We start from the raw sequence: 72,089 nt of genomic DNA, 5'->3' as shown, positions 1-72,089 counted from the left end.
CAGAAACAAGGTTTGAAGTTTATCTTCCACAAACAGGAGGTGCGATAAGTTTAACATCTCCTGCTCTATTATCCTTCCTGGTTCAGAGGAGATATTCCTTGGTTTTAGACTGCACCTTCATTTATGACGATCAATTAAGTTACACTTCCCAGATTCCTATTGATCTAATGTGGATAAGTGGTTAGGAACAAAGTTATGATGAAAAGTCATTGGTCACGTCCATTATCTAGATGGTTTCTTCCTATGTAATTGAGGTCTCAGATCATTCCTAAGGTAGAAAATGTTCCCTTTTACATTCAATGACTCTGTCTTTTGAACCTTCCAGCCTTCAGCAAGCTGTAGTACAAAATGGGACCTGCTGAAGTACAAAATGGGGTATAGCACTCCCTTACATATATCTATATATATATAGATGTATGTAGATATATAACATTTTCATGAAAAGGATCTGCAAGTGTATTGAGGCTTTCCTCAATGAGGTTATTTAAATTCTACAAGCAGACATTTGCATACAATATGCTATAGTAGACCACATCATTAACATCACACAATTGATAGAAAGATGTAAAGAATATAAGATCAATCAACAAGCATTTATTGAGCATCCACTATTTGCCAGTCTTATTTTTTGCTGCTTATTTTGTACTTATTTTTTGTTGACTATAAAAAATGTATTTGATTCTGTAGTGCAAAATGATGCCTTAAAGCATAGGTTCCCAAAGTGGGTGATACCACCTTCTACGGGGTGCTACAACAATCTAGGGGGGCATTAATAGCTTTTATTGCAATTTGGGGCATTGAATAAAAATAAGGGGACAGTAGAAGTATACGGAAAGAAGAGAAGATAAGAAATTTTTTTAAAATCATTCACATGTGTTTCATCTGTTGTGTAACAGAGTTAAAGCTGTAGTAATTACATTATTTTCTAAATAAACACACAAAATGAAAGTTATAACCAATCAGTAGTCAAGTCTAACTACAGGTCTTAACAAGCAAGTGTTGGCAGGCAGGAATGTCTATGCAATAATTTGTTTACAATACGATACTATATAGTTACATGAGGCAATATTGCATTATCAGAATTTCAATGCAGGAAAAATACAAATTTACAAAAAAATATTAAATTTAAGATGCATCATTTTTTTAAAAAAATTTTGAGAAATGATCTAAATTTTAAAAAATATTAAAGGGTTAAAGAAAGTAGATTTCCAGGGGGGTGCTGAGTAATTTTCTTAAAGGGGATAGTAGGCCAAATAAGTTTGGGAACCTCTACCTTAAAGAATCTCCTCAAACAAGATATCTCCCATGTCAAAATAACATAGGATTCCTTTAAAATGTAGAATAGGAGAGGACAGGAAAGGAAAAGATAGGAGAAGAGAGGAGAGGAAAAGGAAGGAGAGGAGAGGAGAAAATAGAAAGAGGAGAGATCTTGAAGCCAGGAAGACCTAGGTTGAAATATTATCTCTGACACATAATAATTCTGTGATTCCAGGCAACAGTAATATGGGAAACTTTCAAAGGAATAGAGTTTTGATCTGCATTTTGAGAAAGATGCATTTTTGGACATGGCCAATATGGGAATTTGTTTTGCTTAACTATGCATATTTGTTTCAAAGGTTTTGTTTTCCCACCTCCTCCCAGGGGTAGTAAAAGAGAGATGAAATAAATGCTTGTTAAATGAAAAAAAAATTTAAGCAACAAAAAGGTTTTGGATGTTAACTGGTAAAGAGGTGGGAGGACAACATATTGTACAAGGAAGAGGACAGTATATACAGGATGTTACAGCTTAAAAAAAACGAACTAAGATTTTTTTTGGCAAATATGTATACATATTTGTGTGCATACATATAGTGACTACTATGTGCAAGACATTGAGAGAAAAATGTCTTTAATATATTCTCATTATAACAACAATTCTATACTGTTTTACAGTATGCAAAATGTTTTTCTCCCAATAAGCCTATGAAGTATATAATACAAGTAGTCTTATCCCTGTTATCACAGATAAGGCTCAGAAGTATGAGATGACTTGTCCCTGGTCACACATCTAGAAAACATGGGAGCCAGGACTCAAATCCAGCTCTTATGACTCTAAAAACTGGAGTTCTTTCCACTATACTGTGTTTTGTTCTATCTCCAGAGCTGCTTAACTTTCATCCATATCTCAAAGAAGCTGAACTAGAAGATACAGTCCTAAATGCATGATCTAAGATCCATGACTCTAGGAGATTCTAATTTACCCAATATACTTCAATTCAGTTCAACAAGCATTTATTAAACACTTACTATGTGTCTTACTCTATGTTAGGCACTGGGGATACTAAAATAAAAAGAAAATAAATAATCTATTCCACCACAGTGTTTACATTCTACTGAGGGAAAATAACATGTTCACGGATAAGTAATTACAAAATATATACAAGCTATATACAAAGTAATAGTGGAGGAAGGACCACTAATAATTTAGAAAATCAAGGATAGTCTCTTATAGGAATGAGAGAGAACCCATACAAAGGTATGCAGATGGTAAATGGAATACCATCTATGGAGAATAGCAAGTACTCAGCACAGCACCAATTGTTAGTTACTGATGACACTTGTTGACAAGACTATAGTGAACGTCAACAAGGCCATGATAGGGAATTTATGTGGGGCTTTAACTAGAGAAAGAACTGGAAACATACAGGATTATGCTACCATATACCCCAAATTAAACGCAAACATATCTGGAGTAAAGAAAAATTGCTTTTCTTGTATACATAGAAATCAGAGGGAATTTGAATTGGCACATGGAAATTTTGTAATGTTGTTTGAATTTATCAGTGAGGAAGTAATCTGTAGGATTTAAGCACAGAAAATACAAGTTGAACATTGCCTAACAACATCAATGGATTCACAGCCAGTTTCACAATGTGTATGTGGAGTTCAGACTATAGTATCACAGAAGTTATAAAACAGGTACCTGTGCCACATCAGATCTTTATGATATTATTAGAAAAGGGGGGAAGGAAGCAAAGAAGGAGTGTTACAGGTAGTAATAATATGCCGATGTCATTGAAAGAGTAGTGCCTTTTGTAAGCTAAAAGTAAAGCATAGTTGGAGGAAAAAACACTAAATGTCCTTACTCAACAACCTTCAAAACAAAGCAATTTGACTAAGGTAATGGGAAAACATTCATAAAAAATTTTTAAAAAGAGTATGTATAGTACTATTATTTCAGCTACCCAAGATATATTGTCTTCCCAAGAAGTCAAGAACATGGTCAAAACCTAGCAAACGAAACTGAAAACTAAATAGAAGAGAAGCAATTGAAGTAGACTGATGATGAATAAAATAGGTAACTGAGTTATTTGTAGGTGGGGCAATAACAATTCTTCTAAGGTCCTCTCCATACATATTATCAAGTCAAGATCGGTTCTCAGAAAAATCCAGTTTTCAAAAATAGAGATAAGAAAGTGTCAAAAAGAAATTTATTTCTCATTGAAAAAGATCTAGAAGTTTTAGCAAAGTTCAGGTTCAATATATGGTAATAATGCAATACAGCAACCAAAAAAGCTTACTGTCATCATAGGCTGAATTGAGAGAGGCATAGTATACAATACAGGTTTGGTGATAGTACTGCGGCACACTATATTGCTCAGAGGATGGGGAACTTGCGGCCTCGAGGCCACATGTGGTCCTCTAGTTCCTCAAGTGTGGCCCTTTGCCTGAATCCAAACTTCACAGAACAAATCCCCTTAGTAAAAGGATTTGTTCTGTAAAACTTGGACTCAGAAAAAAAATAAAATAAAATAAAAATAAAAATAAAAATAACTTGGACTCAGCCAAAAGGCCACACCCAAGGACCTAGGAGGCCACATGTGGCCTTGAGGCTACAGGTTTCCCACCCCTGGCTCAGACCATTAGAATATTGTGTTTAGTTTTGGGCTCCATGTTTTAGTAAATATATTGATAAGTTGTAGAACAAAGGTCTCAAACTTGCCATCACCAGAAGCATGTGGTCCACAAAATACCCTATTGCATCAGAAACAGATTAAAATATTATTGGAAAATGTTTAACAAAATAAATGAAAATATAATCCAACAAAGATAATGTTAATTTCTGGTTTCTTAGTCAATATGAGGCCCACAGAGATCCTTCTGTTTTTGAGTTTAGCACCATTGCTGTATGGTGTCCATGGCATGGCACCAGAGTGGTAAGTGACTCAAGAAAATGCAATACCAGGGCTGAACAGAAGAAAATGAGAATATTTAGTCAACAGAAGAAAAGACGTCAGAGCTGCTTTTAAGTATGTGAAATGTGTAAGTGGGGTTAGTTTGGCCCCAGAGGACAGGAAAAGGATCAATAGGTACATGTCTAAAAGATGAATTTAGGCTTGATATAAGGTAGAACTTCTAAATAATTAAAGCTATTGACCCACATGTACAGAAATATTTATAGAGGCTCTTTTCGTGGTGGCAAAGAATTGGAAATTGAGGGGATGCCCAACAATTGGGGAATGACTGAACAAGTTGTGATATGAATGTATCAGAATACTACTATGCTATAAGAAACAATGAGCAGGCAGACTTCAGAAAAACCTGGAAAGACTTATATGAACTAATGCTGAGTGAAATGAGCAGAACCAGGAGAACATTATACACAGTAACATTGTGTGATGACTGACTTTGATAGACTTGGCTCTTCTCAGCAATGCAAGCATCTAAGATAACTCCAAAATTCACACGATGGAAAATGCTATCCACACCCAGAGAAAGTACTATGGAGTCTGAATGCAGATGGAAGCATACTATTTGCTCTCTTTTTCTTTTGTTGTTTTGCTTTATTGCTTCATTCTCATATTTCTAATTCTTCTTTACATTATGACTAATGGGAAAATATGCTCAATATGAATATATAAGTAGAGCCTATATCAGATTGCATGCCCTCTTGGGGAGGGTGGAGGAAAGGGGAGGATAGAAAATTTAAAACTCAAAATCTTATGGAAGTGAATGCTGAAAACTAAAAATAAATTAAATATTTAAAAAAAATAATTAAAGTTATCCAGGAGAATGGGCTCCCTCAGGAGGTAGTAGGTTCCCTCTCATTACAGGCCTTCAAAGGAAAGGCTGAATAACTACTTATTGAGGTGAAGTAACTGGAATTATAAGACAAATTTAGGGTAGATTAGATGGCCTTTGAAGTCCCTTTGAACTCTGGCATCCTGAGAAACTATGATGACAGATACACAGACCATTGCCAGGCCTATCCTCAAGACTTCTCCGGTCTGGTAAGACCTACCAGAGCTCACGTTCCACAGCCATACCATGTCAAAGCCAAAGAGTAGGACTTCAGTGGAGATTTTTAAAATGCTAAATAATTCTCAAAATGCATCAGTATTTAGAGCTAGTCCTCATGAAGACAAAAAAGGAAAGATAAAGGGAGGGGGCGGAGGGGAAACAACATAGAAGCACATTAGAAGCATCGAGAACATTGTCTTGTGGGATGATTACTTCCCTGACCTGTGTAACCTTGAACAAATGCTATATTCATAGAGCTTTGCAACAAAAAATAATTTGAATAGTTTATATTCTACCTAGAAATTATACATTTATCTACATATTATATTTTATCTATAAATTATAATCTTTCTATAATCTATAACGAACGAGGGTACCAGATATATCCAAATTACTGTCATTTTCAATCATGTTGCCAAAAACTACAAGAAGCCAACAATCACTTATTAAACACCTACTATTTGCCAAGCAGTGTGCTAAGTAAGCATTACTAAGTAAGTTTTTGTTCTAAAACAAAGTTCTGTTCTAATCAATTGTAATAAAGAATTTTTTTTATCTTAGTGAATTGTTAAGGATACACATCACAAGGTCACAGCTGGAAGGGACCTTAATGACCAGCTAATCTAACCCCTTCACTTTTCAGATGAGGAATTGAGACCCAGAGAGATTAAATGCCTTGCCCAGTCACATAGGGAGTTAGTGGCAAAGGTAGAAAGGTGGAGACTATGTAAAAATAAAATACAATAAATGCATTTTTAGATTTTCCTATGTCAGTCAGTTTTGTTTAAATGTTTCCCTTTGGAACAAGAAAGGGTTCAGTGAGAGGGGATAGCCAGTATTAAGGAGAAATTACTGATATTAAAACAAAAGGCAATAATACAATTTTTTTAAAAAGAGATCTACAATATTATGAGATTTCTCATTAAAATTGTAAGCAAAATTTAATCTTTTCACAGTTATTAGTAAAAAGCCAAGAAATGCAATGCTTTGCAAATGGTTATTTCCTAACCAATCTACCTGCAGAAGGTTTGCCCATAAACTGAAAGATTACCATAAACCCCAAGTATTTGTCTCAGACTTGATTACAACAAAACACAGGCCCAACTGTGTAGTACAGTGGAAAGAGCACAAAATTTGGAATCAAAGACCCAGGGTCAAATTCTAGCTTTTCCTTTGCCTACCCATATGACTTTGGGCAAGTAATTTAAGGTTTCTGAGCTTCAATTTTCTTGTCTGTATGTAATAGTGATCAAGAACTGGGTCTACATGTAAAATAATTGGTTTGCACTAGATAACTTCAAATGTCTCTAAATCTATGATTATATGACCTCCACCTCATGGATGAGGAAAGGAATATGGGTTAGAGAAAAATCAGTACATAGTGATGGAGCATCTATCATGTGCTTAGCATCTTCCTTAGTCTTAGAAAAGCTTCCATTGCCTGGCTTCAACCTACCTTTCTAGTCTTATTTCACAAAATTTCCCTCATGCTCTCTATATTGCAAACATATTGTCTGTTAACGATTGCACAGATTCAGACCGCCATATTTGTATCTATAAAGGTCATCGCTTCCCAGGCCTGGAATACTTTTCTTTTTTCATTTTTTCTCATCCACTGCATTAAAAATCTTCCTCCATCTTCAAGGTTCAACCCAGTGACTCCTTCTCTGAGAAGCTTTTCCTAATCCCATAGTTGAAAGCATTCTTTAAAATTTTCATAGAGCACTTTATCTAGACCTCTCCATTGGCTCCATAACTCCCCATCTTTTATTATGCTTATCTATTACATTTCATATTCTGCCTTCTTCTCCTGCCAACAACTAATTATCCCCTGGGATTCTTGCACTGTAGTTTTATTATTTCAGCATAATTCATTTTCCTCAAGTGTATCTGACTAATATTTCCCCCACCTTGACTTAAACCGTAAACTCCTTGAGGGCAAGGACTGTGGTTGCTTTTTTCCTCTTGCTATTTCCTGCCCACAACACAGTGCCTTGCATATAATAAACACTTAAATGTGAAAAAGACAGCTAGGTGGCCCAGTGGGTAGGGTGCTGAGCCTGGAGTCAGGAAGATTCACCTTCCTGAGTTCACATCTGGCCTCAGACACTTACTGGTTGTGTGGCCCTAGGCAAGTCACTTATTCCTTTTTGCCTCAATTTCCTGATCTGTAAAATGAGCTGGAGAAGGAAATAGCAAACCACTCTAGTATCTTCACCAAGAAAACCTCAAATGGGGTCATGAAGAGTCAGACACAACTGAAACAGCTGAACATAAATGTGGGAAGAAAAGACTGGATGAGTTCATTAACTAAAACAAGATTTTCAAAGGCCTTTAATACTTAGATTGAAGTGTTTAGTTTTGATCTGATAGAAAATTGTACTCAAATTTTTTAAAGTTTTTTTTCTCTGAAGGGCAACAACACAAGGAAAGAGAAATCTGTGGTCTTACAGCACATTATATTAGAAAGGGGAGAGACCTCAGGCAAGGGCAACTACAAGGCTCCTATAGTAATCTGGGATTTGGAGACCTACACAAGGTGGCTCATGGTGGAAATGGAAAGAAAGGACTGAATCAAACACATTTTACAAAAAAAAAAGGAATCTGAAGCATTTGTTGACTGAATGTGAGGGGTGAAAGAGAGGGAGAAGTCAAAGATAGCTCCAAGGATTCTAACATAACAACGAAAAACAGCTTACGCAAGGATGAAATGTCTGCTTCTCCTAGCTCTTCATAAAGGGCAATGGAAACTACAAATATTTTTCCTTTCTTCTTTTTCTTTCTTTTTTTCATTTGCATTATAAGGTAGGAACAGTCTTGACTTGTTTGAAAATGAATGTATCAACACTATGTGAATAAATTTCCTGTCTCTAAGCTGTTTTTTTCTCTAATTTTTTTTTCTAGCAGTCAGAGCCTTCACAGCCCTGGTGGTTTGGGACAAGTGTGACACCCATATGATACAGGTTATCCAAGTTATATAAAGCTTTTGCTCTATGTAGCTGATTATTTCTGGGAAGTTTGATTTAACTTGTAGTATATTTGAATTTATAGAAGAATAAACCAAGTACAGTCCAAGAGCACAGGGAAAAAAAAAACCTATGAAACACAAAACAACTCAATTTTACCCAATAGCTAAAACATAGTGAGTGGGGGAAGAAGATTCTTTTCCTTTCTGATGCTTAGTTTAACAAAAAATAAAGCTAGACTTGGAATCAATGGATCAACAAGAATTCATTACACACGTATTATGTGCCAGGGACTGTGCTAGATACAGAGGGTACAAGTGCAAAGAATGGGGGAAAACATCTTTATTTGCAAGGAATCAGAAAACCTGTGTTTGAATCCAGCTGTAACAGTGTTGCCATGGTCAAATCACTTAGTGTCTCTGAATCTTAGCCTCCCTGTGAACCAGTGAAAATATATTTGCACTGCCTACCTTACAAGGTTGTTGTGAAGAATGCATTTCATAAGCCTCATATATAAACAAAAGTTATTGTCATTATTATTAATGCATCTGTATACTACCCCCATACCACCCCAACCCCAGTCATGGCCCTACACCAACAGATTATTCCTTGGGATTCTCACAATGTTGCTTTATTATTACAACATAATTCATTTCCCCTAAGTATATCTGATTCTACATCAGTACACTATTTCAAAACAGGTTATAAGATGTGTCATATCTGTCTCTATTATTTCCTCAGATTGCAACTCCTTGTGGTCATATAGTACTTTTCAATTACTACTGGCAGTGCTCGCGTGTGCACACACACACATGCATGCACACATGCACTTGTGTTTTGTAGCTGGTAAACAAAAATATATTTGGATGGCATTAAAATCATAGAATAGAGACCTAATAATATCCTACAGCAATACTGAAAATATAGCATTTTTATGTCTGTGCATACAGCCCTGGAAAGAAAAGAGAGCTCTCGGGAAATCATTCCTCACTTGCTTTATACTATATCTTTATATTAAAAGTCTTTATAGGTCAAATTCCTGTTACCTATCACTTCCACTGGGGGGGTGGAGAGGGAAGGGAAATCATTCCAAATATTTGTAAATGAGCCCCTCCCTACCAAGTACATATCCTACATAAACTGAAATCATGACTGTTATTTGGAATATATTCACAATGAGTTTCCAGAATGGAAAAGGTGACACATGGTATGGGATTGTACAAATGACAGTAATGAGTAAGAATTAATGTTGAGAAAGTAAAGGCATTTTTCACAGCTCTCAATATCTCTCTTGGTTCTGGTGCTCATCCTGGTTACTACCATCACCACACCTATCTTAAAGGGTTGTATAGAAAGTTCCTTCTTTTTAAATCAGCACCACCACCACGATCCAAAAGTTGATGTTATTCAAAAGGAAGCTTGACTAAGAAACTGAGAGTCTACAACTAAAACAGAGACACAAAAGCAGAACTCTTTGTCAAGATACGAATGTGTCATTATAAACGGCCCCTGTGCCAAAGATCTATCCAATCACAAGTATGATGGCCCTTGAGAAAAACAGAAATCCAGAGTGGGAAGGAGGCTCAGAGATCACCTTATCCAATTTACATCCATGAAGAATCTCTGACAAGTGGTCAGTCATCAAATATCTTCTTGAGATAAAGAGAAATACAGAAATCCATCCATCAATTATCTCATCATTAAATGCCTACTGTATACCAAACCTGTGCTAAATACTAAGAATACAGAGACAATAAGGAAACAATCTCTGCCCTCAAAGATGTTCCATTCTATTGTGAGAGGCAGCATACACATACATATAAATGTATGTGGATAGGAACTAGACTTGTGATTTCTTTGGAACAGGGAACTCCCAAGTAAGAAAATTTGTTTTATTAATACAGGTCAGCACCTTTTCTCTGAGACTTGGACAGTTGCCTGGAAAACAAAGAGATTAAGTGACTTAACCAAAGAAACAGACAGTATGTATCAGAACCCAAATATTTTTGGTTTTAAGGCAGCTACCATACCACATACAAAATAAATACAACATAATTTGGGAGCGAAGGTTCTCACACTTGGGAGGATCAGGAAAGTCTGTTTGTAGAAGGTAGTACTTGAGTTGAATTTTTAAAGAAACCAGGGATTCTCAGAAGTAAAGGTAAAGAGGGAATGTGTTCAGGGCATGGTAGTTAGCCAACAGAAAAACATAGATATGGAAGATGCAGTGTTGTGTGGGAGGAATAGTAAGAAAGACAGCCTGGCTAGACCATAAAATATGAGAAAAAGGAGTAATACATAATGAGGTGATAGGTTGGCAGTGCCCTCAACAGAAATAAGGAAGTTTGAAAGAGGTTTGGGTTTAGGAGAGATGATAATGAGTTCTATTTTGAACATGTAAAGTAAGAGTTATCTATGAGATATACAGTCCAAAATGTCCAGTAAGGTATTGGTGATATAGGGTTTTACCTCAGGAGAAAGAATAGAATTAGATATAGATCTATGAGACATATGCAAAGAAATTATAATTAAATTCATGACAGCTGATGAGTTATCAAGAGAATGTAGAGAGAGGAGAGTCCAAGATAGATCCCCGGGGTATATCAGTGGTTAAGGGGGTTGGTATAGATGATGAGCTAGCAAAGGAGACTGAGAAGGAGCAGTCAGTTACAAAGAGAATCAATAATAATAATAATAATAATAGCTAACTGTATAGTGCTTAAGATTTGCCAGACAGTGTGCTAAGTGCTTAATAAGTATTATCTCATTTGATCTTCATAAGAACCCTTGGAGGTAGGCAATATTATTATCTCCATTTTACAAATTAAAAAACTGAGGCAAACAGAAATTAAGTGACTTGCCCAGGGTCAAACAACTAGTAAATATCTCAGGTCCGTTTTTAATTCAGGTCTTCCTGACTCTAGTACTCTACCCACTGCATCACCTAGCTGAGAAAACAAGAGAAAAGATTATCATAAAAAACCATTGAGGAAAGAATGTAGAAGAATAAATTGTAATCAAGGGTGTCAAATGCTGTAGAGAGATCAAGAACGACCAAAATTAAGGGGAAAATCAGATTTAGCATTTAAGAGATCTTTGATAGCTTTGGAAAAATCAATTTCAGTTGAGTAATTAGGTCAGAAGTCATATTGCTAAAGATTAAGAAGTGAATGAGAGGAGAGGAGAGAGAGTACAGGTGGGGTTTTTCTAGAAATTTGGCTAAGAAATGAAAAAGAAATATAACATGAGAGTTTGAGGGGATGGTAGTGGAGGAAATAAGCATGTTTGTAGGCAGGAGCCAGGAGACAGGGAAATACTGAAGATTACAAATTCTTCCATAATATATGACAGAAGGCATAAAAACTTTTCAAGACATACACATAATAGCATATAAAGTCATTGTTACTGGGAGATCCATAGGAATAAAGGTAGCTATTAAAAAAACATTCTTAATTACAGGCATCAAACACCATCATGGCAGAATTTCTTGAGAAACCTATTGAAGATCTGCAGAAAGATGTACTTTGAATGTCATTTTGTCCAATTAAATACAACATAAAAGAAAAATGTAAACAGAAATCCAGAAAACAAAATACATTAGAATTTTCTCAATGTTCCCTCAAACAGGAACTGAAAGCAAAAGTCAAAAGGCTAAGAAGATACAAAGAGTTCAAAGATCTCAAAGAACAAAACAAACAATTCAACATCAATCAAAAACATGACTACAGAAGTTTGAGAAACTAAGAAATTGAAAGATAAAAATCCCCAGAATTACAATGTAGTAGATTTCCGGTCAACTCAGATAGAGACAGATCCTTGCGATGCTACATACTGACTTAGAAAACCACAAATTCATTGTGATTGTGTCTGGCTATGGAGGCATGGAAGACCTGGACAAGGAAGCATAGAAGGACTAGGTCTATTTAGCCCTATTAACATTCCTGCCTCTACTGCCAACACTCCTATTTGTGACTGTTGATTTCCACGGCTAGAACAAGGCAAAAGTCCAAGCTGCCCAACACCAATCCCAGAACCAACCAGAAATCATGCCCCTAGAATCTAGATCCAGCAAAACAAACTGGCAATGAGAAACAGCAACAGCCATAGACTTGATGACTTGGTCTTTACACCATCCTTATGGAGAAGATTAAGTCTCCTTCTCTGTCTCCATCATTCCATCATCAGTGGGGAAAGTGGCTGTGCATAAAGATTACACACAAGTATATACAAATGAGGAATGTATGTGACCAGGACACAAATGTTGCTCCACTCATCTCAAGGTCCTTGTTGGTTTCATGGTTATATCTGGCCTCATTTATGTTGGTTGTCTCCATTGGACATGTGTCAACAGTCTTTTGTTTATTACCAGTTTCTTTGCTTCATCTCTTTAGGACCACTTGAGAGCCATTTTAGCTCACTTTTACTATGAGTAGCTAATGGCTTTTTAGTTGTATCCAGAGTTCATAAGCCACCATACCCAATTGTAAGGAAAGAGTGGGATTAGTACTTCTAGACTAAGATTGTCTTCTCTATTAATTCTCTGTATCTGGTGCTAACTCTTAGTCATTTGTACAAGACTTAGAATTTCCCTAGCTCCTTCTAGTTTGGCATGCAGATTAATTTGAGCCAGACCAAAAGCTAAGGGGAGAAGGCAGTATCATTTTTCTCTACTCAACTGACCCTCTATTCCTGCTTTGAATACGTATATCTGTGAGTAGAAAAGTCCCCTGGCTTTGATACTGTATTTTGACGTGTGAAAAACCTTACTAGCTCCTTATAATTTGAATTGGAATGTAAACTTCTCTAGGATAAGGAATGTTTGGTTTTTTGTCTTTACCTCTCCGATGTGCTTTTCATATAAAAAGTACTTAATAAATACTTCTTCATTTTTGAAATTAGCATTATCTATGCTTTATTGTATTTTTATTTATATCATTAAACATTTCCCAATTACATTTTAATCTGGTTTCGGCTCCACTCAAGAGTTATAGTTTCACACCTCTTATCTATATGATTTCAAGAAGCCTAAAACAACAAAAAAATAACAAGTTGGCTCAAATGTGAAATAAAAAACTTGAGCATTATCAATAAAGTGAAGGGCAGGACAATTACAACAAAGGAGACAACTGAAACTCTAGCTCCTCTGAAAAAGAGCCTCTTCTAATCCAATCTTTCCTTAGACCACTTATCATGTCTTCTAGACAGAATGAACTATGACTCCCAAGTTAAAGAAACAGTCCACAAAACATCTTATTCATCACCAGAGGTATGCAGATAACATCAAGTTATATGTCTCACTGAAAAAATTCTTTAAACAACTTCTCAGTCTCATGGAATAAAAATATCATTTGGACTCCACAAGTATAAAATTCTTAAGGTATATCCAAGAAAGATAGAAACTGAAGGCTTTAAGCTTGAATCCAGGAATTAAATTAAACCAACAAAGACAATATTTAGAAATATCTTATTCTCCTCTAGGCAAATATATCAAATATAAAGCTACCAAGAATAAAGCTATGACTGTGTATGTCAAAAAATTTACTGACATCCTGAAATAAAAGCTCGATAGGAAAAACGCATTTAAAGCAACTAATACCTATGTAATACCAATCTTAGCATACTCTTTTGAAACTATAAAATGAACCACAACAGATGTGGAAAGTATCCTGACAAAACCAGTACAATATTAATGAAACACTGGGCCTATCACCCTGAGGTAGACATGAAAAATTTAACACTTCCTTATGAAAGAAAAAAAGGGGAAGAGGGTTAACAGACATTCTCAGAGTATATGATGAATATTTGTTTAAATTTCAGAAATATTTTTGCAACAAACAGGCATTACTTCACCAAGCAATAATAAAGGTTAACAGTAGGTACACGGTAGACAACCTATAAAAACTGCTAAGGTCCAAGAATGGTATCCAAAGACCCTACACAGGTAACAGCCGCATGAAGTCAATCAACAATATGTAAACTAAAAAGAAAAAAAAATTACTGTCATGGATTTGTTTGTAGAAACAAAGGGATTTAGATGGCAATACAAGAGCAAGTCATTACTCTCAAAAATTACAAACAGGGTATCCTTAAGAATCCCACACATATTGATCAATTCAAATTGTGCCAAGTGATAGAAGAAACTATGCACTACATCCCTGCAAGGACTAAAAATTTAGAGCCTACTGAATATCTAGCAAGACACAACTTGGTGGCTAAAATTATACAATAGAAATTTGTTATCTTTCATATGTTAACAGGTCAAAACTTCCATATAACAAGTACAGAGCTCAAAACATTCTAGAGGATTCAACAAATAAACTGCCCTAGAATTAGATCATTATCACCAGAAGAAATGTCGCCCATGTTGCCAGACACAGTGTTGAGCATAAAAATTTAAGAACATTGTCAACAGATATCACCATACCAAATATTCATTACCTTCTTGCTACATGAAAGAAAAATCTTTAAAAATATGGTGACTTGGTAAAAAAAAAAAACATTGAATTCATATGGGAACAAGAAGTACATATCATCCCTGTTATCCCATCATCAATTGGTGTTGTCCCAAAGATGCTTTTAGTGAGCCTACAGAAAATGGGTTTATATCCTAATATAGTTATAAAAAGCAGTTATTGTAGGCACCTGTACAACAGTCTTTAGAAAATTAAATATAAGGGGCAGCTAGATGGTGCAGTGGATAGAGCACCGGCCCTGAAGTCAGGAGGACCTGAGTTCAAATCCGGCCTCAGACCAAACACTTGATACTTACTAGCTGTGTGACCCTGGGCAAGTCACTTAACCCTAATTGCCTAAAAACAAAATAAATAAATAAATAAATAAATAAAAACAAATAAATAAATAACTCACAACTGGGGAAGGTGGATTACAAACAATCAAAAAAAAAAGAAGAAAATTAAATATAAAAGAATAATAAAAGAATAGTGAGTTGTCTCAGTATGATTTCCATCTTCCCTACATAAAAAGGATAACAACATAATGACAGTTATAATGACTGAAACAATAGCAAGCGTAATTCATTTATATATCACTATAAAGGGCTTTTCTGATGATAGCCATGTAGAGTAAGCAGTACACGTATTTTCATCCCTAACTTATGGATGAAGAAACTGAGGCTCAGGTAGTTTGTGAATTATCGACATGCATCCCCTGCTTCCTCCTCCAGGCTGCGACTAATTTAGGCAAAAATCAGTCACAGAAACAAAGTAGCTGGGCTACTGCTAAAGGTCCTGGATACCTTAATGAATTATGAATGCCAAGACTGTTTTTATATGCTCCTATACCAACCCTTAATCCCTGAGGAATTGATTTCAGTGTTATAAATAATGCATGGAGCTAATGTTCAATAAATTCAAGAATAAAACTACTGGCAGGAAGGATTCCTTTTTAAAACAAAAACTTCTGGGGGGAAAAAAAACTAGAAAAGAGTGTGGCAGAAAACACATTTTGATCAACATTTTATACCATATACTACAATCCTCTCCAACAGTATATATGACCTAAATCTAAAAGTTAATTTTTTTAAATGAACAGAATAGAGGGAAACATATTTTGCAACTATGGCTAGTGGAAGATTTCATCAAACAAGGGATATAGATAATTATAAAAGACTAAAGAGATTATTTCAATTACAAAAAAAAGATTTTGCAAAATAAAAACCAATTCAGAAATAAGAAAAGAAATTGTCAAGAGGGAGAAAGTCTTTACATTAAAGATTACTACTAAATATCCAATATCAAAAATATATAAGAAATTGACATATATATATATATATGACCAAGAACTTTTCTTTCATAAATAAATGGTCAAAAGATTTGAAATGAAAACAAAGCAAACTTCAATCACAGAAAAATGGACTAAATAAATAATAATTTAAGATATGCAAATCTAAACAACTCATATCCATCAAATTAGAAATGATGATAAAACTTAGAAATAATCAATGTGAAAGGCTGTGGGAAGATAGGTACACTACTATACTGTTAGTAGAGCTGTAAATTGACGCAAATATTCCAGAAAACAATTTGGAATTATGCAAGAAAAGTGACTAAAATTTTCTCTGACCTAGTGATCCTACTTTGTTGTTGTTATTTAGTCATTCAGTTGTGTCTGATTCTTCATGACCCCACAGGCCATACTGTCTGTGGTGTTTTCTTGGCAAAGATACTGGGGTGGTTTGCCATTTCCTTCTCTAATGGATTAAGGCAAACAGAGGTTAAGTGATTTGCCCAGGGTAACACAGTTAGGGTCTGAGGCCTGATTAGAACTCGGGTCTTTCCGACTCCTGGTCCAGCACTCTATCCACTGAGCCATCTAGCTGCCCCAGTGATCTCACTACTGGGTATATAACCAAAAAAAAGTCAGAGAGAAAGCACCATTATATAACAAAATGTTTATGCCATGAAGAGTAAAAACTCAGGGAAAATAAAAGTTGATATCCATCTTTTGGGGAAAGACTGATCAAGTGGTAGTACAACTGATGTAAGAGGGTAACATGAGGGAAGTGTCAAAAGGTAAAGAGTCGGCCAAGATGTGAAGAACTTTGTTAGGCAAGACTTTGAAGAGCCAAGGTCCAAATCTCATCTAGAGGTTTGGAATCTAGAGGACTCTTGAAACAAAGTTTGAAAAGTATTCACATTCATTTTTCTCCCTGCCAAATCCTGCATCGCTGTGAAAAGACAGAAATAAAAGACTGAAGTCTTCAGTTGGCTGGGTCCCTTAGACTCTTCATGTATTACTGGGACTCTTACCAACTAGTTTGCAATTCACCACCAAAAGTCTGGAACCTCCATCCAGGCTGCTGGGTATGGCTGTTAATATTTGGCTGCCTTGGCTGCCCATATTCCCTGTAATGCAATTATGGCATTCAGCCAACTATTTTTGCGTCTGTGAGAAGATTTATATCTCTTCCTCAGGAAGGCAATTATGACTCACAGCTCACTTTCTGCATAGCTACATAAGAAGATAAGTAGACACTTAACTGCCCTGCAAATCATACATACTAATTAACTGACCTCTGGAACAAAGTACAGCAGTTCCTATCCTATTTGATATGTATCTAATTGATATGTTGCACTCAGCTACAGAAGCAGTAGCTGCAATATATAAATAATTGCTTAAAAAAGGAGGGGAAGAACTCCATTTTAACCAACATGAAACGGGCAAATTTTCTGATTTTTTTAATAGAAATCAAAGTGGATGAGGCAAAAATTCTGTGCCTGAAAATGAAAAGGTGATGCAGAGTGAAGTGAGTAAAGAATTAGAAAATGGAAAAGGAAGGAAATTGATCACAAAGTATGATTCATAGGATCATAGATTTCATACTGGAAGAAACCAACCTTCTCATTTTTTTCAGAAGAGGATACCAAGGCTCTGAAAGGTTAAGTGAATTATCCAAAGTAACATAAGTAGAAAGTGGCATGATGAAAGTTCAGGTCATCTAACTCCAAATCCTGTATCCTTTACTCTATACCATGATAAAAGTATTTCATATATAATATGTTATTGATTGATAGATGCACAGAAAATTAAAACTGAGGAACAGATTCCCTATTTGGCAAATGTGCCTTGGAAAATTTATAGATCGTTTCTAGATAACTGTGTGCTTCTGCACAGGTCACAGATATGACATCAACCCCTATTGTGATAATTTTACATGGAGGTTCAACTGATGTCAAACAATAAGAAGAAAACCAAAAGAGGCCAGAAAGCACCCTATTTGTCAGTAAACATCTGACTTCCTTGCCAGAGAGAGATGACGGCCAAAGGCAACAATCAGTTAAAATAGAAACTAATTTGTAAGACTTTACAAAGCAAGATAATGGACAATTAGGAACCATATCTTCTGTGAATCATATGATAAAATGTCAATAATAGCTAATATTTATATAGCACTTACTATGAACCAAGCACATAAGCCAGGCACTAAGTACTTTATAATTACTATTTCATTTGATCCTCACAACAACCCTGTGAGGTAGGTATTATTATCACCATTTTATAGTTGAGGAAACTGAGGCACATGATGGCTAAATGACTTGTTACTGTTGGGTCATTTCAATCATGTCCTACTCTTCCTGGCCCCATTTTGCGGTTTTCTTGGCAAAGATACTGGAGTAGTTTGCCATTTCCTTTTTCAACTTATTTTACAGATGAGGAACTAAAACAAAGTGACTTGCCCAGGGTCACACAGCTATTAAGTGCCTGAGGCCAGATGTGAACTCAGGAAGATGAGTCTTCCTAATTTCAAGCCCAGTGTTCACCTAGATCTGCCCAGGGTTGTACAACTAGTAAATATTTGAGACTGTACTTGAACTCGGGCCTTTCTGACTCCAAGGCCAACACATCCATATTCTATCTACTAGAACACTTCACTGCCCTAGCAAATAAGAGCAGAGGAAGGTAAAAACCTGCTTGAAGAAAGTGTGGCAAAACATTCTACTAAGCAAACTCATCACAAGACAAAAATGGAAGGGTGTCAACAAATAGAAGAAAAATGGGAATAAATTGTAAAAATAATTAAAACAAACATTTCTCCATCAAGAACAATGGAGTCACCACACTTGAATAGTTAACATCATAGTCCCAGAAGAACTTATAGGGCAGATAGAAAAATAATAAAGTTGGGAGGGAAGAGCAGCTAGCTTGGACCAAATATGTGTAGAAGAGAGCTGGAATAAACATAATTGTGAGGGAAATAAGAAATGGATATATAAGGAAGACAAAAGGTATATAATGGATATATAAGGTAACCAAAGGGGGGAAAAAATCCCAGACCTTACTAATAACAAAAAAGGCAAAAAAAAGAAAACAAAAAACAAAAACCCAACAACAACAGCAACAGTAACAAAAAGCTTCTTAACAGAGCTTTCCAACAGGGTAAACCTCAGGAGGTAGAAACATGTAGAAATCTTTCAGTGGAAGCCAGATAAGCGCTTGTCAGGGGCATTGTAGAGGGGAGTCCTATTCAAGTATAGATTAGACTGCACTATGTAACCTCTGAGTTTCCTTCCAACTCTGAAATTCTGATTCTGGGTCAACTTCTTAGCTCAGGGGACCAACAACACAGAAAAGTCAAAGGACCAGATCTAAGCCGCTGCCTCCACATAGTAACAAGTCTGGCAGAACATGTATTAATTGCTTAATTGCCATTCTTATAAAAATTATAATTATGCTTTACAGAGTCATTTATGCAGATTTGGTCACATATTTCTTCAGTCAATCACAATGCTCATTAACCACATCTTCTTTTCCTTTCTTTCTTTTCTTTTTTTGAGGGAGTGGGGAAGGGGACAAGGAAGAGATACTTGATCTTCCTATCTCCCCTAGGCTAAATCTCCTGTATTCCAGGGACCTGTTCCATTTCTAACCTGGCCCAGTTCATCTCTCCTTAAGCAACTTGATGATATCCAGGGGCTCACCATACCAATGCCAAGCTTAGTATAGACACTCAATCAGCCTCGTCCACTGCAGCTTAGAACTCCCAAGATCAAGAAATCAACTAGTCTCAGCCTCCTGGAGAGTAACGATTACAGAGGTGTACCACACAGTTGGCTCCTCATCTTATCTGACCTATGTTTTTCCCACTCATAATATAATAATAAGTAAGTGAAAGTGGTCCCAAGAGTATGCCAGTAGGGGACAAGGGACGGGTATAATTAGGAACACCATAGAAATGAAAATCACATTGTAGTAGCAAAAATAATTTATTTAAGTGATAAAAAGCTAGGAAAGCTTTTAACACTTTTTCTATGGAAGAGTCTCCAATAACATCCCTACAGAGAAGGCCAGCTGAGTGGGGAGTACCAAGCATTGTGGGTTTGGTCTGGGCAGAATCCTCAATGAAACTGTACGGAGTAGTGCTTTTTTACATGAAATTTAGTTCTTTGTCTTGGAAACAGCTTAACATTCACATCTTCCACAAAAGGTTTCACCCAGTGTTTTAGCATTTGGGTGTTATATAACACTGAAAGACAAGGAGATTCTAGAGGTTAGACTCTGACAGATACGGAGAAGGACCTTTTGTTCAATCAGTCTTTATGCAAATAAACTCTTTCACTCCTGTAAACTACAGAAGGGAAAGCAAGTGCGGGTCATGAATAATCGACGCTGTAGTCCAACTATAGAAAAATTCAGAATGTATTAAGAAATGCTATGTACAAAATCATTAGATTAATATTAGCTGATTTGTGTACAGGGGCATTAAAGTCACAAACATTCTTTCTATTAAGTCTCACAATCCCCTTATGATTTAGGTACTACACATTGGAGATTAATTCATATCCAACTTGGAAATAACTGTAGACCCCTAGAACAAAAATGTATCCTAAGAAAATTTTGATGGAAAGGTCTTCTGTGAGGTCATTATGATCCTCACCGTACAAATGAGGGAGCTGAAACTCAAACGTTTAAGCCCATGCTGACCCAGCTAGCAAATGTCAGAGTGGAATTTGAATGAGCTGTTCTTCACTCCATCTCCACCATTCTATACACCATGCCTCACTGCTTCCAAAGGATTAGAAAAGGATTGTTGTTTGTTCTTTATTTTTGAAGAGCTGGATTTAAATGAGGAGGAGTTGCACAAAGTCATCAGAGTCCAATGGCAAGACAAAAGTCAATGGCCCAGGATGCAATGGATGACCTTGGTGACTTCAATGTCTGACCAAGCTCTCAGTGCTCCACAGTGCCACCTTCATGGCCTCATGGCCATTCTCATCCACACATTCTGCCAGGGGAAGTCTTCATATGCTTGAGGGAGACATACTCCTAACTCCCCAAAGGGTTGGAGACCTGTCAGTTACCCTCAACCTGGGTTAGCCCATCTGCTGAATCAGTTTTACTATAATGTGGCTGCTGTACATGCTACATCTTCTTGGAAGCACAGGTTTGAAAGCTAGGGGACAGGTAGACACCCAAGATGGATAAACAGCCCTGAAAAGGATTCAGCAGTCCTTTACACTATACATATCAGAAAAGAAGATACTTATTCAAAGATAGGAACAACAGTGGGATGAAGAGTTTTATTTGGGGGTAAGGATGAAGGCACACACCATCATTTGAGAGAATCTGACCTCCTCCTATGCTGCTTGCATTAGGCCTATTTACTCTAAGTGACTCTTGATTGTTCATGTTAATTCAGTTAAGAACGCAAGGATAAATATGATACACTGAAACCATAAATGTCATTCGGTGAGTTTAACCCCCACCAAATCTTCTATCCAAGTAGCAAAATGGATGTTCTCCCTTTCCTTTCATCAATCCACTGTTGGGTGAGGATACAATCTATGAAATGCTAAAAAGCATGTTGACAGGAAGTTCACAATCATAAGTTCACAAGCACAGAAGTTCAAAATCATAGAATCCCAATGAATACACCTTACTACAGCTCATCTAAAATTTTGGGGTGTCTGTGGGCACTTCACAAATGTGCACTGATAGTATCCTATAATAAATGTTTGGAAACGGGGAAGAAAGGAGAGAGGGAGGAAAGAAGGGAGGAAAAGAGGGAAGGAGGAAGGAAGGAATAAGAGAGGGAAGGATGAAAGACATGAAGGAAGGACAGGAGATAGGGAGAGAGGAAGAAAGAGATAAAGGAAGATAAGAAGGAAGATAGGAAGGAAGGAAGGAAGAAAAAGAGGAAGGGAGGAAATGAAAGATGAAGGGAAGGAAGAAAGGGAGGGAGGCAACAAAGGAGGGAGAGAGGGAGGAGAAAATGAGAAATTTGGGAAGAGAGGGAGGGAGGAAAGGAAGGACAAAGGAAAGAAGGGAGGAACGAAAAAAGGAGGGAATTATAATGATTCATTTTACTGTTTTTTTTCTCAGCAATTCCAGACAGTTTAAAAAAAAAACAAATTCATATCTCACTCCATTCAAGCAGAAAACCAGTAAATAATCCATGAAGAAGTTATATCTCTCCTATCACCCATTTTGATCCATTCATCAATTCAAATTGGTCACTAGAAACAGAGATATTCAAACTGAGGCCTAAAATAAACTAGCAAAATAAAGGAAAGGGTATTCCTTTTATTACTCTATTCTTGGAGTACAAGAAAAACCTAGACAGATAAAAAAGGAAAGAAAACCAAATCAAAATTTAAAAATGGGGGCAGCTAAGTGGCACAGTGGATAGAGCACCGGCCCTGGATTCAGGAGGACCTGAGTTCAAATCTGACCTCACACACATAACACTTACTAGCTGTGTGACTCTGGGCAAGTCGCTTAACCCCATTAAAAATGAACAAGGTGAAATAATAATGAACAGAGTAGTAGAATACATACACACCAATTATATATAACATACATATTATATGTGTATTATATATATGATCAAAGTAATAAAACAGTAAAATGTATGTGTTTTACTAACCTATTCATCATTATTTCATTATATATTTATATATGTAAATGTGTATGTGTATATATACGTGTGTGTGTGTGTTTGTACCAGATACCAGAGAGATACTGATTCCTGCTAAGAGGTACATACCAAGAAGGAAGCCCATTGGTATGGTGGAACTCTTTCAGGTTTTTTCCAGGGAAAAAAGAGGGGATATGTAAAAAAAAAAAAAAAAAGAAGAAGAAGAAGAAAGAAAGAAAGAAAGAGAAAAAGATGCTTTTCTTAAGAGAAGCTGAAAAGTTAGAAAAATTGACTGTGACCTCTGGGAATTGTGGTCTCTAACAGATAGCCTTCTGCTAAAGCCTTTCTTGTTTGGGGAAAGATGTGTGTGTGTATGTGACAGGGGGAGGGGAGAGCTGGGGGATTATCAGAATTCTTCTGCACTAGGAACTTTTGGATGAACTTGAGCAGAAAAAGAATACTTTTCCTTTCGGCTTAGAAGAGGAGAGAACAGACTATGGCTAAGAGTTCAGTAATTGGCAGTGATTTGCACAATGGCATTCAAAGAGAGAAAAAGAAAAACCTTTTGCAGACATTTTGTGATATGAATTCTGAGACATGACAGTGCATTGAAGGTTTGGTTCTGGTGTCTGAGCCTCTATTCATGAGGAAACAACTCTTGAGGGTTGGTTACAACAGGCTGCTGGTGCCGGTATGGGTTGCCCCTTGGAGAATCAACATAAGGACATTAAAGGTTTAACTCCCTCCATGGGGTCTACTGCTGAGAGATTATCTATGTGAATTTCCCTATTTCTTTAAGCTGTTTGTAAACTACAATAGATTATAACTTCTTTGGGAGGCATGCCTGTATATTAATTGCCCATGGGAGGACAATGGAAGATGCCAGTGATAATTTTAATATATGTAGAATAACAATATGTCAGAGATAACCAAGATGTTATACAAGCATTTCAAAGAAAACTCTAGTCTTTGACATGAAAAGAGTGGAGAAAGGGCATAAACCAGAGGTGGGGAACCTACAGCCTTGAGCCAATATGTGGCCTTCTGGATCCTTAAGTGCAGCCATTTGACTGAATCTGAATTTTATAGAACAGATTTGGATTCAATCAAATGGCCACCCTTAAGGAGTGGCCTCATGAAGGCCACATGTGGCCTCAAGGTTGCAGGTTCCCCACCCCTGGAATAGACCTAGGGAAAGGTAAAACAGAGCAACCTAATACGAGGAGAAAGGCATGGTCTGGATTAAAATAAAATGTTTTACTGCTTTCTTACAAACCTTGCCTGACAGTGACATCTACTGGTTGTATAAGGCAGTAAAACTGAGAATTAAAAAGAACAGAAGATTATACAAAATTATACAAAATACTCTAAAATAGAGAAGGAAATAATGATCTTAAAGAATTCAATTTCATAAAAGGAACTTAAGTAAGCTGTAAAAGAACTACTGGGGTAGAGGAGCCCTTGGTCCAGATGGATTTAGAGGTAAATGATATCAAACTTTTAAAGAATACACAGATGCACACACACACACACACACACACACACACGCACGCACACACACAACCACCTTGAGAAGTAGGTGCTATTACTGCCCTTATTTTACAATTGAGAAAACTGAAGCAGATAGAAGTTAAGTGACTTGCTTAGGTCACAAAGTTAGTAAGTATCTGAGGCAGGATCTGAACTCGTCTCAACATTCTAAACCGCCAAGCTGCCTCTGTTGGAACTTAAGAATAATGACAAACACTCTCTAACTCAGGGGTCCATGAACTTTTAAAAAAAAATTTTGATAATTATATTTCAGTATAATTGGTTTCTTTTGTAACCCAATGTATTTTACTTTATGCATTTAGAACTATTAGAGGGGTGGGAGGTAGAATTTGTTTGGGTCTCCCCTTTGAGTTAATATAGTCATAGGATGTCATGATGAGGGGACTAGGGGAACATATTTGCACTCCTTACATAAGCAAATGCAGAATATATACCAGATGCATAAAAAGTAGTTTGGGGAAGCAGGGCATGATGGTAAGATGGTGGCAGGTTGAGGCTTCACTTGGAAAGTGAAATTGAACTGAGTCCTAAAGGAAACCAAGAATTCCAAAGAACAGGGACGATGAATGAGTGATCTCCAGGCAAAAAGACAATCGGTGCCTCTAGGCAAGGGCTCAGAGGTGGGAGATGGAGAAGGGTGTGTGTGTGGGGGGGGGGGTTTCCATACACCAATATGACTGTAGTGTATGGGGGAGGAATGTGTAAAAAAAACTAGAAAAGTTAAGGGTTTTTTGGCCCTACCTCCCTTTCCACCTACTAAATGATTTTTTTCCATCTCTGAATGACTAAATTTTTCGAATGAGTGCCACCATTTCTACCTCCTCACTACCCACTTTCTCCTTTATGCACTACAATCTGGCTGCCACCTTATCACAATGGGTTCTCCAAAGGCATTGATGATTTCTTCCTACCCAAGTCCAATGGACTCTTATCAAGTATTACCCTTATTACTTCTCCACTGTATCTAGAATACCAAGCCAATTTGTTTCATCCATTTATGACTGCTCATTCTTGGCTCTCTGGCATTTTGAGACAGTTCTGCCTACTAGAAAGACCTTTCTTCTGTGTACTAATTCATGAAACTCATCTCTGTCAAATCCTAGATCAAAGCTGAAATCCTCCATGATTGACTCTTTCTCACTTTTCCCATTCAATACATCTTCAGGATTTTTGTCTTCAGTTCATTTTACAATTGTTGTTGTTGTTCAGTAGGTTGAGTCGTGTCTGATTCTTCATAACCCATTTGGAGTTTTCTCAGCAGAGATACTACCATTTTTTTTGTCATTTCCTTCTCCAGCTCACTTTACAGATGAGAAACTGAGGCAAACAGGGTTAAGTGACTTGCCCAGAGTCACACAGCTAGTAAGTATCTGGGGCCAGATAGAGCTCAGGAAGATAAATCTTCTTGACCCCAAGTCCAGTGCTCTATCTACTGTATCAGCTAGCTATTCTTCTTTTACAATTATTTGCCATTAAAATGTTACTCTGAAAAACACATTCTTTGGCTATTTTCTGAGGATTCTCTATATCCCCAATTAAATTGTAAACTACTCAGGGGCAGAGGCTAAGTTTTCTGTTTCTTTTGTATCTCCCTAGCCCACAGAGCAACTAATACAATGTTTTTCACATTCCAAAACTTAAAAAAAAAAACAGACATTTCTGTCCCCCATGTTTCCTAAGGAAAACCCCTCAAGCAATCCTGGCACTAGGCAATTATGGAGTAGTGGAGTCACTTTGGAAAGCAATCTGAGAAGCTAATTTCTGCTAAGATACGAATGACTGATGGTAAGTTCTACTCCTCTAGGGTTGATAAGCGCTTTAACCCCAAATCATGAATATCTAATATACAGTGCTTAAAGGGATGAAGATCTAATAACAAAGCTTTAAGCACTGTTATAGATGGATTGGGAAGATTGTTGAGGGATGGAAAGGAAGATCCAGCACACCTCAAATTAACTCTATATAAGTGATCTTCAATTAAGAACAGTACTAAGTTAGGGACAGAATTATGTTCAGGGTTTAATTTCCAAACAAAAAAGTCAAGGAAAGCTGAGCTTCTTAAATATTTACCTATTGTTCCAGACTGAGCAAATTTCTGATAACTTTAGTTAATAATAATAACAGTTCAAATTTCCATGGAACATTAAAACTTAATGAAGTCCTTTCCTCACAACAGCCCTGTGAGTAGGTAGAGTAGTATTATTAGTGTTTAACCCACTAGGGGGTGATGCTGACCACCCGCCTGATCCTGTTCACCAATAAGAACAAGGGCCTCAGCTGAAGCTTTTCCCAATCTTCCTTAATTCTAGTGCTTCTTCTTCACTGATTATTTCTGATTTATCCTGTATAGCTTGTTTGTACATAGTTGTTTGCATGTTTTCTCCCTTATTAGACTGTAAGCCCCTTAAGAACATGGACTGTCGGGGGCAGCTAGGTGGTGCAGTGGATAGAGCACTGGCCCTGCAGTCAGGAGGACCTGAGTTTAAATCTGGCCTCAGGCACTTACTAGCTAGCTGTATGACCCTGGGTAAGTCACTTAACCTTTACTGTTTCAAAGGAAAGAAAGAAAAGAACATGAACTACTTTTACCTGGCTTTTGTATCCCTGACACATAGCACTATGTGTCCAGCACATAGTAGGCACTTAGTTGTTCCTCTTTTGTTTTCGAAGAGGACCAATGACATCATGAGGTAGTCTTGACTGGAATAAGAACTGGATCTAAGTTAGGTAGAGTTGCACAAAGTCATCAGCCTCACTCTCACTTTCAGAGTCATGCAAGTCCACTGCCAAGACAAAAGTCAGGATGGCTCAGGACGCAGTGGATGATGTTGATGTCTTCGATATGTGACCAAGCTCTAAGCGCTCCACAGAGCCTGCTTCAGCTGCCTTTGTGACCACTGGAATGAAGTTCTCATCTACCCATGTCCCCAGATGAAATCTTACATACTTAGGGTAGACATCCCCCAACTCACCAACAGGTCTGAGGGCTGTTGGGTACTCTGAGCCTGGTTTGGTCCATCTGCCAAGACGGTTTTACTCAGGTGTAGCTGCTGTGCATGCTGCAGCTTCTTAGAGCCACAGGTAAGAGCTGGGGGACAGGAAGGCACCAAAGGTGGATGAGCATACCTGAAAAGGGCTTAACAAGTCCTGACATCAGAGGTGTCTATCCTCTTTGAACACTCCATATAGCCCAGCACTTAGTAAATGTTTACTGACTGACTAATTCCACTGATTCCACATTCCATCCAGGTGCTCAAGAGAAATACCAAGGTCTCTGTAATTCTCGAAGCACCATTATCCACATCTCCTAGTTCTAAACCTTTTTTTAGGTGGTAGTGTTCACAATTCATTATTCTAAGGGTATGGTTTCTGCAACTCCATTTAATTAAAGAGACCAGATGGCACAATGAAAAGAGTATTGAATTTCGAGTCAGATGTCCTGGGTTCATATCTTAGCACTAACCTTAACTATCAGAGTGACCCTTAGTAAGTTTTGTTTTGTTTTGTTTTTAATGTCTCTGGCCTTGAGTTTTCTGATTTTGTAAATGAAGGAGCTGTAAGGTCCCTTCCAGGTTGACCTCTGATTCTTTGATCTTCAACTCTTGGCTCAAACTTCCACTTAGGACTAACTTTATTATTTTTCCAATGCTATTACTTTATTCCCTGGTCATTCCCCCAACCGTGGGTTAATTATTGTTGTTGTTGTTATTATTCAGTCATGTCTAACTCTTCATGACACCATTTGGGGTTTTCTTGGCAAAGATACTGGAATGGCTTGCCTTTTCTTTCTCCAGCTCATTTTACAGATGAGGAAATTGAGGCAAACATGGTTAAGTGACTTCCCCAAGGTCACACAGCTAGTAAGTGTGTGAGGCCAAATTCGAACCCAGAAAGATGAAATCTTCCTGACTCCATGCCTGGTACTCTATCCACTGTGCCACCTAGCTGCCCCTGGGTTATAATGCCAAAAGTAATTACCAGTAAAGTATCATATCAGGGTGTTATGGTGTTACTTTGTCTATGATGCTTTTAGGCAGTATTGCAAGGTTGGTCAAAACATTTTAAAACTACCCCTGGGGTCCCAGCTACCATTCTGCCTGGTCTCCCTACCCATTGCCTCAAGCTATCTCCAATCCCAGCCACCCAAGGATTCCCACACAATATCACCTCCTCCTTGCTTTAGAGGCAGGTGGTGACACAGTAGAGAGAGTGCTGAGCCTGAAGTCAGGAAGACCCAAGTTCAAATATTACCTAAGACACTTAATAGCTACATGATCCTGGGCAAGTCATTTAACCTGCTTGCCTCAATTTCTTCCATTTTAAAATGGGGATAATAATAGCACCCATTTGCCAGGGTTGTTGGGAGGATCAAATGAAACCATTCTTCTTCTTCTTGTTTTGTTGGTTAGTCATGTCTGACTTTTCATGACCCCCTATTTGAAGTTTTCTTGACAAAAAATACTGGAGTGCTTTGACATTTTCTTCTCCAGCTCACTTTATAGATGAGGTCACACAACTAGTAAGCGTCTGAGGCTGGTTTTGAATTTAGAAAGAAGAGTCTTTCTGACTCCAGGCCCAACACTCTATCCAGTGTGCCACCTAGCTGCCCAAATGAGATAATATTTGGTTGAGTTTTTTTAAGCATTTAGCACAATATCTGTCACATAGTAGATATTATGTAAATATTTATTCTCTTCCTTTTGCTTTACTAAGATACACCTTTCTCATATTTTATCCCACCTTTAAAAATTATCTAAGGCAACTATTAGCTAATCTGATAAAAATTTCCATGCTAATAAGAAAGAACTAAAAAATTGTGTCCCTTTCCAACCAATTCTACATGCAAGCACATGTATGTACACACACACACACACCTACTACGGAATACATGTATCATTTAACATTGCTATTTGGGAAATAATGCCCCTACTTTGGTGGTTTAAACTGGAGTGATGATCATATAGGTGGGAATTTCAGTTCAGAAAGCTTTGCCCAGAAAGTTGTAGGGAAAGCTATTTTGGCGCATGTAGAATAGTGCAGCATCCCTCAATCCTGCCTTGTAGGTATATGCCTACTTCATATACTTAAACTCAGCTCTGAATTCATATGAAGAGGATAAAGTACTTCTTCACTCTTTGCCTAACATCCCTACAGATATCCTATGATCTTATCGCTGCAACCAAAGCTATCCTGGTAAATGTTTAACAACAGGTTTTCAAAAAAAAAAAAAAGGCACTCTTCATTATTACTATTTTTTCCACCACTTTCTTAAATTTGTATAATAAACAAAATAACAAATCAAGTCCTGATTCATAGAATTTGCAATTTGGTTTGACTCTAGCACACCTCTGACATCAACTTTTTCCCCATGAGAGGGAATAAAAAGCTGCCTTAGTAGGCATTTGATAAATTAAACAGTACAGATATTTTGACTGATTGTGGCTGGACGAGTTTCCCTACCACCACAGATCCACATATCCTCCTTCCTTTTCTAAGATATTTCACCATAGGCTACTTGATAGTGGACCAATGGTAAATGCACTATCTGACCCAAACATTCAGTGGTTTTGATCAGCACTGAGACAGCCATGCTCAGTGGCAAAGACCAGTGGTAAATTTGGGTTCCTGCCAATTATAGAGCCATGTAGGTGCATGACAATAGACTGGAAATCGTTTGGTCAGCTTGGCTCTGACTTTATACATGTTGTCCCTGCCATTTTAATTAAAAGTACGATGGAACTGTAGGAGGCTGCTCCATCCTCTCATCATTTCTTAGACTCTGCTCTTCAGACTTTATAATAATGTTACCAGCTATATATTCCCTGTCTGCTACTTTAGGGGAAATGTTTTAGCCATAAGGCTGACGCTTCATTTTTCTCAGTGCCAAGAATCAGTCACTAGTGCATTATTGGGACCAAAACCAGACTATAAAGGAACTTTGATTTAGAGGGTAAATTCCTAGTGCCAAGAGGTGTCTTGGCACATACTTGAGTGGCAATAATAAGATTGCTGAGCAGAAGTTAAGACCTCAAACTGCCTACTGTCCACAATATGGTTTCCATTTGAGCTCACAGGGAGCTAACAAAGATGTGGAACACTTGGAAAGAGATTCCACATTCTGCCTTTAAGACAAAATGTTAATTAAGGTAAATGCAAAGCCCAGTATTCAATTTGATCACATGTGCCAGAAAGCAACAGAATATCATTTATTTTGTCTTAGTAATATAAGTGAAACACTATTGGAAAAAATACACTAAGTTCAAATATACACTGAAGTCTTTTTTTTTCTATTAATGGTTATATTTCATTAAGATTAGTATACCCTTAATGTATATAGAACAGATTTTCAAAAAGTAAATCGGAAAACTGACCTTCAGTGAATTGAAACGCAAACTTTTTTTCCTGTTCCAAACTAAATCTGTGGCGGGTTGGGTTTGGGTTTTGGGGCGGGGGGGGTGGTTGAGTCAGATGCCAACCACACTGTGATGGGAGGAAAAAGGTTAACAGCCAGCAGCTGCCATTTAAACAGGGACTGCCCAAGGATTGGGTGGAATAAGAAGGGACTTGTAGAAGACACCAAAATGTAGCTCCAAAGGAGCAGCCACAAGCAGAAACCAGAAAAAGCTGAACCAATGAGAAAAGACAAAACTGAGCAGGAGTAAAGAACAAGAAAATCAGAACAGAAGCTTGATTCTGATTCACGAAGAAGCGCACGGAGTTAGGTTACCATAGAGAGAAGTCACCCAATGACAGCCATATTCCCCTAGCACTGCAGTATGATAGCCATGCCCAAACTGGCCCCTGACACAGACTATATCATGGTAAACCAGGGACCTGACAGATAAGGACCAGTTCTATCTACATGACCTTGCAATACCTGTATAAAAACTGTAAAGTCAGTTACCTAGATCCTTTGCCTACCTGATAAAGGCACTCTGTTAGGTCTTAAGGTTACAAATTCAATCAATGAAACAAGGAGCTTATATTCTAATGGAATCAATTCCCTATTATCTTGATTGTCAGACCTGTGTCAGGAGAGTTGGCTGTAAAGACTTTTTTTCTCCAGTTAATTGTTTCCCTTTTAATTTTGACCATATTGATTTTTGTTTGTGCAAAAACGTTTCAAATATATGTACTCAAATTTGTTCATTTTATCTTCTACTGCCTTGTTTGATCTGTTCCTAGTTTGATCAGTAACTCTTCCCCTATCCACAGGCAGACATCTCCACTCCTGCTCCTCTAGCTTATTTATGATGTAATTCCTTTTATCTGGCTCATGGGTCCACTTGGAACTTCTTGTGGTATATGGCATAAAATATTGGTCTAAAGCTAGTTTCTGGCAGACCACCTTCCAATTTTCCCAGAAGTTTATATTGAAAAGTGAATCCTTATCCTGATAGTTGGGGTCCTTGGGTTTATCAAATACTATGCTATCATGTTCATTTGCTTCTCTCTTATATGCTTAATCTAATCCACTATCAATCTTTCAATTTTTTTTAACTAGAAGCAACAAATTTTGATGATTATTGTTTTGTAGTACAGTTTGAGATCTGATTCCGATAGGCTTCCTTCCTTTTTTCATTATTTCTCTCTAAGGGTCAAGGGTATATTAATTTTAATAATAGTGGCAGAAGCAGGACTAGAATTTGGGTCACATGATACCCTCTCTGCTACTCTTTCCATTAAACCAATGATAGAGCACTAAGCCTGCAGTCAGGATGACTCCTTTACCTGAGTTCAAATCTGGCCTCAGATACTTATTAGCTGTGTGACCCTGGGCAAGTCATTTAACCTTGTTTACCTCAGTTTCTTCATTTGTAAAATGAGCTGAAGAAGGAAATGGCAAACCAGTCTAGTATTTTTTCCAAGAAAACCCCAAATTGGCCCATGAAGAGTCAGACACTACTTAAAAATGTCTAAACAACAATCCCATGAACATGTCAAATCTTTAACATGAAAAACTCTTTCAATGAAGTCAATATTCATTCATCAAAGTTGATAGCTTGGGTCAAATATAGGTGAACCTCTGGTTAAAGAGACATGCTTGTCCAAAAATGTCCACGAATTTTGTCCTTCTCTGTGCTACAGCATGGAATGGTATTTTCAGGTCCTAGTCTTCAGTCATTAGCCAAAGTTATTATCTTGGGGGAAAAAAAAAAGCAGCATATCCTAGACAGTCTAAAGACCCCAGATACCTTCTAATCATGACACCTACATGTCCTATAACTCTCAAAACTTATAAAAAAGATTTAGTTATCGAGAATTATATGGGACAGTTGAGTCGTTCATCATCCTAAACTTGAGAAAAGCTCCAAGATTAAAATTAAATACAATCCAATAAAAATTGATTCAGCATCCATTATGTGTAGGGAACTGGGCTGGTACAGCACAGTTTTAAAATTTTTTAAATTATCCCACCCCTTTCCTGAACTACCCTATTTCTGTCAAGGCATCACCAACCTTCCAGTCCCCTGGTTTGCAATAATAAACTCAGTATTATCCTCCCTCCTTCACCCCTCACTCACCCTATATACCACTTATTTGCCGTATCTCATCATTTTTACTTCTATAACATCTCTCATATCCAAACCTTCTTTCCATTCACACATCCACCACCCTGGGTCAGGTTCTTTTCACCTCCCACCTGGACTATTTCTATAATAGCCTCTTTATTGATCTCCCTGCCTTAAGTATCTTTCCTGATCCATCTTCCATACAGCTAGCAAAGTAAGTGATTTTCCTAAACCAAGGTCTTAGCATGTCACTCCCCTACCCAATAAACTCCACAGACTCCCTCTTCCCTCTAGGGCCAAGCACAAGGCCCTCTGTTTGGTATTCAAAGCCCTTTACAACCTAGCCCTAGCCTACTTTTCCAATTTTATTTTATAATATTATATAATATCCTCTTCATGAACCCTATGGTCTAGCCAAGCTGGTCTTACTGTTTCTCATATACTATACTCCTCCCATCTCTGTGCTTTTGCAATGGCAGCTCTCCACACCTGCAATGTCTTCACTTCTCACTTAGGCCTCCCTTAGAAAAGTTCTAGTCTTGTTTCTTTTGTTTTTAAGGCTCAACTCAAGTACCACCTTCAATATAAAGCCTCCCTTATCTCTCCAGTTACTAATGTCTCGCCCCTCCTCAAAAACAAAACAAACAAACAAACAAACAAAAAACAGCAAAACAACAATAGCAAAAAAAAACCCTACTTTGCTTAGAGTGCCATACTTTACTAAGGTGCCATAGTGCACAGAGCACTTCACTGAGCAGGTTAGATACTTTTGTGACCTTATGTCACCTCAGTTGGCCTAAATTTCCAACAGTAAAATGGGGATAACAGCACTTACCTCCCAGGGTTTTGGTGAGGACTGAAATGTAAAACACTTAGCACAGTGTTCAGTGGTTTTTCAGTCATGTCCTACTCTTCCTGACACCATCTGTAGTTTTCTTGACAAAGATGCTAGAGTGCTTTGACATTTCCTTCTCCAGCTCATTTTATAGATGAGAAAACTGAGGCAAACAAGATTAAGTGACTTGCCCAGGGTCACACAGCTAATAAGTGTCTGAGGCTAGATTTGAACACAGGAAAATGAGTCTTTCGCGCTTCAGACCCAGAACTCTGTCCACTGTGCCACTACAGTGGAAGAGGAGCTTTTGAGTCATTAAGAATACCATAGGCCCTCCTTCCAACCAGGGTTTTATTGTTGTGAAAGCAAATGGAACCAAGCAGCTCAGGTTAGTTGGAAGGGTAATGGGGACTTGCTTAACAGAGCTGAAGGGGGAGTGACTTATGGAAATTTGCTATGGCATAATCTTTGTGCTATGCAAGCAAAAAAAAAAAAAAAAAAAAAAGACTTGCGCCTGCGCTGTACTGGATCTTCCAGGCTGCTCTGTTGAAACAGCTCAACTTTCGCTCTCGAGAGTCCCTATTATTACCATATTATTACCATATTCATAAGATGTAAATGAAGACTTTGACATCACATAAGTCTTATTGCGCTTGCGTGGTCTTGGGAAAATCCCTTGACCACAAAGTCACTGGTGATAGGCTGAGCTGAGGGTCTCTAGAGCACAAGGTCACTGGTGATAGGGTCTGCCACAGAGTGGTGAGGTTGCCTATTGAGCGTATGGGGGAAGTAGTTGTTTGCTAAGAATATAGGGGAAAGGGTTGCCTAATCAGGATATAGGGAAAGGATGGGGCCTCACTGCTCTGGGGGAAAAATAGGACTTTGTTGTTCCTACTCCACTACCACAGATAGCTGCCCTAAGGCAAAGTAGCATTTCTTCTGTTTTGTTTTTTTGAGGTGAGGAGGAGCTATAAGTAACAGAAGACATAAGGAAGACTTGGTATTGTGCTTAATAAATGCTTGTTCTCTTACCTTTCTCTTTGCCCTCTCCACCCCAACCTGAAAGGTAATATAAAAACACCTCCCTGGCTAATAAAAGTGTTCCGAGTCCCATTTAAATCCAGTTCAGGTGGTCACTTGACGCTGCACTAAATACAGCAGCGAAGGGTACTATTATGGTTCCAGGTTATTAACTGGGACCCTCTCACTTAATAAACTTCCTGAACTCTGTACTACCCTCCTTCCTTTTGGGAATAGTTTATTCACCTACCTTTATGACGCAATCCTATCGAACACAATGAGCAGTCTACCTTTATCTAAATCCAGGGTAATAGTCCCTCCATCCTCAATTGAAGTATGTGACTAACATAATTTTGTTGTAATCATTTTTAAGGGCCTCCACAGTCTTCTCTCCCACTCAGATGCTGGGCATGCATTATTAATTAAATGACAAAGTTGGTTATTACAGTCAGTAATTGGATTACCCCATTGCTCCTGCCTGCAGTAATTAACATCTATCAAAATAAAAGAGGAGGAGCTGTATGATTTGGTTTCATGGATTTTGATCAAATTAAATAGAATCAAACTCACCAATGACTGAATTAAATGAAAGTCGTTGTACTGAAATTGCCCTTATTTATCTGAGGACATGAATGAGCACTGAGAGCCTGGGTTTATGGATTTGTCCATGTTCTCAGCACAGACTCAGGGGGATGACTGGGATTTGAAATTTATGCAGACTAGTCTCATCAGACTAAATTCAGCAACTGCTTTTGCATACAGGAAATTTCTTTAAAATAAGTGGAGAACCACCAATTAGATCTAAAAATGCTTCTGCAGTAAATTACAGGCAAAACTAAGGAGCTCTTACGTATGCAAAGAAATGGATAAAATAGGATAGTGCTTCATTCAATCAATAGCCATCAGTTGTGATTAGTGGAAAGCATAGCAGTAATAAAGAAAAATGCCGAGTGAGCTCCCGAAAAAATGAATTAAAAGGAAAGAAAGCTCTCTCATGAACCAGCAAACAGATAATTTCTCACAAATAGGAAAATGCCTCGGTGAGCACACAGGAAAAATCAGTGAGGTGAGAAGAATCTGTCCATAAAAATGAATTCACTAACCACCAAACTATATGTTCTCCAATAGCCACACCAATATGGATCATGGATCTAAATTAGAATCTTATTTGTAACTTACCTGAACAACCAAAACAGTGCCCATGATTGTCCTTGTCACAATGTCATTGACTCAGAAATCTGAACCACCTTTTTTGTTTTTCAAAGATCTCAGTGACAATTTCCACACCACTAAGATACTGTCTTACTACAAAGAGACAGTAAGCCTGGCTGCCGTCATTCACAGTGTCATTAGCTATTGAGAAAAATGTAGTTCCATTCTCAATAACTGCATATATGTTCCTAACCCCACCTCCACCTGACAAATCACTGGCTATGAATACCTTGTCCTTTACCACCTTCCATAGCTTTGTCACAAAAGCACCTGCCTGCCCTGATCTCTAAAATCCCTTCAGAATAAACTGGCATGATAAAGCATGTTCCAGTCTCCTGATTAGCCTTCCATGTTCTTGGCAATCCTATGGAATAGAATGTGGACAGTAGAGAGAAAAAGAAGGGTAAACATCAAAGAATGGAGGAGAAAGGAAAGATTTTTTTTTTTTTTTGGTGAGGCAATTGGGGTTAAGTGACTTGCTAGTGAGTGTTATGTGTCTGAGGCAGGATTTAAACTCAGGTCCTCCTGACTCCAGGGCCAGTGCACTGCATCACCTAGCTGCTCCTGAAAGGAAAGATTTTAAAAAGAAAGATGAAAGATATACTTTTATGGAAGGAGTTCTTAACCTTTTTTTGTGTCATGAGCCCCTTTCTCAAAATGTTATTAAATTCATAAAAATGAAATATATATGATTACAAAGGAAACCAATTATATTTAAACAGTTATCAAATTAAAAAAAAAATTACAGACCCCAGGTTAAGAAACCTTGCTCTATGGAGAGGTTCCAAATGTACTGGTGCCACCTAGGGACCCCCAGACTATTGGTTCCCCCCTTCCTATGCCTGGTCCAGATTCTCAAGGTGACTTCAAATTGTCTTCATTAATCTATAATTGTTGCTTTTTCCTTGAGAATATATGATAATTCATAAAAATGTATTTCCCTATTGCTGTATAAAAAGAAAAGAAAGAAAAAATAAGTGGATGTCTTCTTATAAAAGGCAAAAATCATTACTGATCTGAAATAACACATGTCCATATTTGTGAAATTGGAAAGAGTGGGAAGAGGAAAGTTGGAAGGAAGTTGTCTATAAGGACAGTGAGTTTCAGAAAGTAAAAATGTTGTTTAAACTCAACAATAAACATTTAAAGTCAACATTAGGAAAAACAAAACTAAGGAACATTAGAGTGAGGAAGCAGTAGCATCTGATTAGTGGAATAGCATTCTAGGAAGTAAGGAACTTCATTTAGTCTTGGATACCAAGCTACCAGCCTTATGGGAATCTACTGAGCAGTCATTCCAACAGAAGAGTGAGGAATTGGAATGGGCAACCTGTTGGGAAGTTGGGGAGTCTTTTTCCCTAGGGATGTATTAAAAGGGAATTGTAATCAGCTTTCCTAGGCGACCATCTGTCCTGAGAAGTTCAAGCATGCAGTTGTCTAAAGGTTGAACCAAGTTAGTGCTTTGAACCTCCTGGAGCTATATTTATCTCAATACTATGCAATTAAATAATTAATCAAAAGAAAAAGAAGCTCAATGTCAAGAAAAAGGGACTAAATATTCAACTTTAACTATCCTTACTCTATTGTTTTATTTTTTTCACATTAGATAACATTAAATGGAAATTTTTGGTCTTCCTAATCAGAGTATCTTTCAAGATTGAAAAATACGGGACAGCTAGGTGGCACAGTAAATAGAGCACTGGTCCTGGATTTAGGAGGACCTGAGTTCAAATCCAGCCTCAGACACATAATACTTACTAGCTGTGTGACCCTGGGCAAGTCACTTAACCGCAGTGCTTAGATCAAAAAAAAAATAAATAAGAATGAAAAGTACATTGTTGCTTTGTGGAAATCATGTTTCAAAGAAATTTTCTTCTTTTATTTTCACTCCTGTTATACTAAATCTTACCACCAGCATCCCCCAAGAGAGCTTTGGACAAAAGGACAGGAAAAGAAATTGATATTGCCATCATTTTTACCAGTCATCATGGGTCAATTTTTATAATTCATAGGCAAACTGAATCTCTCAGGTATTCTTCATTCACATCCACAAACAATACATGTGGAAATATAGAGATCTCTTTTCAACAGATGGTATTTGGCAGTTTTCACCTTGTAGAATAGAGAAACTTATTGGATCTGTCAGAGATTTACAGTCTTCTTTTGTTTTTCTTTTTAATATTAGAGACTATTAGACCATTCTGCCCTTTATAAAAAAAAATAACCTTTTTCTTTCTACCTTCAAGCCTGTATTTGTCATCTTACCATGGAAAGTAAATGGTTGACATGAAACACCTGCAAAATGAGTTCTCTCTCAAATCATTAGAATGCAGAGCCCAGCCTGGACTAAGTTAGCATTCTATTGGTACAATTTTCAAGAATGGAGCAGGGAATGTGCTGTTGCCCAGAACATCTGAGCTTTTACATTCAAATTCTAGGCAAAATGGGATAAACAAGTGCCTCATAGCCCTAAGTCACAAGATTCCAGACTAGATTCTGTCATCCCAGCCCCATTGTCTGAACTCATCATCTATTGAATGGCGATGCTGCTTATAAGCATAAATGTTATATTATGCAATGCTAGGCAATCTTAATTTCAGCTCTTTTTATAAAGAATTAGACATTGGACTTTTTATTTTCTTAAGGTAGAACATATCTTGACTTCAACCAAAGATTCATGAGACCCAAGTCTTATTGTTCACTCTGGACACTTGGTGGAAAAGTACCCAAATTACAGATTCAGGATTTTTGGAGGGCAAATTTTTTTGATGATTTATATAAATTGATGATACTATTTCTGTCTCCCAATGAGCTTAGAAAAGTAGTGGACAATAGAGGTCATCAGATCCAACAGCTTCAATCAAAAAGCATTTATTAAATGTCTACTATGTGCTAGGCATGGTGCTGAAGCCCGCAAAGATCAACTTGCCCAAGGTCACACAACTATCTAGAAGGACAACTACCACAGGTCTATAACCCAGGAAGTCCTAAAGTAATCTGTCCTCTGAACAGTAATATGTCTCTGTTTGAATCTACAAAGTCTGTAGGGCTTTTGAAGTGCAATATATATATTGTTAAGATGAGAAATGTGTTCAATTCAACAAGCATTTATTAAGCATCAACTGGGTACAAAATGCTATAATGAGCACTTGGAATGCAAAAGTTAAGCAGTCACTATTCCATTCTTACCTCTAAAATAAACTCCTTTCTGCTATTGCCTAAAAATGAGTGAGTTGGATAGTGTATTTATTTCAGAATTATAATTAGCAATTTCCCCATACAGTGCTAGACAAAGTCTATAGACTTCATGTTTTGAAGTGATAGCTGCAGCATCCTATATCCTAGAACCCTCTAGTAATTTAATGTCTTTGTTCATTTTCAAGAGGGTGAGACAAAACAGTCTGGGACTTCCCCCTGGGAAATAGGGAAATTTGCCTAGTCTGTTTTGTGAATGAAGCAGTCAGGGATGAGACTATAGAATGAGAAGCTATTTAGAAGGGTGGGTGAGGGATGATGAGGGCCTGACCTATCATGGCACTAGGTAATTTGGGGCTCATATTTTTTCTGATGGAAAGCCAGAAGTAAGAAGAAAACAATAGCATTTTTAAGAGGTAGTATGGCCTCTCTCTACTGATTAAGAGCTGGTCAGGGAGACTGAGTCCTGCCTCTTACACAAGTCCTCCTTACATGAACTGACTGTGTGACCCCGAACGCAAGTGACTAAACTCCCAGTGTCTCAAGCAGCTCTCTAAGACATGAAGTTGCAAAAGTCACATTGGTCGAAGGAGTTTCCTCATCAATATCTCCCTATACCAATAAAGTCATAGGTCTTACCAAAAAAAAAAAATCTGTCTGAGCCTCCATTTTATGGACAATCATCAAAACTAATGAATTTGTTACCCTTCAGGCCCCAGATGCCAAAATAAAAGCCTCACTGCTTATTAAAAATGGTGCTAGAATCAGCATTCCATGAACTTTGATGCCGCAATAGATGTCCTATGACAATGTTAATTTTACTCCTATTTGAATGATAAGATGTCACCCTGGTAAAGGAGAGCTAGTCACACTGTTCTGATAATTGTCCTTCCCTGTGCATCCTTTACAGTATTTGTACTGGACCCTCCCTCCCTTAAATCTCTGGATGCATTGATAAAGCAGCCATTATTCCCTTCTTATCCCCAAAATAAAGAATTCTTCCCTCTATTGACTGAAAATAAGGTGAATAGAATATTTATTTCAGAATTACAGCTAGCAATTTCCCCATATACCCTTAGAACAAGGAACATAAAACCCTGGCTCAATTCATCAAAGGCAGCTATTCTTACTAATTAGTTGTTAAACTCAGATGTTTCTATGCTGTTGACAGACTGTGTACTATTGAGCCAAAGCCCCCTCTGACCTACTCTGGTTGCAGTTTTAATTTACTTTCTGATATTTAGGTGCATATTTATTTTGCTATTGTTACTCATTCATTTTCAGTTGTGTCTGACTCTTTGTGACCCCCTTTGGTGGGAGTTTCTTGGGAAAGATACTGGAGTGGTTTGCCCTTTCCATGTCCGAGGCCAAATTTGAACTCAGGCCTTTCTGACTCCAAGCTTGGCACTCTATCTACTTCTCCATCTAATTGCTCCCCACATTTATTAGTAGTAAAATTATTACCTCTTTGACTTTGGGCAGATCATTTAACCTCTCTCAGGCTAAGTTCCCTCATCAGTAAAAACAAGGAGTAAAACTCACATTACCTATCACATAAGGCCATCAATGAAATCAGAAATGCAAAGGGCTATTATTATTACCAGTTCATCCTACTCCTCACTGTGCCAGTCAAATCACTCAGAAATGACTGAGAAGCAACAGGTTTGGTGTAGAAGCTTCTCTGTTCATTTCCACATCAAGGCCTTCACAATAGATACTAATAGCCATAGATTACAAAGTGACATACAGTGATCATTAAAGATTTCCAAAGTTAACACATCAGCCTTGGCTTGCTACTATCTATTTATTCCAGAGAATAAGCACAGATTGGCTTCGCCAACAGATGTTTGGACTTCTTCCTAGAACAGAGGAGATCAAAGAATATGAAAAGCCAACGGCTTAGATAATCCCCAAAATATATAATCCCTTTCCTGAACCTATAATGTCTTCAGAATAAGGAATTCCCAGAGTAGAAACTCCCTCCACCCATACCAATCAATAACTCATAATCTTATTGCCTAGGGCATTAAGAGAAATTGGCCTGGAGACACACAACTAGTATGTGTCAGAGGCAAGATTTGAACCCAGGTCTTCCTAACTCCAGGCCAAATCCCCTCTCTCCCTGTTCACTATGTTATGCTGTTTCTAAATCCTTTAGGAGTTAAAAATCAACAATCGGCAAGCATTTATTATGTGCTTACTATGTGCCAGGTACTGTTTATCGCACTGATGACACAAATCTAAAAATTGAAACAGTCTTTCCCCTCAAGGATCTTATTCTATCAGAAGTATATAATAATGTATTTTTTTTCCTCAGAGCTCTTTTTGCAGTTCCATAATGCCTTTTTGTTGATGAGCTTTGGGGCAGAAATATTACAGTCTTCATTGAGCCAAGTGTTGCATGCAGAAGTATTCTGGTCTTTATAATGTGTCATTCCAACATGGCGCTTTCTTTGGAACTTTAATTGCTCATACAGAGTACCTAAGGGGCGTAATGATATTATTCTGACAATTGTACATTCTCATATACTAAACTGAAAAACTAAAATTGGGGCAAATTATTTAAATTAATAGAATTTGGACCTCACAGTGATACATAATTAATGTCTGGGGAACAAATGTCACTTTAATTTCGTATCAACTACTTGAGATAAGAGAGAGAGAACAAGTTTCCTAATCCTTTCTTCCTCACATTTCTACATCTTTTGCTTTTCATTTTAAAACTATCCAATTTACTTGAAGAAATAGAACCGAATGCAACCTTTCTCTAGGGAAGGGAGAAGTGGCAGTTTGAAAGCTCATAGGATGGTTAGTAATCAGTAGAATTGGTTGAAAAAGACTCTTCTGAGGCAGAACCAAAGGGAAGTAATTAGTCCAGGCTATTGTCTATTAATGACCCAAGAATGCTGATCTAGGGATCCTTTTAAAAGTACATATCCCAAATGGGAGTCCCCTGAGCTCTGCTACATTCAGTGAAAGAACAGCCCTCTGTCTCATCATAGTCTGGAGATGGAGAAGTTAGGCCAGTGATTGTTCCACACATGACTGGAATCCTCTTCCTCATTAAGACAATTAGGCCCATTGGAACCTTTGACGTTCAACATGCACACTACTGCTTGTTAGTTTGTCTGTTACATGGAATCTATTTCATTGTGCTTTCTTTCTGTTTTTTTTTATATCGGTTTTATTGATGTCTTTTGTTGTTGCTGTTTTGCAACACCATATTTCCCCCAATATCCCTTCTTCTTTTCATATCAGAGAGCTACCCCATATAACAAATAATATATTAAAGAAACAAGGGGGAAAAAAATCTGATTTTTCCCTGTGTTTTCTAAAAGGAAAAGAAGACATTTCAGAGGTCATTTACATAGCACATAATAGAAGGAAGACATTTGAATAACCCTTCATACCTTTAATTTAGACCAAGTCTTCTTAAACTTTTTCTATTCATGACCCCTTTTCGCCTGAGAAATTTTTATGTGACCCTGGGTATATAGGTATATAAAACAGGTACACAAATCAAACATTTACTGATAATAAATAATAAAGAAATTTATTTTAAAACAATTCTTTGGTGTAAATATAATTTTACCATTTATTAAAGATGAAAGCAAATGTGCATACTAATGAGATGGACGTGCTTGTTTATTTTTACATAAAGAATTAAATCTTGGCAGAATATTTGATACTGCAGGACATAGAGCATCTTCAACATTTTTTAGAGTTGATCAATATTTTGATTTTATAACCATCAATGCTGAGAATGCCGCTTTGTGTAAATATGCAGTACAAAATGGCAAAAGTATGTTTAGGGCCATTTCAGAAATTGTTGGAAATTCTGTCCTAATACTAAGCCAAAATTCGTTTAACAATTTTGTATGTACAGGGAAAACACTGTAATTCATAACACACAATAGTCTCAAATCTGAGCCAAGGTGTTTCTGGCAGCATTCATTGGCTTTGCATGGTATGATGGCATGCGCGGTAAAAAGTGTGTATGTTATGTGTTCAGAACCAAGGATGCAGTGAAACTGCGTGATGCAACACAGGCAAGCACTACCAGAAACACCTCAGATTCATTACACATTTGATTTTGAATTAATTTTTGGTTATTGCACCTTCAGAAACCTTTTACTGTTGCCAAATTTTTTGCGACCCCCACATTCAGTTATGTGACCCCATATAGGGTCACAAGCCGCAGTTTAAGAAGTGCTGATTTAGACTGGTTAGATTTAAGACTCTTGACCCTAATTTTGGATATATGAGAGTATTTCTAGCTATTTTAAAGATGTCACATTTTTAAAAAATGCTCCTAGAACAAAATTAACTTCTACCTATTTAAAATCTATATCATAGCTATTAGATTGTAAGCTCTCTGAGGGCAGAAACTGTCTTTTTTGAACTTGTATTTGTATTCTCAGAATTTTACCTAGTGTCTGACACATAGTAGGTACTTAATAAATGCTTATTGACTGATTGACTCATATAATTATTTATTAGGGGAAGCAGGGGAGATGGAGATAGAGAAGGATTCATAAAAGGTAAACCATTGATAGATTATAACAACTACAAAAATATTTGAAGTTATAAACTTCTAGGATCATAGATTTAGAGATGGAAGTTCAGTAATCAAAACAACTCATGGGGATGGGGAATTGGGGAAGGAACAGAAATGTACTAGGAGAAATGTTATGTTTGCACTGTCTAGCTATATTTATATAGCCCTGCCCTGGAAGAGTAAGATCCTGGAACTCTTATTTCATCCCTTGGAAGTCCATATGTAGTAATAAGAGGAGCCCTGAAGTGAAAAACTAATTTTGATTCTATCGATAACCATCTCTGTGACCTTGAGTCAATCATTGAGCTTCTCTAGGCTTTATCTTTCTCATTTTTGACATTAAGGGTTTGGACTATATGGTCCCTAACACCCTTTCCAGGCTTTAGTAGCCTATACTATATCCCTGCCCCAGACTCCAGACTTTCAATCCCAAGGCAGAGAATATCTGCAATATTGCAGCATCAAGCCCACTTTGTTGCTAGTAACTGGCAGGTGTCACTATCTGACAAGGTTTGGAGGTTTAGAGTGGAAAGCAAAATAAAGAGACACTCAATCTTCTGGTCTTAACATCTTAGTAATGTGGAGTTGGGTATATTCTTTCCAGATCACACCTTTCTCCTCCCACTGGTTGGCACAGGAGGTAGGGCCCTCCCTTGGCTCTCATGACTCTATATCACACCTCATTCCAGAAACCAGAAACTTCCCCGATATGTTTGCCATTCTATGCCTCCTGAATCTGGTTCACTAGTGACTCCATTATTCTAGGTATTTGTGATCCTTTTGTGAGTAAGTTCAATAAAGGCAAATTGAGGTACATTCCCTGAGCAAAATCAGTTTATTAACAGTGACATATAACTGTTAACAAAGCAGGTCAAACTGAGAAAAGGGGGGGGGCTAGGAACATTATGATCAGAAATACTAAGAAAAATGGTTTGGCATTCAGGTGTGGTTAATCACCCACTCTCTAACAATTAAGGGATGTTAATTGTTTTTTTGGGACTCATTTGCCTCTTTCTAGGGAATCAGTACTAACAGGTTTGCTGTCCCCTTGGAAGAGATCAAATCTCCCCTAATTACACAAGGACATGTAAGGACAGACAACATATCTTTTGGGGTGATGGAACCAGGTTAAGCCACTTGGGGCTTACAGACAACAAGCAGATATCCCAGGGGCTAATGGCATGAATGATAACACATTTTCCTTTGAACCACACCTTTAAACTAACTCAGAGGTTAAACTGAAATCCTGAGCTTAACTCAAGAATGGAGAAATGTAGCTTGACAAAATGGGTCAGTAATATAAAATAGGGTCAATTACAGAATAGAATTAATTATTAAGTGATACAGAATAATTTTAATTTCTTCAGGCCTAAGTGACATGATTCATCTATAATTGCAGTTTAGGAACATATAAAAATTATTAATAAAATCAAAACCATAAAATTCTCTTTCAATCAACTCAACCTCTGGCTAGAAAAAGAAAATCCTAGCATTCTGGACAGAGGTTTAAAACACTCACCTTTTAAGTTCTGAGTATACCAAACTAGTCACTGATATCCTCCACTCAATTAATTAATTAATAGATGTGAGCCCTAGATCACTCAAGAGTAGTCATGGAAGAAAACAGAAACTACATAGAAGTAAAGAAAATCACTGGTGCTACAAGTAAAAGAAAACAGAGTTAGCCCTTTACTGTTCTTTTGTAGATTTAAAAGAGCAACCACCAACAGCAACATCAGTATTACACACACACACACACACACACACACAATCAGATTTCTTTGTTCTAGAGAACAGAGTTCTAGCCACAGGAATGGAACCAAGTCTGTAACACTGAGTTTCTAACAAAACACTTACAGAAGCTTCTCTCTTTCTCTCCCCTTAACCACAAATTTCATTACCACTTCTATTCTTCCTATTGCTGCCACTAACCACCCTGACCTCAGCAGTAGACAAGTACCCCTTTACTTTGCCAAAGTCCAGTTCAATAACTCTCATAATGGGAGAAATCTGCCTCCAGCTCAGAGCTTTCATCGATCTCTCCCAAGACAGGCAATGCTGTATATCTGCTTCTACAATTCCCAAGATTCATAGTTAGGTTTCTGAATCTCTCCTTGGCTTCAGAGAAGTCTTTAATACTCAGTTACACTAGTCTCACTATAACTAAGATCATTTCCAATAATTGGGTCACTATCTGATTATGCACACTACCCAAACCTAAGCCATTGTTTGAATCCTTGTCTTGCACTCTAGTTCTTGTCTTACACAAAATTTCTTCCAGCTACTGCAGTCTTCTTGTCCCTAAACCCTAGTCCACATGACTGAGGTCTGTCCCCATACCTCCCTGATGGCAACTGCCCACCTACATGTATTACTACACAGACATATTATTAGCAATATTTTTATCTGGAGCAAGAGTCAAAGAAAGAGAGAAGGACACCCAAAGTATGGCATTGTGGATAGAATACTCACCCTGGAAGATCCCTAGGTTTCTACACTTTTAAAATTGTGACCCCTGAGGGGAAGAAGCACACTAATATCCCAGATACATAAAGAATTAATACAATTTTAGAAAAGACATTCTCCAAAAGATAAGTGGTCAAAGGACGCGAACAAGCAATTTTCAAATAAAAAAGTATCAGATGAAAAATTCTTCAAATTGATAATAATTAGAGAAATGCAAATTAAAACCCTAAGGTTCCACCTCACATCCATCAGATTGTCAAAGATGACAAAAAAGAAGCATTGGTTGGAAGGGTATGGGAAAACAGACACAGTGGTACACTATTGGTGGAGTTATAAATTTGATTTAGAATGACAACAATTTGATACTATACTCCAAAAGTTGCTAAACTGCTAGGTGTGGTGGTACATGCTTGTAAACAGAGCTAACAGAAAAGCTGAGGCTAATGGATTTCTTGAGTTTAGGAGTTCTGAGTTTCCAGGTAGAGGGTGACCACTAAGCAGGAGCAAACCAGCCCATATAGGAAAGGAAGCAGGTCAAAGCTACTGTACCAATTAATAGTAAGACAGACCTATGAACTGGTTCTTCACTTCCAACCTGGGTGAAATAGGAAGACCTAGTCTTTAAAAAAAAAGCCCCTAAATTACATATACCCTCTGACCAGAAACATTAGGTATATATCCTAATGATATCAAAGACAGAGGGAAAAGACACATATCTAAACAAAAAATTATATCCATATTTTTATAATAGCAAAGAAATGGAAACAATATAGATGTCCATCAGTTGGGGAAGAACTGAACAAATAATAATTTATGAAGGTAATAGAAGCATTCTTAGACAATTAGTAGTTGTGTGACCCTTGGCAACTCACTTTTTTGTGTCTCAGTTTCCTCATCAATAAAATAAGAGCGTTGGACCTATGATATGACAGATTTAGAGAAACACATATTAATAAAGAATGAAATGAGCAGAACCAAAAAAGTTCATGTGATGAAAACAATGATTCTGATCAAAGCAGGAAACAATAGTTACTTCAAAAAATTGATAATAAAACAAACCTCCTACATCTTGAGAGAGGTAATAGATTAGAGATATAGCATGAGATGTGCATTGACAGACATGGCCAATGTGTTGATTGGATTTACATGTATATGGGTGCTTTATATAAACATATGTAAAAACACATACATATATCATACGTATATAATGCATTATATTACATGTATATTGATTTAAATTAATATAAATATTACATTATATAAATCATACATTGATTAATATATATTATATTAAATATTACATACACATACATATAAATATGCATAAACTCACACACAACCAAAGTTGTTTATCATTTGTGTGTGTATCTGTTACAGGGGAGAGATTATATTGGGAAGGGAGATATGATAATGAGCTATGATAGATATGCAAAAAAAAAAACCTTTTTAATGTACAGAAGTAGACAAAAATGAACAGAAGGTGACACAAATATATAGAGAAATTTTGTTACTACCTTGTTAAATGTATAAATATATGTGTGTGTGTATATATATATATATATATGTATATATGTATGTGTGTGTGCGAGTGTGTATAACACTGACTACCTTGGCTCCCACTGCCTGGAGGCCACTGTGTCACTTTTTATTCCACCTCCAAGGTTTTTAAGTACTCACAAGGGAATCTTGGTTTTGGCTCCAAAAATGGTTCCAGCATGCAGCAATGACATTCCTTTAAATGTAGGGGGTCCCCTACACCTTAGTTCCATTTGACCACCTACAATCAAATTAGTTTTTACAAATAAATACTTACTTCCAAAAGTTTAATCACAAATATACAAACTTGCTCCACAAAAATAAGGGGCATAACTCCCCTAGCCTCCCCCATCCCCCATCATCTAATTTCATATTCTGAGGAGAAGGGGATTAGGTTAATAACTTAGCTTTGTTCCTATACAGCATAGTCTCAAGTTCAAACTTCAGAATGCCCCCTCAGCCTCCAGTCCCAGGCACCCTGGTTTCTCAGGGCTTCCCTACTGGGGTGGCTGGCTGCAACATCCTGCCTGCAATCCGGATTCCAAGATTGCCATGGTTCAAACTCCTAGATCCAGGGGGATCATTGCCAGCACCTGAAACTGAGAAGAACAAATGAAGCAGAACAGAAAGAATTGCCCTCAGGACTATTTCTTGGAGCTGGAGTAGAAGAGAAGGAAAGTCCCCTCACAACAATTTAGTTCATGGCACCATCATTTTGGGTAACTGTGACCTTCACCCTCTGTACATAGCTGAAAAGAGAAAGCAAGGTGCAGCCAAGATAGCAGTGTAAAAGCAGTGACTTGCTTGAGCTCTCACCCATACCCATCCAAACACCTTTAAAAATGACTTTAAACAAATTCTAGAGCAGCAGAACCCAAGTGAAAAGACAGAGTGAAACAAATTTGCAGCCCAAAATAACCTGGATGGTTGATGGAAAAGGTCTGTTGCACTGGGCTGGGAGAGGACTGCAGTTCAGCATGGGTGTGCAGGCAAAACAGGCCTCATGAACCTGGAGCAGCCCTCAGAGGACTGAATCACAGGCAGCTATGGCAGTTTCCAGACTTCTTAACCCATGAATGCCAAAGACAACTTAGAAGATCAGTAGGAAAAGTCTGTGGCTGAAGTGAGAGAGAAACTCAATCCCAGCCTCAGTCCCAGAGCATGGCCCCAGGGTGGCAGCTGCTTCTGGAGCTTCCGGCCCACAGACTGAGGGGGAATTGAGTGACTGATCAGAGGGGGATTGCAGCAGTCTCTTTGGTGGTGCTAAGGCAGGATTCTCTTGCTTTGCCCGTGCTTGGATCTGGGTCATAGTTCCGGGTGGCAGTCCTGGGGTGAGGAGGAGTGCTGTAGTAGTAGTGGTGGTGGAGAGGAAATCCTCCTCACAGTTCCAAGGCAGAAGAGAGTGCTTGTGGTCACTCATAGACCAGAGCACTGACCAGGAAAGGAGTAAACACCTCACCCTTGATCATAGCACCTTGGAAGAACTGAAAACTTACAGGTCTCCAAGAAGTATTTCTGAAAACAGCTGTACAAAACCCCTGAAGCTTGGAACAGTACATCCTCCAAAATAGAAGGAGAGCCCTACCTTAACAAAGAGTTTAAAAGTCAAGTAATTGCCTGGGAACATGACCAAACAATAGAAAAAACCTCAAACTATAGAATCTTATTTTGGTGACAAAGAAAATCAAAACATACAACCAGAAGAAGACAACAAAGTCAAAACTCCTACATCCAAAGTCTCCAAGAAAAATATGAATTGATCTCAGGCCATGGAAGAGCTCAAAAAGGATTTTGAAAATCAAGTAAAAGAAGTAAAGGAAAAATTGGGAATAGAAATCAGAGTGATGCAAGAAAATCATGAAAAATGAGTCAATAGCTTGCTAAAGGAGACCCCAAAAATACTGAAGAAAATAACACCTTAAAAAATAAATTAACCCAAATGGCAAAAGAAGTCCAAAAATCCAATGAGAAGAATGCCTTAAAAAACAAAATTGGCCAAATAGAAAAGGAGGCACAAAAACTCACTGAAGAAAATATTTCCTTAAAAATTAGGATGGAGCAAATGGAAGCTAATGACTCTGTGAGACATCAAGAAATTATGAAACAAAACCAAAAGGATGAAAAAGTAGAAGACAATGTGAAATATTTCATTGGAAAAACAACTGACTTGGAAAATAGATCCAAGAGAGAGAATTTTAAAATTATTGGACTACCTGAAAGCTATAATCAAAAAAAGAGCCTACATATCATCTTTCAAGAAATTATCATGGAAAACTGCCCTAATATTCTAGAACCAGAGGTTAAAATAGAAATTGAAAGAATCCACTGATCATCCCAAAAGGAAAGGTTCTAGGAATATTATAGCCAAATTCTAGAGTTCCCAGGTCAAGGAGAAAATTTTGCAAGCAGCCAGAAAGAAACAATTGAAGTATTGTGGAAACACAATCAAGATAACACAAGATTTAGCAGCTTCTACATTAAGGGATCAGAGGGCTTTGACTATGATATTCTGGAGGTCAAAGTAGGATTAAAACCAAGAATCACCTACCCAGCAAAATTGAGTATAATCCTTCAGGGGAGAAGATGGACATTCAATGAAATAGGGGACTTTCAAGCATTCTTGATGAAAACACCAGAGCTGAATAGACAATTTGATTTTCAAATACAAGACTCAAGAGAAGCTTGGAAAGGTGAACAGGAAAGAGAAATCATAAGGGACTTATTAAAATTGAATTGTTTATATTCCTTCATGGAAAGATGATATTTGTAATTCATGAGACCTTTCTCAGTATTAGGGTAGTTGAGGCAATATATATATAGACAGAGGGCATAGGGTAAGTTGAATATGAAGGGATGATATCTAAAAAATAAAATTAAGGGATGAGAGAGAATTGTACTGGGAGAAGGAAAAAGGGAGAAGTAGAATGGGGTAAATTATCTCACATAAAAGAGGTAAGAAAAAGCTTTTACAGTGGAGGGGAAGAGGGGGGAGGTAAGAGTGAATGAGTGAATCTTACTCTCATCTGATTTGGCTAAAGGAGAGAATAACATACACACTCAATTGGGTATGTAAATCTATCTTACCCTACAGGAAAATAGGGGGGGAAGGGAATAAGACAGGGGGGGGATGATAGAAGGGTGGGCGGATTGGGGGAGGGAGTAATCAGAAGCAAACACTTTTGAGGAGGGACAGAATCAAAAGAGAGAATAGAATAAATAGGTAATGGGATAGGATGGATGGAAATATAGTCTTTCACAACATGACTATTATGGAAGTGTTTGCATGACTACATATGTATAAACAATTGCTTGCCTTCTCAAGGGGGGCGGTTGGCTAGGGAGGGAAAGAGGGAGGGAGAGAATGTGGAACTTAAAGTTTTAAAAACAAATGTTAAAAACTGTTTTTACATGCAATAAGATATACAGGCAGTGGAGTATAGAAATCTATCCTGCCCTACAGGAAAATAGAAGGGGAAGGGGATAAGAGAAGGAGGGGGTGATAGAAGGAGGGTAGATTGAGGGAAGGGATATTCAGAATGCATGCTGTCTTGGGGTGGGGGAGGAGAGAGATGGGGAGAAATTTTGGAACTCAAAATCTTATGGAAGTGAATGTTGAGAACTAAAAATAAATTAATTAATAAAAAAAAAAACAAGGCAAAACTCTGGACAAAGAAAAAAAAAAAAGACAGAGAGAGAGAGCAGGAAAAAAAATGGATTGTCCCAGTCTGGCCAGTTTTATAGAGGGAGACTTTGCAGCTACACAGTCTATCAAAGGAGGCTACCCCCATCCAGGTGGTAAAGGATGCAGAGTGCCTTCGTGTTAGGCAGCCTGGGTATGCCTCCTTATTCACATATGCTACTAAAACTTAAAACTGCACTAAGACTTTTGGGACACTATGTGGGTATGTGCGTCTGTGTGAGTGTGTATGCGTACTTTTTTAAAAAATCAAACTGTACATAATAGAACTTCATACTTACTTATACAAGGCTTTCTCATTCTTCATTTTATGTTAAAGTATTTGCCTTTGTTAATGATTGCTATGTTTACAATAAAAAAGAACATTTAATGTTAAAAAAAAAATTAAAAATAGTTGTGTTGCCATCTCCAGCACCTGAGTTAAGTAGGAAAGGAAAGTCACCAGTGGATAAAGTTGATGATCAGCAGCATTCCCTTCAGAGGCAAGGTAATGTCCCTTAGGTGAGGAAAGAAATGACTCTAAGAAAAGTGCGATCAGCCCCCTTTAAATATCATACCCTAGGACAAAGCTCCTGCTGTCCCAATGATAGTCATGGTTCTGCCTCTATCTTTTGCTTTACTGCTAGATTCCCCGATATTGCTCTTCTGCCTCGTTTGTCCTCTTCCTTGGCACCTATTATTTACTAGGTGTCAAGGTCACTATAACCTTAAGGAAGACATTTAATCATTCTGGCCTCAGTTTCTATCTGTAAAATGGGGATCGCCATACCTGCTATTCCTACTTCACAAGACTATTGTGAGAAGAGGCCCCTGTAAAGCCTAAAGGTTGTTACTGAGTCTATATTGAGTCAATATGTGTTTTTTAAGTGTCTACATTATGCTACAACATATTTAAAAGTTTAAAAACATATCAACAACTCTGGGGTTTTGGTCTGAATAATGCAAAAAAAAAAGCCTCTAATTATTTTTCATGAAATTGATTGAATTGACCTGTTATTTTAGAATTCCAAACAAGACTAAGGTTGATTGAAAAATCACTTAGATACTTACCATCAATCAAACTTGCTTTCTGTAGTTGTTGGTATTTCCCTAGTGTTAACTTTGGGTAAACATAATTTTCCAATCTACTGAGCAAATTGTAACGCATATGTTGTAATGCCTAAAGTGCAATGGTCTCAAGTTTGGCTCTGCCCAATGGATTGAGTATAAATCTGCATTAAATGTATTCTGTGAAGGGGACAAAGGACAAGGGTAGCAATAAAGCTCAGAAAAAGGAGGGGGGTTTTATTTTGTTTTTATACTATTGATTTCCTAGCTTTGCTTTCATATTCCATTGATTTTTTTTATGCTGCACATTAAATTAAGATACAAGTTATTTTTGATGACTTAATAAGTATTTTGCTTCCATTACAGTCACACCTCCCTTACTTAGCAATTTCAAACTATTTGAAAAACAGTAAGAATATGGAAACTAGCATAAAAGGGCCTCATTAGCCAAAGTAGATGTCACAAAGTCTACACACTTTATTTGTGGAAAATCCTGTTCCTCAAGCCCTCACTTAGAGCTATTTGTTTTTAGACACAATTCTAACAAATTTGGGTTTTTCATTTCCCTAACCCATGGTTATTTTGAAGATATGTAGATTAAGAAGAGGAGGGGAGGGATAGGCAATAGTTTTTCTAGCGGTAGTTGCAAGTGAGAGAAGCAAGAAATGACTGCTGATACTCTAAGAGTCAAGGAAGAATAGAAAAACTACAAAAAGCAGACTCAAGAACTCAAAATACAATAATCTGGGGGCCATTTAAGTAACAGAGGGAAAATCAGACTAGAGTTTTGAGGACATTACTGTTTTATCGTAATAATAACTGACATTTATATAAATGCTTCATCCATTTCATTTAAGCCTCACAAATTCAGAGTAATGGCACTAGGCCACGCAGAAAAGGTTAGATTATCATATTTTCAAGTTGGAAGAGACCTTAGAAGTCATTTTATCTAACCTCTTCAATTCATAGGAAAGAAATCAGAGTCTGAGCAATGTTCAACCAACTTGACTTCTTTTCATAATACAATACTACCTCTGATCTTAGGAAAAAGAAAGTGCATAATGCATTTTAGAAATATTTCTATACAAAATGACTAGTTCTACATCCTGATCACTAAGGATACAGAGCTGAAGTTTCAGAAAGTTAAATTTATGCTCCATAGGATGAAAAACTTCCTAATAACTAAACCTATCCATCCCACTGATAGCTATCTATCCCAAGGTGGTCAAAGACAGAAATTTCCAATACGCACCAAAAATATTTATAGGAGGGAAAGGAATGAGCATTCATCAAGTATCTACTATGTGTGGTACTCTGCACTAAGCTCTTTACAAATATTACATTTGAGTCTCACAACCCTGTGAGGTAGGTGCTATTATTTTCACCATTTAACAGTTGCAGAAACTGAGGCAGAGGTTAAGTGACTTAGATCACATAGCTAGTAAGTGCCTATGTCCAAATTTGAACTGTCTTCTTGTCTCCAGGTCTAGCATTCTATTCACTGCACCACTTAGCAGCTCTTTTTGTAGTTACAAAGAACCAGAAACAGAATAGATGTCCATTGATTTATTGAATGGAGAGATCAGGGGTGGGAAACCTGTGGTCCTCAAGTATGGCCCTTTGACTGAATCTGTTTGGATTCAATCAAAGGGCCACACTTGAGGACCTAAAGAGTGGCATGTTTCAATCAAAGGGCTGCATCTGAGGACCTAGAGGGTCACAGGTGGCCTCAAGGCCTCAGGTTCCCCACCCATAGGCTAAACAATCTATGAAACTTAAACTTAATGGGAATATTACTGTGATGTAAGAAATGACAAAAAAGGGTACTTAAAAATTATGAATTGATGCAGAGTGAAGTAAGCAGAACAAGGAAAACACACAGTGGTTATAACAACGTGACAGAAAGAACCACAAAAATAGAACCAAATGCTGTGAAATCATAACAACCAAGTTTGGCCCCCAAAAAGATATATGAGAATGTACCACCCTTCCTTCTTAATAGACATAGGAGGCTGTGGGTCTGGAACACTGCATGTATTATTGGACTTGATTGATAGACTGGTCAGTTTTATTTTTAAAAATTCTCTTTTTAATTCTTTTTTTGAAATAAGGGATAAAGATGACTTTGTGAGAGGAGTGGGGAAAGGATTATTTTGGGAAATGAAGGTGTCATAATAAACAATTAGAGCTAACCAAAGATAGAATGAGCTGCCTCAGGAGATCATAGAATCATTAGATTGAGAATAGGAAAGGAGCTCAGAGATCACCTAGTCCTACCACCTTACTTTAAAAATGAATAAATGAATGAATAAGCATTTATTAAATGCTCATTTGTACAAAGAACTGTGCTTTGATGAACTCAGGAGAGGTTAAATGATTTGCCCAAGACCACACAGCTAGTAAGAATCAAAGCTTGAATATAACCCAGGTCCTCAGGATCCAAATCCAACCTTCTTTCAATTGTACCAAATAGGTTTCCCCTAACTAGCAGTCTTCAAACAGAGGCTTGGTGATGCCTCGTTTGGTATGCTGTACAATGAATTCTTGTCCATGTATGGGTTAGACTAGATGACTTTAGAGGAAATTTCCAACACTGAGATTCTGTGATTCTATGATTATTCTTTGGTTGTTCTCATCATTTAAAAGAACATTTTAGTGACCTAAAAAATGTATTTATTTGGGGCAGAAATTTCAGCCATAAATGGTGATAAACAATATACACTTCAAACATAACATGAAAATCTATTGTAAAATACTTCACATGTACATTTTCAAAAGTTTATATGTATGAAAGACTATAAAGCAAATTTAGATGACTATAGATGTGATTTTATTCTTAATATACAAATAATATATAAACTGCATAAATATTCATGCTTTAGTTTTATGTCAGGATACCTAAAATATTATTCCATTCAACAAATATTTATTCAGTACATTATGGGCAAAGGCATTGTACTAGGTGCTGAGAAAGTAAAGATTAGAAATAGCACAATCCTAGCCCTCAAAAACCTTACAGTCTAGTATAGGAGAGGGATTATGACAAACAAATTAAGACATGATAAGAACATAGAACAGGACAAAAGGAGAATCATGAAAGGTATGAGGTAGGGATCAATCCTAGTAATGGCAGTTAGAGAGGGCTCCTTAAGACAAAGTGGTATTGACTTTGAACAAAAGGAAGGATTTTGCTGAAAATATAAGAGGAAAAAAACATGGAAAGAGTTTTTTTCTAGGTAGGAGGTTGCTGTATGCAAGGGAATAGAAGGAAGAAAGGGCAAGAAAATGTCAAAGTAATGGCTAGTAGTCTATCAAGTTTGCCTTGAACATAGAGTATGTGAAGCTGAGAGGGTACAAAATAAGTCTGGAAAGTTTGAAGCAGGTCTACGAGTATAAACGGGGAATTGTGGCTCAAGAGCCATTTGTAGAGAAGATCTAGAGAGTTTACTGAATTGCTAGCTCAGAGAATGCCACAGGTAGTCTTTTTATTGGCCAATATCTTCTATGAATGCTGGAACCCACCTCACAATGTGAAATGCTACCAATATATGAATTCTTGCCTTTGCTTCCGTAAGGCCAAGTGACAGAGAAGCCCCTGTATAGACAGGATTCAGTTATTGTTTGTCAAACACTTAATTAACCAGTGCAACCCCTTTTGGGGAGTCTTTCAGCCTCAGTAAAACAAACAATTCTATTTATCGTAGGATATTGTAAGCTTCTCTGCTTGTATGTTAAGAATGAATGATTTTGGAGTTCCTATCAAGGTGACCTCTGGCCAGTTCTCATATATTTACTCTAGCTAAATCATAAAGTTGGTACAAGACCAAATAACAATCCAAAAATACAACGAGGGGGTAGCTAGGTGGCGCAGTGGATTGAGCACTGTCCTGGATTCGGGAGGACCTGAGTTCAAATCCGGCCTCAGACACATAACACTTACCAACTGTGTGACCCTGGGCAAGTCACTTAACCCACATTGTCCAACCAAAAAAAAAATACATTGAGAAACTATAATAACTGACTTTTTTCACCCCACAACTGCACAAAATGTCAGTTGCCCCTCCATGCTAGAAAAGCCTGTACTACCCAGTGTAAGAGAGCCACCTAGTTTTGCCAAACACAATTAGAGGTATGTAGCCTGCAAGGCTCTGTGTCTAAAAGAGGCAAAAATAAAGGACTGCCCTGAGAAAGTCCCTAGGATGATAAGAAAGCCCCAAGGAGGACGTCAAGTACTAGAGAACAATAGTTTTATCAGCAACCAGTATGGTGCCTCTCAGGCCAGACAGCCAAGGCCCAGGGGTTTGAAGATTCTTAATTCTTGTCCTGGAGTGCCGGAGAGGGCCCTGAAGACAAAGATCTCTAAAGATCAAAGATTCAAGTTGTGGTGGTCAGCACAGGAGCACAGGAGGCTAGGGCAATACCAAATAAGGCTGTCTCTTTCACCCAAAGAGTAGAGAAAGGGGTAAAGCCTGGCCCTGAAACCCTGAAGCCCTAATTCAGAAATTACAAATGGAGAGATGACTAAATAAAAAAAACACCATACAATATCAAAAATCATTGTAAATCTAACTCAATAATAACTGCAGATACTTAAAAGAAAAAAATATATATTTTCCAAAAGGGCTACATGAATAACTACAAGAAATGACCTCAAAAAACCCAGAGAATATTGCCCCAGGAAAAATGCTGAAATAGTAGAGTCAGCAGAAAGACTAGATACAGCAGTCTTTTAGCTCATGAGGCCAGGGGGATTAATAGGAAAGGTCCCTTTTGCCATGACTGAAGGGGGCCAGTACAGGAAGGGAGGTATCCCAGCAAGCCAGTGGCAAGCCCCACCTCAGCAAACCAGGCCCAAGCCCCATCCAGAAGCCTGGGATAGTGCCCCCTGTGCCCCAACACAGAGATCAACTATAAAAGCCAGAAAAGAGGCAAACAACATCATCAAGAAGCAACACAGAAAAATAATGATCATAGGGGAGTAACTTGGTGACAGGGAAGATCAAAACACAAATTCAGGACAGGATAACATTGTCAATATACTTAAAAACTGGAAGAAAGTACACTGAAGAAAACAATTTCCTAAAAAGTAAAATGGGCCAAATGGAAAATTAGGTACAAAAGCTAACTGAAGAAAATAATTCATTAAAAATCAGAATTGGGCAATTGGAAGCTAATGACTCTATGAGACATCAAGAATCAGTCAAACAAAATCAAAAGAATGAAAAAATAGAAGAAAATGTAAAATTCTTCATTGGAAAAACAACTGAACTGGAAAATAGATCCAGGAGAGATAACTTCCGAATTATTGGTCTACCTGAAAGTCATGATGAAAAAAAGAGCCTGGACAGCATCTTTCAGGAAATCATCAAGAAAAACTGTCCTGAGGCACTAGAACCAGAGGGCAAAATAGTCATCAAAAGAATCTACCAATCACCTCCTGAAAAGATCCCAAATTCACCAAGGAATATTGTAGTCAAATTCCAGAATTATCAGGTCAAGGAGAAAATCCTGCAAGCAGCCAGGAAGAAACAATTCAAATAGCCTGGAACCACAGTCAGGATTATTCAGGACCTTGCAGCTTCCACGGTAAAAGATTGGAGGGCTTGGAATATGATATTCTGTAAGGGAAAGGAGCTTGGATTACAACCAAGGATCAACTACCCCACAAAACTGAGCATAATCTTTCAGGGGAGGAGATGGACATTCAATGAAATAGGGGACTTTCAGACTTTCTTGATGAAAAGATCAGAGCTCAATGGAAAATTTGATTTTCACATACAAGACTCAAAAGAGGCATAAGGTAAACAGGAAAGGGAAAAAACAACAACAACAACATGTTATTCAATAAAGACAAACTGTTTACATCCCTACATGGGAAGATGATATTTATAACTCTTGAGAACTGTATCTTTATTATGACATTTAGAAGGGATATGCATAGATAGAGGGAATAGGTTTAAGTTGACTTTGATGTGATGATAAAAAACTTAATGAAGTGGTGAAAAGGAACTATAATGGGAGAAGAGGAAAGGAGGAAGCAGAAAAGGGTAAATTACATTGCATGAAGAGGCACAAAGACATATTACAGCAGAGGGAAAGAAGGGAGGGAAATGAGCATTGTTTGCACTTTGCTGTCATTGGAGTTTACTCTCATACGCTTAAGGAGAGAATAACGTACTCAGGTATAGAAATTTAACTTGTCATATAGGCGGTAGGAGAGGAAAGGAGAAAGAAAAGGGAGGGACTGACAGAAGAGAGGGCAAATTAAGGGAGGCGGTGGTGGAAAGCAAAACTCTAGTGAGGGGGGAAAGGGAGAAAAGGAGAAAGAAAAGCATAAACAGGGGAGGGGAGGATAGGATGGCGAGAAAGATACAGATAGTAATCATAACTGTGAATGTGAATGGGATGAACTCTCCCATTTTACGGAAATGGATAGCAGAATGGATTAAAAATCACAGTCCTACAGTATGTTGTTTACAAGAAACACATTTGAAACAAAGGGATACACACAGGGTAAAGGTAAAAGGCTGGAGTAGAATATTTTATGCTTCAGCTGAAGTAAAAAAAAGCAGGGATAGCGATCCTGATTTCAGACAAAGCAAAAGCAAAAATAGATCTTATTAAAAGAGATAAGGAAGGAAAATACATCTTGCTAAAAGGCACCATTGACAACGAAGTATCATTATTAAACACATATGCAACAAGTGGTATGGCATCTAAATTCTTAGATGAGAAGTTCAGGGAATTACAGGGAGAAATAGACAGCAAAACTATACTAGTGGGGGACCTCAACCTCCCCCTCTCTGAACTAGATAAATCTAACCACAAAATAAACCAGAAAGAAGTTAAGGAGGTAAATAGAATTTTAGAAAAGTTAGATATAGTAGACTTCTGGAGAAAATTGAATGGGGATAGAAAGCAATATATCTTTTTCTCATTGATACATGGTACATACACAAAAATTGACTATGTACTAGGGTATAACTCATAATCCAATGTAGAAAATACGTTTAATAGGAATGTATATGTAGAGCCTATATCAGATTGCATGCCATCTTGGGGAGGGAGGTGAGCAGGGAGGGGGAGAAAATTTAAAACTCAAAAGCTTATGGAAGTGAATGTTGAAAACTAAAAATAAATTAATAAAAAAATTATTGGAAAAAAATGTGCACATTTTCCACTGCTGTATTTGTAGGTTGTAATTACCTCTGAACTCTAAATTTAAAAATGTTTAGATACTTCTTATACTGAATGAGTTTCATTGAATGAATTTTCATTAATTAAAATGTGATTTTCTTGTGTTTTCAGGTCCTTTTTTACTTCCTATTCGATCAAATAAATACAGAACTTGTCAATTAAAAAACAAGAAATTACCAAAGAGATGATTTCAGGGTATTATGACTGATATAGAGTGACAGAATCAGGAGTAAAATTTATACATGGATAACAGCACTGAAAGGAAAAGCAACTTTGAAAGACTTAAGAACTCTGATCAAAGCAGTGACCAACCACATTCCTGGAGGACTTATGATGAGATATTTTACCCAACGTCTTACACAAAGGTGATGAACATTCATTGTTGGCTCTGTCTGTATATTCATTTTGCTTGACTATGGTTGTCTGTTGCAAAGTTTTTTTTTTCTTTTTGGGGAGGGGGTGAAAGGGGACAGCAATAATAGTGACCAAAAAAAGAGGACCATTATAATACTTTGAAATGCACAGAAAGTTTTATATCACAAAATAAAAATGTTAAACACTTACTCAAATAAAATAAAATGCACAGGAGTTAACAGAGGAAAACACAGACAAACAGGACAGTTTTAAAGTAATGTGAAGAATTTATTATTTTTTTAAAAGCAAGTAAAATAGAGATGAATGAATTAATATAAAATCTTTTGTGTCCTACTGCTATATGGAAATGCTCCTTTTGAATGTTTAAGTTCAGAATAAAAAATAAAATTGAAAAAAGAATCGATTTTCTTTGAAGTATTTTATGCCCTTTGTAACTTTCACATAAAATCTTACTGGGCTTCCTACTCCCCCCATACCTTCTGCACACTTCTTCCAAGGTCATTTTCACTATAATTATTAGCATTTGCATTGGACTTATCACCTACCCTGAGATAACAACCACCTTCCAAGTTTATGAAATGTGCTATATCCTTAGGCTAATTATGAGAAACTGTCCGATACACTGCTCTCCTTTGGCTAAGCTGTGTCTAAGGCTGCTGAAGATGTACAAAGACCAAATTGCCCAGAAGACCAATCATGATTCCAGAGACTGTCCACAGGCTCAGCCATATCTAATCTGAACAATTAGCACTTCTAAAACTTTCAAGGCCAAAATAAAGGTGAGATATGCAACTAAATCTTTTTTACTTTATAAGGAACAGGAGTTTGGTTTCAAATTACATTCAGCTGAAGATTTAACTGTTCCAAAAATTACTGCTATGTGAGCTCCATAAACACGAGAACTGACACAACACAGAGACACATCACAGGGCAAGGAGAGACATTAGAGGTTCATGTTTTTACATTCTTCTCCATCATCTGATTGGCTGTGCTATGTCTAAACCCCACTCCACCTGTCCACCTCCCCACTCCTTGAACACATAACTTATGCATTGCACTCTGCTTTTTTAATTTTTATTAGCATTATGGTAATATTTACCATATAACCATCCACTCATAGAGCAATTTCTGCTAAATGTTGGAGAATGAGCAGAAGAAACTGATCGCCTCTCCAGTTTCTTAAATTATCCCTTTGAATCCATTGACCTCTCCTCTCCCCATCTATTCTAAGTCTATAATACTATGATACTATGGATGTACATAGGATAAAGTTAAGTGACTTGGTCAAGGTCACACAGATAGTAACTGTCAGAGGTAAGGTACACTCATACCCAGACCAAATCATGTTCCCAAATCAGCTAATATCCATTAGGGATAAGTTCATTCATTTCCTGGGTACCTTTTCTAATAGAATCAAAATTGAAATAGAATTTTAAGAAAAACTGCCCTTTGCAGTTAAGTGACTTGCTCAAAGACACAAGTGATTTAATTTCTGTGCCTCAGTTTATTTATTTATCCTTCAAACAAAGAAGTTAGAATAAATGACCTCTAAATGCAAAGCTTCTTCTAGCTCTGTATCTGTGATACAATAAAAAGCTAATGCAATCTTTGTATGTGTTCAAAGGTATGGTATCCAGAATGAGGGAGGTTATGATCTTCTTGTACTCTGCTCTGATTCAATCATATTTGGAGAACTATATTCAGTACTAAGCAGCATAATTGGGGAAGGGAAATAATAAATTTGAATAGGTCAAGAAAAGGACCAGGAATAAAGGCCATGTCATTTTAGAATCTGTTAAAGACACTAGAGACTTTTATCTTAGAAAAGAGATTGCTAAATGCTAGAATCCTCCAAGTATTTGAAAGTCTGTCATATCCTGCAGCTAAGTGGTGAAGTGGATAGAGCATTGGCCCTGAAGTCAGGGAGACAAGTCACTTAACCTCTGTGTGCTCAGTTTCCTTATCTATAAATGATGATAACAGCACTAACCTCCCAGGATTGTGAAGATCAAATTAAATAATAATTATAGAACACTTAGCATAGTTCCTGGTACATAATAAATACTATATAAATGTTATGTAAATAATATCTATAAATATTATATATGGTACATAAAATGTTATATAGATAGTAGTAGTAATAGTACAAGAGAGATTCAACTTAACAGTCAATCTTCAACTTTCATGGAGGTAACATTCCTAGAAAATGGCACAAAAGTAAAAAATGTTGATACATTGAACCTATGGGAAATAGGGGGTTAGGTTCCTGTGACCATTAAAAACTGTGATCTTTCGTTTTTTTTTTGTTGTTGTTGTTGGTTTTTTTTAGGCAATTGGGGTTAAGTGACTTGCCCAGGGTCACACAGCCAGTAAGTGTCAAGTGTTTGGTCTGAGGCCAGATTTGAACTCCAGGTCCTCCTGACTTCAGGGCCAGTGCTCTATCCACTGCACCACCTAGCCACCCCCCAAAACTGTGATCTTTCACTAGAGATTGATGAAAATACACTTTTCTGCACACAATTCTTTATAACAAAACATTAATTCTGATAATATGCACTTTTCCTAACACAGTAGGTATGAAATAACCCATAAAGTACAATACACACAATGAAATTGGTAACATGAAAAATATTTTTTTCTTGCTAGTAATTTCCTAGAATTCTGTGACCTGTTGTGCTAACATCTCAACAACAACAAATTATTTAGACTATATTCACTTTTCATAACACATGAAATCTATAATACCAGTAATATCATACAGCAAATAAAATTCTTAAAACAAAAGCATTTTTTAACCTGAATCTTACCTTCCATTTTGTGGGATGGAGGTATGAGAGCCTTGTACTGCATACTATACTGCTGTAAAGCTCTCAGCCTTTGTTGTCCTCTGAAAACCAAGGGAGAGGTTACTGGGACTTCTGTCTCCAAGACTGCAGAGTTCTGAACATTGACTCCAATGCTGTCCTTCATGGCTGGTGGATTGTGTTGGAGATTATGAAGGATGGACCAGCTTGAAATGATCTGTCAGCAATGTCTGTTCTGTGGCCATTTCAGATCCTTAAGGTTCTTGGAGGATGGGAGCATAGTAGGAGTAAGTTGACATTTAACCTTGAGGCTGCAATCATTGAAAATATGCAATGAATGCATAGTTTGCTCTTTACTCTTCAATGGTAAAGTGAACAAGACCAGTGAAGAGCCTCGTTGGATACCAGCCATTCCGCAAACCTGACTGCATCAAACCTCTCTTTTTTTTCTCTGCTGCACATGGCCACAAATGCATGGTTGCCAACACAAATGTGAAAATGAGGTTACTGATAAAATCATAGGAATGCTTGCAAGTCCCAAAAGTTAAATATGTGAATGTTGAGGATTGAATGTATTCTGTTTGTCCCCAGAGAGCAGAGCTAGAAATCATAGAAATTACAGAAGTAGATTTAGGTTTGATATAAGTAATTGGGAGGAAGAGGATAGGTATGTATATACCATCTACCATGTGCTAAGTGCTTTACACATATTATCTCATTTGATCCTCACAACAATCCTGCAGAGTAGGTGCTATTATTATCCCCATTTTACAGTTGAGGAAACTGAGGCAAACAGAGGCTAAGTGATTTGCCCACAATCACACAGTGAGTGAATCTGGATTTGAACTCAAGTCTTCCTGACTCCAAGCCCAGCACTCTACTCAATATAATGAAAATTGTACTATACAGTTTGTACTATACAAAGATATATTGGGCAGCCTTGAAAGATACAATTACTCCTTACTTGAATTCTTCAGAAAAAGCCTAGAAAGCTAGTTGTACAGAAAGATAAAAAAACCACCAAAGAAAACAAAGAAGTCAAAGACATAGGAGAACCACTAAAGACAAGTCCTATAAGCCAGGCAGAAAGTGTCACAAATATTCTTTCTGTATATTGTCTCATATATTATTGAACTCAATAAATACATTTTAGAGTGAATTAAAAGAAGGTTCAGATAGTCATTTGAAATAATCTTAATTCTGCTGAACATTTAACAACCGACATGAAAAATTAAATAGAATACAATTATAAATTCCATATTCAATAAGTAAACATCTACAATGGCAAAAATAGATTATTGACATGTGGCCGATCTGGCTGATATAAGCAATAACATAAGTATAATTTAGCATAATTTACAAATGTGAATAGATAGATTTTTCATTTTGACCTTATCCAAAAGCATCTCTATATCAATAGCTGTGTGCATTTGTGCCCTCCACTGGGCAAAAATTGTATGAGCTTTGTGCACGAAGATATGAACAGGCTGCACTTATCAGTTATGAAACCTACTGTAGCACAACTTTCAATATGTCAAATATGAATAGTTTCAGTCATTGTTCAGTGGTCTTTTCTACAGCCATACTATAGTAATCCTCTACTATTCTGCTTTCAACTTTACTATTTAGCAATCTCACCTTTAGAAAATATAGGACAATAGTTAGGTGTTAATAACATTCAATCAATCAACAAGCATTTTATTAAGTACCTATTTAAGTGTCAGGTAGTATTCTATGCACCAAGGATACAAAGACAAAATTAAACAATTCGTGACCTCAAGGAGCCTACATGCTATTAGGGGTAACAGCCTGTGTGCAGAAAAGCAGATAGAAATATATACAGAGTAAATGAAAGATATTTTTGGCAAAAGAGAACTTAGTAGCTCAGAGGATCAGGAAGAGTCTCCTCTTGGAGCTGGCATCTGACCTGTGCTTTGAAGGGATTCCAAGACACGAAGATGAAGAGGAAGGAAGTACTTTCCAGGTAAAAGGCTCAGCTTGTGTAAAGGCAAAGACAGGATGTTAGAAAGTTACATCTCCTGCTGCTGCCCAAGCTGTTACTGTTATCATATAAAGCATATACACATTTATCTACTGGAATTTGTTTTTAAATGTCAGTTAACATACACTATAAAATAATTCTTTAAAATATGCAACTACAGGTTTCAATCTTCATATCCACCCAATAGCAGTATTCTCAAAATTGTGGCAAGGGACACATCTATGGTCACTGGCATTTTCCTCACTCTTATCCTTGAGCCATTTTCCCTATGACCCTCACAGACCACTCAACTCATTACGCGCACGCGCGCGCGCGCACACACACACACACACACACACACACACACGATAAACTAATATTTAATAGGTGCTATGTTTTAAGCATTCCTCAGTCCAAGATGCCCTATAAAATGTGATTGCCATTCATTTACTTATTTATAACTTGTGGCTTACTGAAGCATATAGCGGTTTAAAAAAACAAACAAAAACACTTCCTTTTGCCCAAAGGAAAGAATTGGAAATAAGGGAAATCTTACCAAATGGCAATGTCTCACTATTTCCACCAGATGGCAAGAGAGCACAAGAGTTCACCACCCAAGTCTCACTGGGGCATTGCTATAAGAGATGCCTTGTTTCACCTCTTACGACCAAAGGCATCCCTAGGGAAATGGGAAAAGACAACTAAAAATGACACACATTTTTTGGGAAAAACACAATCAAGCCACCATTACCAAGGATATTTTTATGCAGGTGAAATCAGGTTTGTATGTACGCACGCACACACATGCATCATCATTCCTTAGAGGCGATCCTGGATTTTCAAAAGCTATGCCAGCAGAAATCTAGTAGATCCCATGAAGCTGGGAAAACTTTATGTATTTAGGCTCATTGACAAACTTTATGTCTGGTAAGTATCTGAGGTCATATTTGAACTCAAGTCTTCCTGACTCCAAGCCCAGGGCTCTATCCACTGAAATACTTAGTTGTCTTGAAAGGAACAATGAATATTAATACTGAGTAGCATGGAAATGATACAAAGAGATTTAAGCAGAACCAAAATATATATATACACAGACTACAAAATGTACGAGGAAAGCATAGACACCACAAAATAATCCAAAATTAAAGTTGCAAAACTATAGAGAATAAGTTTGTCCCCAAAGAATAGATATGAAAAGACACCTCCATACATTCTTTTGCAGAGGTGGGGGGATCTATAGGTATGGAACATTATATAAAATGTCTATTTTGTTCAATAAGTTGGCCAGTTTTGCTGATGTATTATGTATGTACATATATATGTATGTATCTGTGTATGCATGCATACATATTTGTGTATATATACATATATGCACTTATATATAATATAAAACCTTTTATTCTCCTTTTTCTTTAAAAAAAAATTCTTTGTTAGAAGAGATGGGAAGTAGAATTTAGAATCTGTAAAAACAAAGACATCAACAAAAAAAATTTAGTTTTCTATCCCCAGCAACTCACCTGGGGTACACTTGGCACCGTCTAAATTCCCACTTCTAAAAAGTTCTCTGGGGAAGGGGGAAGGCTTAAGTGTTATCTTTCAAGGGCCTCCACCAGAGCCTTGCAACTAAAGAATCTCAATAAAGTTCCCGTGGAACTATTCTTAATTGTCTTCTGAATGCCATGCAAAAAATCTCAAGTGGTCCATTCAACTCAGTTCTTAAACAATTCCACTCTGGCCATTGTTGGTAGGCCTGGAGATTACACTCACCATCAAATTTAAAGTTATTCAAATTAAACAAACAGAACGTTTTACCAAGTTTTCATAGGTTACCACCTTTCTAGTACTTGTAAGGGCTTATCTCAACCCAAAGCAACTAGAAGTAATCCCTGCCCCAAGGTCCACTGGTATGAGACACTATCTTTGTTGGTGGAGATGAGGGGTCAGCCCTGAATGAGGGCCAGAGTAGAGTAGAGACTGGAAAGACCCTCAGCCTTCAACAGTCTCTTTCCAGATTCTTTAAACAAGAGTCTTCTTTGAGTAACTCCTTTGGAGACTCTTCAAGAAAGATTCCTTCTTCAGAACTCTCCAAATAAGAGACTTCTTCAAATAGAATCTAGTCAGCTTTGAGACTGAAGATAGAAGAAGCCAAGCCCTCTTCAGGATGAGGAAGGAAAAGACTCTGTGAAGACTTGAGGGAATCTCCATGTTGTCCCATCTTGCTACTCTAGAGACTTTGGGGAGTTTTCCCTTGGGTGAGATCCAGGACCTTCTATCTTGGTTGAGCTGAGTTACCTTAGTCCAAATGGGAGAGCTCCTTCATCCTGTATTGCCTGGTATATATGTTCTCCAATGCAGACCTTCTATGATTTCTATTTTGTTATGATTTAGATAAATGGGCTTCTTTGCTATTAGTTGTGTGTGTGTTCATTGTGGAACTGATATCAGTTAGGATCTTTCCTACCTGATATCAAGCCTTGGATATAGATCTTAAGATCCCCCTTACCCCAAGATGAGGTGATCAAAGGTAGATGGAACCCAATCAATCCTCTAGAATCTTGATAAATAATATTTGAGGGAACAGATAGATATAATTCCAGCCCTGTACCTCCTTTCTCTGAGGAGACCAGAATGTTAACCTTTGGCCCCAACCTCCTACTTTTCCTTCTGGCAACAATGAATGTCTCACTTGGAGAAGGGTTGGAAGAGAAGAGACAAACAACCAAAAAAAAAAAGGGAGGAAAAAAGGAAATTTTGTTCCTTCTCTCAGAAGGAAAATCTAGTTCCAAACAGCTCTTGGAACTCTCCCAACAATAACAATTAAGTACTACAAAACTATACAGCATTCCAAATGAAGGTCTGAATGTACCTTATAAGAGTACAAGCAGGCTAGCTCAAAAAAGAAACTCAGATGAGACTCAGATGAGTGGGACTCCTCAAAAGGGATTAAGCACATGAGATTAGTAGTGAGAATCAGTCAGACAGTCAACAAATATTTAATAAGTGCCTACTATCTCCCAGGCACTATGCCAAGTGCTGGGGATACAAATAAAGTGTTTTTAAAAGATAGTTATTGGCCTCAAGGAGCTTGCAATCTGATGAAGAAAAACAATGCACAAAAGAAAATGGAAAAGGGGCAGGGGAAAAGGTGGAAGTTGTCGGGGATCATGATGAAGAAGTCCAACAGAATGCAGCTGAGTGGGAATTGAAGAGATAACTAGTCTGGGTTCTCTTTAAATTCAGGTTTTGGGAAGAGCTCTTGGCTTAGCCCTCCAATCAGAGGGGTCCCAGGGGCAGAGGGTACTGATAAGGCATGAGTACAAGGGCTGATGTAATCTTGTAGGGTGAGGAGGTTCAAGATGATGAGGTTCCTGGGGCGTGACGAAGTCCAACAGAGTACAGCTGGGTAGAAAATTGAATCAGCCAGAGTGGTGGAGCCAAGATGACAGAGTGATAGGAAACAGTAAAACTGACCTACAGTCCACAAACTCATCCAAACAGATCTAGAAAATTCATCAGACTGAATCTTGATGGGGAAATCTAGAAGAAGGCAGTAAGTCATTTTTCCAGCCCAGCTCAGCATTGGGAGACAGACAGGGAGGTTTGTGAACAATGAAGACAGGGTTTGCCAGGAGCAGTTTCAGAGCACTCCAGCACCCAGGGAAAGGCTGTGTATCAGGGCAAGAAGACCTATACAGGGGCAACCCCCAGACACATACTGAGGCATCATGACAGAGATAGGTATAAACTGGCACCTTTGTTGCCCACTACCCCTTTCCAGGTCATAGATCCAGGGTAGGATAAGAAGAGACCTGGTCCCAGGGATGGAGTTCTCAGGAGTCAGACCATAGGGAGTATATAGAGAAAGGAGGAAGTTCAGATGTCACCAACAGCATTCAGAGCTCAGGCACAGAGCAGAGTTTTGCTTCCAACATCTAAGCTAGCCAGCAGAAGAATAACCAAGGCAGGAATCCTAGACCAAAGAGGAACCTACAGTTTTTCCAGTCTGAACCAACAGGGCTTTAAAGCTAACCAATAGGGGCTAAGTCCATTAGCAATCCACTCCAGCATAGACCCAACCCCAGGTCAAGACTTGTAGAGCTCAGGTCAGGGGGACAATAATCAGACATTGACCTAGATCAGATCACTTTGGGAATACTGAAAGCTTGCAGGTCCCCAGTCTCTCCCTGAGATTCTAGGATAACACAAAACTCAGCAGTCAAAAAAAAAAGCAGCAGAAGGATCAGCTCAGACTTCCCTCCAGAAGTATGGCTGAGGCCAGCCCTAACATGAAGCAAGTAGGCTGAAAGAATGAGCAAACAAACAAAAAAAGAACCTTAACACAACTAACTATTATGGTAGCAGGGATACTAAAAATGTAAATGCAGAAGAAAATTATTCAAAAATATCTACAAGGAATACCTCAAAGAAAAACACAACTTGGGCACAAACTCAACCAGAATTACTGGAAGAAATAAAGAGTTTAAAAATGAAATTTTTTATGAATGGAATGAGAGCTTTTGAGGAAAAAATTGGAAAAGAAATGAGAATTATGGGAAAAAAGAATTGAAATGGAAGCAACAGCTTGGCCCAAGAGATACAAAACTCTGCTCAAACAACAAACTTCCTGAAAGTTAAAATGGACAAAATAGAAGCCAATGACTCCCTTGAGGCAATAAGAAACACTAAAACAAAGTCAAAAGGTTGAAAATGGAAAAAAAATACAAGGTAGGTCATAGAAAAAACAACTGACCTAGAAAAAAAATTGAGGAGAAAAAAAAATTAAGAATAATTACATTGTCTGAATGCAATTATGGAAAAAAAAAGAGCCTAGACATCATCTTTCAAGAAATCCTAAAAAGAAAACTGCCCAAATCTCTTAGAACCAGAAGCCAAAATAGAAATAGAAAGAATCCACCAGCCACCTCTTGAAAGAAAACCCAAAGGTGCAGCTGGTGATGCAGTGGAAAGAGCTCCAGCCTCGGAGTCAGGAGGACCTGAGTTCAAATCCAGCCTTAGACACATGATACTTACTAGCTGTGTGGCCCTAGGCAAGTCACTTAACCCCTGATTGCCTCACAAAAAAAAGAAAGAAAAGAAAAAAAAACCCCAAAATGAAAACTCTCAGGAACATTATAGTCAGAAAAAAAAATACTAACAGCCAGTAAGAAATCATCTAAGTACAAAAGACCCACAGTTGGCATCACATATGATTTCAAAAGACAAAGGATGTAGGCTTACAACCAAAAATAACTTAACCCAGAAAAACTGAGTATAATGCCACAGGAGAAAAAAAAGATCCAGAAAAAATGGATCTTTAATAAAATAGAGGACTTCCAAGCATTCCTGATGAAAAGACCAACGCTGTGTAGAAACTTTCAAGTTCAAACACAAATGTTAAGAGAAATATAAAAAGGTAAACATAAAAGAACAATAATAAAGAACAAAATAAAGATAAATTGCTTATATTCTAATATGGGGAAATGATACATGTGTTCTCTCAGACCCTTGTCATTATCAGGGGTCACAGAGAAAGTCTAATTTAGACAGAAGGCATCAGAGTGGTTCTGTTATGTCTTGAAGATCTTAAGAATGGAAAGAGAAGGGAGAGTAATTTGGGGAGGGGGCAGATAAGGGAAAAGAAGGTTAGGGGACATTATCTCACATAATCAGGGTGTATGAGTAAATATGCAAACAAGGAAGAGGGGCTGGCACTTGAACTTCACTCTTATCTGAATTGGTCAAAAGGAAGAATACAAACACACAATAAGGCACAGAAATACATGTCACTCAATATAGAAAGGAAAGAGGAGAGGAGTAGGATTAGAGGGAAAGTAGATTAAGGGTAGATTAAATTGCTTTGTTCTAAGCAAAACAACTCTAAGGATGCACAAAAATATTTATGGTTCTTTGTGACTATATTTATGGTTCTTGGCAAAGAATGGGAATATGAGGAAGAACCCAAATATTGGGGAATAGATGAATAGGTTATAGTATATAAATGTGATTGAATGCTATTGTGCTGAATTATTATCGACATAATAATCAACCAGGATTGCAGAGTACTAATGATGAAATATGCTATTCAACCTCCTGATAGAAAGATGAAGATCTCATAATGCAGAATGAGACAGATACTTTTTTTGGACATGGCCAATGTGGAAAGTTGTTTTGAATGATTATTTTTAAAAAAAGAGAGGAAGAAAGAAATTAAATCAGTCCTTTAGAACCTAAACGAATCCCTGAGATGTAGTACTGAGGCCCAGGGGATGCCTCTATCCCATAAGGGATATTTTTCAAGTATTATCACTCCCTTTTCCCCCTCCCCCTTGTGATAGTTTCTTGCTTCTTCTTCCAGCCTCCTTCCAAGGTCAGCGTCAGAACTTCAGAATTTTCAATCTGTCCAGCAGATCAGATCTCCTCCCCCAAGCCTCTCTGATCCTTGTGGATATGGCCAAAGTCAGGGCTGTATTCAGTTCGATACCTTTGAACATGAAAGGGAAGAGACCTCTGACTTTATGATATGTGTGGAAGGGCTGCTTCAGAAGCTGTCAGAAAAAGGATCAGTATATTTGAAGTAAATGAGACATCTGACATAAGTGTCAAGGATATTGTGGATATTTAGCAATGCTGTAGCAGGGGTTGGCAAATGATGAAATAAGGCTGGCCAATTTTTTTTTGTATGATCCAGGAGCTAAGAATCATTTTTACATTTTTTCATATAATTAAACTTTATTTTAAAATGTAAAAACCATTCTTAGGCTTGGCTAAGAATGCTCAACTTTTAAATAAAGTTAAGTTGCATTTAAAATGTAAAAACCATTCTTAGTTCCTGAGCCCTTACAAAAACAATGAGCAGACCAAATCAAGGTTAGTTTGCCAATCTCTGCTTTAATGTATAAGACAGTCTAAGTGTGATGAACCAATAGGGAAGATATTTAGGGTTAAATTAGAGGGAAAGTTGGCAAAGAGTAAAAAGGTCTTAAGTGGCTCAAATTCTGATACAAACCAGATGCAGATACTGAGGCCAAATATGAGTTACCCAGACTCTCCAGCAAGAACTCAAGGCAAATCTTCCAGGAAATGGAACAATGGGCTAAACTGCTATTCGCAGAAGGGATAAGGAACTTGGGACAAGAGGTCTCAGAAGAACACAAATAGAACACAGCCACAACTGCCAAGTCACAGTTAGCTACAGCTATGGACCAGATGGATACATGATTGCTGGATATACTCTAGAGAGGAATGTGGAGTTGATGTTCCAGAAGCTGGATTCTAAGAGATTGACATGAGAAAATGGCACTGAGGAGAGATATGGAGACTATACCAGACTTTGAAGAAACTAAGCCATGCCCCACTACTCATTTTTCCTGATTCCTTTCCACATAGAAAGATTCCCATAGAGCAATGACTGTGAGGACCAAAGAGGTCAATTGGAGAGCTGGACTGATGAACTAGACAATAGATATGAAATGACAGTAGCTA

The sequence above is a fragment of the Vombatus ursinus genome, unplaced genomic scaffold, assembly GCF_900497805.2.
Source record: "Vombatus ursinus unplaced genomic scaffold, bare-nosed wombat genome assembly UNPS02014814.1, whole genome shotgun sequence".
In the NCBI taxonomy this organism is placed as follows: Eukaryota; Metazoa; Chordata; class Mammalia; order Diprotodontia; family Vombatidae; genus Vombatus; species Vombatus ursinus.
The sequence above is the reverse complement of the archived record's forward strand: the minus strand, read 5'-3'. Positions refer to the sequence as shown.